The 60948-nt window shown below is 38.2% G+C and overlaps 1 protein-coding gene across 1 annotated transcript; it reads left to right on the forward strand.

Moving 5' to 3' along the window:
• Positions 1-9635: 9635 nt before the first annotated feature.
• Positions 9636-58016, forward strand: galnt11 (UDP-N-acetyl-alpha-D-galactosamine:polypeptide N-acetylgalactosaminyltransferase 11 (GalNAc-T11)). The gene is made up of 12 exons (XM_065287962.1): positions 9636-9744; positions 37117-37407; positions 38665-38788; positions 39004-39170; positions 39989-40114; positions 42772-43012; positions 44260-44377; positions 44929-45081; positions 47801-48016; positions 49701-49805; positions 56119-56256; positions 56381-58016. The coding sequence occupies exons 2-12, from the start codon at positions 37155-37157 to the stop codon at positions 56510-56512; spliced, it is 1773 nt and encodes a 590-aa protein (XP_065144034.1). The 5' UTR covers positions 9636-9744; positions 37117-37154; the 3' UTR covers positions 56513-58016.
• Positions 58017-60948: the final 2932 nt, after the last annotated feature.

Genomic DNA, 60948 nt, shown 5'->3' on the forward strand with positions numbered 1-60948 from the left:
TGCGGGGGTAAGAGAAACAAAGATTAGCCGAGTCTTGTGGAGACATCTCTCACCTCTGTGTTTGTTTGCCAGGTTTATAAAGCTGATGCTTGATGGGGAGCAGGTGTGGCCGCTCAGCCCATAATGAGAAGGTACAGGTGTGACTGCTTGGTTTCCAGGGCGACGCTGATGAGAGCTCGGGACACATGTCACAATCTCTTACTGTAAACACTTTGTGTTTTCTCTCATGTGTGTAAACTCTCATAAATATTGGTTTGAAATAAACAGACAACATAAATACAAGAAACAGATTCATTAATTTTTAAATGTTGGCCAATGTGGTAAAAAAATCAGTGTCAGTAGCAAGTTGACTGAAGGCACAAATGTTGCACTTAAAATGTGAGATGTCTTCTGTTGATGATATTTTGCAAGAAAATGGGCTGTTTTCATGCAGGCAGAGATAAGACTGGTGTCTTCCATAATGCTTATGACTGAGTCTATAATATTTTAGTAGTTCAGATCATATGGTACATGAATAGTCACAGTGCTTACATCTCCAAATCCGTCTATTAACCCAAAACCCATCCGCTCCCACAAATTAACAAACAAGAAACCTCCCCCAAAGAAGTCTGAAATTTTTTTTCTTGAATATTTTTCCCACTGTAACAGAAGCTACGATAAGGTTTCCACACAAGAACTTGTGGCCGTTTCTACAAAAGAACTCCAATATTCTGCAAGAGAGTGAGAGAATTAAGTGAGTTGACTGTTGCGGCTTCTAGAAAGAAAACGATTCAATTTTTCTAATAAACATCACCCATTGTAATAATGTTTTTTTTTACTTTAATGCAAACAAAAATGTGTACACCCTCCACACGGGCATGCGCGGGCACACCAGGCATGTGCCAACATTAATAGACATTAGGTGTGTTCGACTTCATGCGGCGCTGCGCAGACCGATCGGCGGCTGACTTGAAGCAGTGCATTCCGGTTAGTAACTTTGTCCGACTTAAGCTGCCGCTGCAGGCACGTGACTGTGTCATGTGGTTTTTAAGTACAGCGAGAGCGATTCGAGATCAGCCGCCTGAGTTAGCCAGCGCAGTTCGCGAAGAGGAGCTGCACGGGCTGTAATGACGACACAGCTGTTTCAAGATTGGTCGGATTCAACACATGACAACAATCACGTGTGTTTCGTGTGTATTTTCACGCCCTCAGTTCCACAAATGCTCACAAATCTGTATTTTTATAACAGTTAAACCTCTTTTCATGTAGTTGCGATGTTATATTGTGTCATCTTTATCAAAATAAAATGGATAAAAACCGTAGACCCCACAACATTGGTATTTAAATAATATATGCTTATGTTGAACTTTATTCTTGTAAAAACAGATGCTGTAAGCCTCTTCAATTCCACTCATGCTCATACACGGACATTCAAAACAGTATAATTCACTTTTTATGTAGTTTACATCTTACAAATCATGTTTAATGTGATAAGCAAGCAAACGGCACGTGATCAGCCATGCTTGACGTAAATGCCGCAAACTACGGGAACCACAGCGTGTCCGACTTCACGTCTCCATTTTCAGCTCCTCCCCGCCTGCACGCGGCTAATCTCGCCGATCGGTTACATCCAGCCACAGCCGATGTCGAACACACCTATTGTTAAAATATTAAGCCTTTATATTTATTATCAACTAAATTCAAAAGTATTTTACTACAGCTCAAACATTTATTAACATGAGTGACAGCTGCTTTGCTCGACAGAGTGAAAAAAAAAGATTGTAAATTTTATGTGGCTGTATTGCAGCCTAAAGTTACTAAACTACAGTTATTTTAAAAAGCAACCGACATCACCTGGATGGGTAAATAAATGACCACATTGTCGATGTGGCAAGTCACAACTGCGTTAAACGTTAACTTGCCATTAATCACACACTACCCAGTTTCTTTACATGTAACTAGCTTTTTAGGTGTAGACTAAGCGAGCAAACACCACGTTAACATTTTCAAAATAACATTATCTACCAGAAAAAGTCAGTAGAGCGACATAATGTCTGGCATAAGACTAAATGCAGGCAGCACCACAATTAAATAGTTGTTTCACTTACTTGTTTTATCCGCGAGATGCAACCGTCCTCAGGTGCAGGAGAAAATACAACTGAACGCAAACGAGTGGTAGTCTGGTGACTGCTGGTTGTGTTTAATGCGCATGCGCTGGCCTGCGTGTAACCTTAAAATTGTACATTCGTCCAAACAAAAATAGCTTTGTTGAGCTTTAAATAAAAAATATTTATGTTCAACAATATTTTGAATGAAAAAAATATTACTTGAAAAAGAAAACAAATAATATTAAACTGAATTAAAAGACAAATTATTAATTGGATGAAGTACTGCTTGAAAAACTTTTTACAGTGCATGAAAAAAAGAACAAAACAGAAACATTGCATGGCAAGGAAAACACAGCAGAAAATTACATTACACAAAGCTTGACAAATAACAATGGGAAGATGAAGGCAATGAACCAATCAGAACATGACACATCAGACAATATGGAAACAAGAGAAAAACATGGCAGTGCACACTTTCAAAATAAAAGACATGAGCATAAGAACAAGAACTTCAAAATAAGACATGAACAAGACAAGAAAAAACCTTTACAACATAACCCCCCACCTACAGGCGACTCTAGGCACCCAACAAAAGTTCTTAACACAAGTTAATGGGTGGTTCAGGACCGTGAGGCAGTGGCGGGCCTCAGCCGTGGAGCAGTGGACTGGAAACACTGGCGATGTTCTCTGTGCTTTCAATGAGTATTACAGTGATACCACAAATTTATGCTGTGATTTGGCAAGGTGTTAACAATGAGTCCAACTACATTAACAAATAAATGAGCGGTGAGCCCTGTGTGTAATGCTGCGTGATTACAATCCTGGAGGATTACCCCAATGGCTTGCATTTATTGGCGGGCGCATTCCTATCTACGAACAAAAAATTGCATGCCAATCTCATTAATTTGTGGATCAGCATTCATGATGTGTTTTGCATAGACTATTTATGGTTAAAAATGGGCGTGTATAGGGCGGGATATGAGTCTAATCAGGTACGCACACTTTCAGGTGATATGTGATTTATAAAGGGGACATTGCTTACAGGTGTGCGGTTTTATAAGTCTGAATATTTTATGGCATACGCCATTTTTGGCTTTTGGGTGCACATAAACTTATTTTAAGGATCCTACGCACAGTTTCATAAGTGAAACCCGCAGATATTACCACACTCATCGGCACAGTACTAAATCTGGCCTTGAATGTTATACATAACTACACCCAATATGTATAGTATGTGTTACCCAATATGTTTAGTATGTGTTACCCAATATGTAACAATAAAACAAAGGATATGTCAATAAGTTTAATATTACTAATGAGCTTTTGATTTTTGTAAGGTCTGATTAAACAAAGAAGAATGCATATTATTTTTAATGACATTTAACCTAAAAATTGAGAAAAAAAGTTTTCTCAGTCTTTGGGGCATTTCTCAGATCAGAAATATTTTTTACAAAACAGTTTGTCCAACCTCAAAATCATCAAGTCACAACATAAATGCAAATTCTTATTGTTTTGGACAAATTGAAAATGCTTTGGTAAAATCATGCAGATGATAATGTACAATTGTCTGCTGTTTGCTACATTTTCAATTGCTTATGTAATTTTCATCAAAATACATTATAATGGTTCCCTTTCAATACGGTTCACTTCGCATTGCGTCAGTTTGCTGGCGCTATGGGGGAAACTCCTGTTTACTCTGCGATTGAAGCCTATTGGTTAACGTTTGTAGAAAATACAGACCAATGAAGTTTGAGCCCGCGCGGGGCGTGGCACACGTCCCTATATAAGCCTGGGGAAATACGTCAAGAGCTCATTACTTTTCTCCTTCAGCGCGAACCTTCTCGCTGCTCCGAAGAAGAAGCCCTTACTCGCCGTCGATCTGAGCACTGCAGCGGACTACTTCACACCAGCGTGTTCCCCTGCCGCTTTCCGGTGAGCATAAAAGAGCGAATTTCATCTAAAAGAGCAGAAGCGCGTTGATATAATGTCGCTTCGGCATTGCGGCTCATGCCGAGCCCCTTTGCCTGTGGAGGATCTCCACAAAGAGTGCGTCATCTGTCTGGGTCCTGCCCACGCCAAGGCCGTACTCACCGAGGCGGGCTGCGCCCACTGCGAGCTCCTTCCTATCGCGGTGCTGCCCTCCCGCCTCGATATCTTCAAAAGGAAGGCTTCCCGTGCTCTCCCGCCTAAACAGCAGCGGAGCCGTAAAGTTGGAAGACGCCCCGAGACCGAGTCCACGCCGGCTCATCCCCCGCGTGCTCTGTCTCCCCGCCGTCATCCCATCACCTTCGTCCATGAGGACCAACGCCCCCTGCCGAGTGCTAGCGACATGGTTTTCTTTGGGTCTGGTGACAACTTGGAGATGATGTCATCCTCTGAGGAGTTAGAGAATTGGGTGGCTTCGGATGACGCCGCCCACGCCGCCGTCGCTGAAGAACCAACCGAGTCCCGTCCTCACGACTCTGAGCTCATCCGCATCCTGACACAAGCTACAGCGGAGCTCAATATCCAGTGGTCGCCGCCGTCAGAGCCTCAACTCAGCCGACTGGATAAGTGGTTTCTGCAGCCCGGGCGCCGTCAATCATCCCGCCAACGGCAGGCGCCGTTCTTTCTAGAGGTTCACCAGGAGCTCACCAAATCCTGTCGTGCTACCCACTCCACCTGAGCTCAGAGCGCCGTCTCCCACGTCCTCTCTGTAGTGGACGGCGCCGAAGAACACGGCTACACCAAGATGACGCCGCTCGAGGAAACTGTCGCCGCCCATCTCTGCCCATCTTCAGCCGGCGGATGGAGAGCGAAGATGAACCATCCGTCAAAGCCCTGCCGTCTGACATCAACCCAGGCGTCAAAGTCTTACACCGCCGACGGCCACGCTGCATCCGCTCTCCATATGATGGCGGTGCTGCAGGTATACCAGGCAAAACTCCTAAGTGACATGGACGAGTCAGGCCCAGACCCGTCGACCTTTAAAGATCTGCGCAACGCGACTGACTTGGCCCTTCGCGCTACTAAAGTCGCCACTCAGGCTGTAGGAAGAGCCATGGCCAGCCTGGTTGTTCTGGAGAGACATCTGTGGCTGAACTTGACGGAGATCAAGGATACGGATTGGGTTGCCCTTCTTGACTCGCCCGTGTCGCCGTCGGGACTCTTTTGCTCTGCTGTGGAGGGGTTCACCCTGCGCTTCACTGAGGCACAGAAATTGTTGCAGGCTATGCGGCATTTCCTACCAAAACTATCTGCCTCAGCGTCTGAGACCGGCCGGCCAAAACCGCCGCCAGCTCAGCGCCGGCGCCGCCTCCCTAAAGAGAGTCTGAGGAGGAAAAGAAGCTCTGGTCCCGCTTCGGCCGGCCCGCCCTCGAAATATCGGCGTGTTTCAGTCCCCTCGGGCGCTGGACACACCCTCGCTGTACAGCGAAAAACAAATTTTTACCTTTTCACAAAAAGAGCAAATTTCCTCCTCTGTACACACACACACACACACCGCTTAACGTCCATAAGCATATCGACGCTCGCCGTCAAACTTCACATTTGGCAATCCACCCCCGGTATGCCGGGTTGGATTCTTAACGTAATCCAACACGGTTATTCACTTCAATTCGGTCGGAGACCACCCCGATTTCGCGGCTTTCTCTACACCACTGTCCCAGACGATCGCATGCAGATCCTCAGGGAAGAGGTGCTTTCTTTATTGCTAAAAGACGCGATAGAGACGGTCCCCGCGGATCAAAGCGAATCAGGCTTTTACAGTCTTTATTTTCTCGTTCCAAAGAAAAACGGCGGCCTCAGACCGATATTGGATCTACGCGTTTTTAATCGTGCTCTTGCCAAACGGCCATTCAAAATGCTTACAGCCAGACGAATCATGGCGTTAATTCGACCGGGCGATTGGTTCATATCAGTGGATCTGAAAGACGCTTACTTTCACATTCCGATAGCTCCTCGTCACAGGCCGTTTTTAAGATTCGCGTTCGACGGGACAGCATACCAGTAAAAAGTTCTGCCCTTCGGATTATCTCTGGCACCACGCACATTTACCAAATGTGCGGATGCGGCGCTCGCCCCTCTCAGACAGAGCGGCATCCATATATTGAATTACCTCGACGATTGGCTTATTCTAGCCCAGTCAGAGAGGGAAATTATCGCGCACAAGACCGTTGTACTCCAGCATTTGGAGAATTTAGGGTTCAAAATCATCCTCCAGAAGAGTTTGCTCACCCCCACACAGCGGATCGCGTTCTTGGGCATGACGCTCGACTCGATAAAGACGCAGGCATGGCTTACACCGGAACGCGCGCTCACGGTCAGACGCCAGGCGGCATCCTTCAAAGCGGGTTCACATCTCCCTCTCAAACGATTCCAAAAAATGCTGGGTCTGATGGCAGCAGCATCCCCACTAATACCGTTGGGAATGCTGTTCATGAGACCACTTCAGTTTTGGTTGAAAGCGAAAGTTCCGCCCCGTGCTTGGTTGTCGGGCCGCTTATTAATCAAAATCACGTACAGCTGCGTGAAAGCGCTTTCGATATGGACATCCCCTCACCTTTTCCTCTTGGGCACGGAGCTCGGCTCCGTGAGCAGGAGGAAAGTGGTGACTACGGATGGGACGCGAACCCGCCTTCGGTACGTGGAACAACCAGTTGTCTCAGCTACATATCAACCACCTCGAGATGTGGGCGGTTATCTTAGCGCTACGACACTTTCCACCAAAACTCCAACATCAACACGTTCTAGTGCGGTCGGACAGTATGATGATGGTCTCATCCATAAACCACCAAGGAGGGCTGAGATCTTGCTCCCTATCCAGGCTGGCGAAACGGCTTTTATTATGGGCTCACGCGAACGTACGTTCGTTAAAAGCGACTCACGTACCAGGTGTAGCCAATACGGGTGCAGACATTCTCTCGCGCAGCGGTCCGCCGCCGGGAGAATGGAGGCTGCATCCTCAGATGGTCGAGAAAATATGGACCGTCTTCGGCCGAGCGGAGATCGATCTGTTTGCATCCGACGAGAACGCGCATTGCCCGATCTTCTTCTCGAGACACCACGATGCATGCTTCAGTCGAATAATAATGAGCTCTTGACGTATTTCCCCAGGTTTATATAGGGACGTGTGCCACGCCCCGCGCGAGCTCAAACGTCATTGGTCTGTATTTTCTACAGACGTTAACCAATAGGCTTCAATCGCGGAGTAAACAGGAGTTTCCCCCATAGCGTCAGCAAACTGACGCAATGCTTCATTCCCGTTATTTCAGGGAACCGGGGTTACGTGAGTAACCTAAGCGTTTTCAGTTGAATAGTACACCTTAAAACATTTAGCAATTACTTCATTGTACAAGGCATGTCAAGCTAAATTGTCCACCTTTGTGTCAAAATCTGTTACTGTAAGCATGTTTCCCATAGGACTTTTGTACAGTTTTCCTTAAATCGATTTGATACATTTCTCCAAACGCAGGTCACTGTTCTCAAAACAGTTTACACAGTGAACTAGCAAGAAGAGTTGAGGGAGAACAGGGAGCAGTAGATGGAGAAGAGATATCCAGACTGAAGGACAATGGTATGGTGGAAAGAGAATACATGAACAAGAGGAAGAAGTCTGCCGGGTAGAAGGGGAGGAAGAAGAGGTAGAGGGTACAGACGGGTTGCAAATGAAATCAGAGCCACCCTTATTGACCATGTTATAAACTCTCCTTCAAAGAAGCTGGCCAGAGAGTTCAGCCAAACACAAACCGTTACACAGTGGCGTCAATTATCCACATATTTCAGAAGAAAAACCGGTAACTATACTTTTCTGGTTATATGAGTCAGTCTTGTACATTTCTAGTTCTTTTCTCTACTGTAAATGTTTCTATTTGTAACATCAATCTATTTGTCTCATAACACTGTGTTCAGCACAAACTGGCCTACATTATTATATGATCAACATGTATGTACATGTTTGTATTTTTGAGAGAAAAATGTTTATGTACGGTTTTGAAAAAGCTAAATTTTTAGGTGTAATGTTTTCCCAAGACATTTCAAAACAGGATCAAGTAGTCTAGAGTTTTTTCTTCAATATCATGTGAAAATGATTCTGCCTACTCATTCACAGTAAATAATATATTGTTGTTCGGATGAAGTAAATATACAAAGTGCCCTTCGCGAGGAACTCTGATAGAGTGAAGGATTATACAGTAGTTTGTTAAGGTATGTGAAAGCCACACATACACCATTTTTACTGTAAAAAAACAAAGAAATGTTTTCCTCGGCCCCCCTCCCAAAACATTTAAGATGTCTCCTTATATAAAACACCTGATTCAGTTCATCAGCTTGTAAGTGTGTTAATTAAGGAAAAGTTTCAAACATTCTGGCAGGAGCCTAATGAGTGGAATCATGTGTTTCATATAAGGAGACATCTAAAACATTCTGGGAGGGGGGGGCGAGGACTGGAGTTGAGAACCACTGCTCTAGAGGATTCTGGGGTTGGAAAGCAATATAACTCATTATGAGTACCTGTATGTTGATGAAGCTGGCATTAATCTTCACAAAAAAGAAAACAAGGAAGGAATGTGACTGGTCATCTTGTCACAGTCAATGTCCCTGGACAAAGAGGAGGTTACATCACCATGTGTGCCGCAGTTTCAACCAGTGGTGTTGTGCCACACAAATAGTCTTGGGGCCCATACAACAATGAAAAACATTTAAATTTTTTAATCTTCCTTAGTTTTACATTTTTCGCAGGTAAATCAAGAGCAAATGGTACGAAATTTTGTAGTTCTCTGGGACAATGTCCAATTTCATCATCCAGCACTGGTGCGAAAGTGGTTTGAAAATCCCCCACATTCTAGAAATGATTTTGAATAAGTTACACGCTTTTGCAGGACATCCATGACATTTTCCACTTATTGTTTTGCAAATTACAAAAAAATTCTCCAAAGCAACTGGGAAAAACTGTAATCCTTAAAATTCTTTTTAACTGTAAAAAAATTCATTTAAAAATATTTATAGCTTTTTTAAATAACTTTATTATGCCAGTCTCATTGTTTTTATTCTGCTCCTAAAAGTATTCTTATTTTGATAAAAAAAATTTAGTAGAATCCCATCGGCTAGCCGCTGCTGTAGCCTACTATGGTGGCCAAGCAGTGGCAGATGTTGGCAGACCGACAGCATTTTTACATTGGTCAGATTGCAGAAGGTGTGCCGTGGTGATCTGCCTGTGTCAAGCCGCTTACTTTGTTGCACCCAAAAAACGCTGGTGGACCGCCAGGCTATTGTTGTTTGGGTAGATAATCAAATTAATCCATAAATTATTTTTTTGTTAGATTACAAGTCCAACCAAAGGTCACCAACATGCAAGTTGTAATAATAAAATAATTTCATAAAATGTTTTTAATGTATATATTTTTTTAAATGAATGAGGAAAATAAAGTGCGTTGAATCGAAGTTCTCGACGCCTTAAATTATTGCAATTCACCATTTGTATTATTTGCAGGATTATCCCCTTAATATTTTATTGACGTGTCGGTTTCAAGTTTCACCAGCAGAGGGCAGTAGAGTCAGTCAGTGTTTCTGTGTTAACTCACCATCGAGTGACAGTCAGTCAGGATGGTCAGTTGTATTTTTATTCACTGAGAACAGCACAGCAGAGGAATGAAGCTCTGAAACACGCCTACATCACTGAGTAAGTCACTATATCATAATCATTATTATCAGTGTTGTCACATTAAAGCGTTTATACGGTTCATTTGGCTGACTGATGGCTGCTTTTGATATTGAATTCAATGAAGCATTTGTTTGGAGGCAGCTAGCCAGTTAGCCTGTCGCTGTATGTGAAACTATTGAGCTGTCTAATATGTTTTAGTGTCGTAGCTTGTTACTAGTAAACAAAAATAGCTTGCGCGTTTCAGTTCAGACGTTTTTAGGTGTCATTGGATTCTTAATTCTACATTTATTTACATTTCATTTATGCTTTTTATCCAAAGCGATTTCTTTTATCTGTCTGCGTTCGAACCCATGAAATTTACAATGCAAATGCATGTTAATAATCAAAAGTGATCTGTTCCTGTATACACAAATTTTTTTTTCTAAATGGGTAGCTCACTCCATTTTATGTGGTACATAGAAAAAGGAGCTTAATAGACTAGAGTATTAAGCCAAAGACCATGTTTCTCTGAGCTATGTTTTTAATACTTATGTGTATTTTAATTTAGTGTTTGATTTCTTAGTCCACTGAGTTATAACCTTTATATTTACTAAAGTAATATTTACATTTTGCTATATATATATATATATTTATTAGTATTTGTGTTACATGGGTATCGAACCTTTGAACTGCTTATACAAAATCTGACAGTTAAGTTACATGAAGACTTACAGTAGCACAAGAACTCTGTAAACTGATACTAATGTAAAACCTAACAGTTAACTTAAACCATTTAAGGAAACCGGTTGTCTTAAACCATTTAAGTTTTAAAACACATACATTTGAGTACTGTGAACTTAAACAAATTGAGTCACATGCAGTTATGTACTTATATTTAAGTTCACAGTACTCAAGTGTATGTGTTTTAAAACTTAAATGGTTTAATGCAACAGGTTTCCTTAAATGGTTTAAGTTGAGTTAACTTTTAGCTTTTACAGTGTACAGTCATACACTAATAAACTCAGATAAAAGTTCTTATTCTGAAAAGGGACAATGTTTAACTTTATCTAAACGCTGTTTTGTGAAGAATATTAGACATGAAAACAGGTGTGTTATATAGATGGTTTCCACTTAATCTTTGATATTTGGCCACTTCTTTACACTGAAAATGGTACAGCCACTGTAATGTTTGAGCAAAAACACGAAGACAAATTATGTTAACTCAGAGGAAATGTTTAAACTGCTGAGACGCTTCACACATTAATGATTAAAGGGATAGTTCACTTTAAAATGAAAATTCTGTCATCATTTACTCATCCTCATGTTGTTCTAAACCTGTATGAATTTCTTTTTTTCTGATGAACACAAAAGAAGATATTTTGATAAATGATGGTAAACACACAGCAGTAAGTTACCATAGACTTCCATAGTAGGAATAAAAAATATGATGGAATTTAATGGGTACCGTCAAGGCCGCCTTAATGCTCGGGCTTACCTGGGCTGAAGCCCAGGGGCCTCCCATGTTCGCGTTCATGACTAGCTGAAAAGGTCATATTGTTTTGTAACTTGTCAGGTTTTCTGTCAATCACTCTAATTGCACGTTACATGGCTGCTGATTGGTCCGTGGTAACTTACCATGAAATAAAATGTCAGACATAACAGATTTTTCTATTCCGCGTAATGTAATAAAGTGGCCGTTGTCAACTTGACATTCCTGCATGTTAGACTGAGTGTGAAAAAGAAACGGGAAATAATCCACCAACAAATGAAAGAGTAATTTCTGAAATTTCATAATAAGCACTAGTGAGGTGCAGGTCTCTCTCTTTCGCGCGTGCGCTTGCGCGCTCGCTCGCTCGCTCTCTCTGTGCTCATGCAGCTGAGTCTCTGGCATGCAGAAGTCTCTCCAACTGTGCGCAAGATACTGTGCTGCCAAATAAAAAAAGGAGTTCCCGAACATAATCAGTTAGTTGTTATAAAGTTTAAGTTTACTCGCGTTTATATCAGTGACGCGTAAGCAGCTGGAGTGATGTAGTTTGACGCAAAGTTAGCTCACAGTACACACATCTGTTGGTTTAGAAAGACGAAAAAGAGACGCAACGGTAAAGGTGCAAGTCAAAGAAAGTAAAGAGCGACAAGACCTTCTCAAATGATCATCCCCTGATAGCACCATTCATATTTATACTTTCTGTATCTAAAGATATTATATACAGGTATGTTCCCTGTCTGTTTTGTGCATATTCATACTTGTTCGTTTTACATACTTATGTATGCATAAATACTAAATACAATGCATACTATATCTTCAATAGCCTACAAAATAAATAACTGATTAAAAAACAAGATTCTGTCTATAAAGACCTATTTTTTGTTATCATTATGCATTTTCACTTTAAAACTAACTTTAACTTCTTATATTTTTAAAACTGTGGTGAGCATTTAGTTAGTGAGTGGCAATTTTCTGCAAATTTGTATATTCCAAAAACTAAATAAACATAAAGCTTATAAACATATAAACTTTCACACATTTTGGTTTTATTATCACCACAAGTTGCTGTGTGTGGTTGTTAAATAAAGTGTCTTGTGTTTATGCTCAAGTGGGCTCAGTGATATGTAATGGTGTTTTCTGGGTCAAAGAGGGAAAACTCACTGTTGTATGTATTGAAAGAAACTAATGCATTTTGTGATGTAGATCAGTGTTTCTCAACCCTGGTCCTCAGGGACCCCCTTCCAGAATGTTTTAGATGTCTCCTTAATTAACACACCTGATTTAAATCATTAGCTTGTTAGGGCGACATTCTGGAAGGAGGCTGATGAGTTGGTACAGGTGTTTAAAAAAGGAGACATCTAAAACCAGTGTTTCCTCTAGGATTTTTTCCAGCTGTGGCGGCAGGGGGCGCCCATGATGATTATAAATGTACATTTTTTTTTTAATGTAGAAAATAGGCTACAGTAAACTAACATGTATTTTTTATCATTTTCATGCTGTCATTTACTTTTCCTTATATTTATAGCATATTGCTTTTCTATGTTTGATCTAAACTGTATTTTCTTAAAAAAATACGTAAGTTTTATAGCTTCATACGGATCTTTCATTGTAGTTTTAATGTAGTGTGCAAGTTCGTGCTCTGGTTTAGCGTTACAGAGCTGTTGCAAAGTCACGCACAGTCCTGTTTGATAATCTGCACTGCTGTGATTGACAGAACACGCGACATTAGCAGCAATTTATTCCACACCCGGCCTGTTTGACAAAGAGCCTGACCTGGTCACACCGCAAATCGCGCAGTTATAGAAACCTTTATGCTCTTCGCAGACAGATCTTAAACACAAATACGCACGGGGACATTTAAAAACTGTTACCTGTCAGAATCGAGTCGAATTCTGTTCTTGGATGTTAGACCCGCAGTTCACGCTCGCATATTGAGTCCCGACCTGGATCTACAACGCATATAACACGTTAATATTATTACACCCGTTACATCAAATATTAGAAGTTTCACCCCGACCCTGTTGTTTCGTCTGAAAACAGATGAAACCGTCTCACCATCTGCCTCCAGTTTTTATTACCAACGTCCTTCTCTTCCACGGGAATAAGTTTCCTTCCAAACAGATTCGACTGATGTCTTGCAGTCCTATAGGAGTTGGATTCAGTATTTAGCCTTTTGTTTTTGGACAAACATCTTATCATTTAATGTGAAACTTTGTGAGTGTCGATCTAAAGCACAGAAGATTGACAGCTGAGTGGTCAGCAGCGCGCTGCCCTTATAGCATATATTCTGAATAACTAATGGCCAGATAAGTTGATAATATGAGTACAGTGATTACAAATGAATGTCCAAAAAACTCGTACTATGTTTAATCATGTCATTTCTCGCAGCCCCGCGCTGCGTCCGTGTATATGCGCCTGTGAACAGCATACGCGTGATGACCTTGCAACTTAAATTACCCTTAATTTATTGCCAGACAGATAAAAGTAAAATAACATTCGAATCTGTAAATGTTGTATTTTTATTTATGTAAACTCACAATAAGGAGAAAACCTTGTGCTTATTTAAAATCATTAAAAACATGACGTGTTTTCTGCTGCTTTGGTTTAACAGCGCATCACAAAAAAGAACAGAAACTCAAATACTTTTTTATTCGTTTTGTCAATCTGATAATTATTTAAGTGTAACATATTTCGTGTAGGCTTATTTATTTTATTATTATTTCTCAAAACAGAGACGTAGCCTAATCATCATCCGTTGATTAAAAATCTATTTGTGCATGAAACTAAACCCATGGGGGAAATTATTATATTTTAGGAGATTTATTTATAAATGAGTGAACAACGCGAATCCAGAAAGTAATTTTTTTCTTTCTTGCTGGGCGGACATTTCGGTATAGCTTTATTTATTTTGCGAGCTGCCGCCGCGGGTTTTGTCTAGAAGGGATACAGAAAATGCCAAAAAGTTTAGGATTAGATTTGGAGGTAGGATTTTTAGGATGAAAACAGCGACTCTGGCTACATGAGATACACATACATCCTACAATCCTGTGAAATGTTGTGTTTAGAGTTGGGTTTGGGTGAAGGATTAGGATTAAACAGTGCTCATCTGGCGAGATTTTGTTTGCTGTATCCCTTCTATCCACAACCGCAGGAGTGGTGGGGATGTTTTAGGCGTGGCGGGCCGCCACGGTTGAATGTATATAGCGGAAACACTGAAAACATTCTGGAAGGGGGTCCTTGAGGACCAGGGTTGAGAAACACTGATGTAGATTACCTAGATATTACACTTTTTTTTTTTTAAATGAGACTATAAATCGAGGGGATGGGGGGCCTACAAAACCTCTTATCCCCGGGGCCTCAGATTAGGTTAATTCGGCCCTGGGTACCGTCAACTGTGTGCTCACAATCATTTATCAAAATATTTTCTTACTCATTTATCACAATACTTCCAAAATATTCTTTTCCTACTATGGAAGTCTATGTTCACTTACTGCTGTGTGTTTACTAGAGGTCGACCAATTTATCGGCCGGCCGATTAATTGGCCGATTTTTGGCATATTTTAAAAAATCGTCTTTGGCCGATTTTGCTGCAAAATTAGGCCGATTAATAGGCAGGCGCATCTGCGGGCACCTAAGCGTTGTTGTAGAACTCGTGACGCTGCCTCTTGCTGCAAGCAGATCGCTCCCGTGTGTGTGCAGCCGTGCCTTGTTCACAAACAGCTTTAGTAAACGATGGCGGGATCGCGCGAATTAAGCAGCCAGTACAACAGCGCGACGGGCTTATGTCTCGCGGTGGACTGTCCGTGCAAATACTAGGCTCATTTCATGTGATTAATGAGTGATGATGATTTTTGTTTGCGTGACAGAGAGAGCAGAGCCGCGTGCGCATGCTTTCTGTCTTTAAACTGTCTCCCTGCTTTTATTACTCAAAACAAAACTGACTCGATGGCGAAAGGTCGGAAGACCAAATCATATCCACCGAGGAAATGTTTTACGTGTTGTTACAGTAACACTTTGTTTACAGTTTTGCGCTGCTCAGCTTGGATTAGAACACAGCGCGTCCGATTCGCGAACTGACTCCTTTGAACGGATTCGTTTGAATGAACGGTTGAAACAACAGATCTGTCCCAACACTAAATTCACAAGACGTCACTGTCAGCACAATCAGTCATTTATAGTGCCTCAGAAATGAGAATGTAAATGTGTTTAGAAAGATTTTCCCTAAATAACAGTCTCAACTAAAAAACATAGACATTTACTATGTTAACTTTATGATGAATACATAATTTATCAGGTCTACCAAATAAGGATTTTATCCTTCAAAGCAATAAAAGCCATGGTAAAAAACTGATCAAAGATGATGACAGCAGAGTGTCAGGTAATATCTGTGTCTGATAAATGCATGGTGCAGAGGAGGTTGTAAAACTCTTCAGAAAGACCAGTCATAATTTTTTTTAAATACTTTGACTTAAATAGTGACATTTTTACATTTAAAATATCTGCTAATGATGAGAACATTTTGATAATTATGTACATATAGAAAATCGTCCAAACATACATGTATCGGCCATCGGCTGCCCTGATTTCTAAATATCGGCATCGGCCAGAGAAAAAGCCATATCGGTCGACCTCTAGTGTTTACCATCATTTTTCAAAATATCTTCTTTTGTGTTCATCAGAAAAAAGAAATTCATACAGGTTTAGAACAACATGAGGATGAGTAAATGATGACAGAATTTTTTTTTGAAGTGAACTGTTCCTTTAACGGTGTTCACATGGGGCTTAAACGTTAATGCTTCCCATTCACTTTCAATGGGTGACGTCATGTGTTTGTCGAACTGAATTGTGGATCCGTCGGCGCCGCGTCACTGCCGATACTCGCGGCAGAAGTTGAAAATTTCTCAACGTTTCAAGCCTTCAAACTTTTCATTTTTCAAATAACCTAGGCAGAGTCAGAAAATTATGTTTATGGAAGATTGGAGCATAAATTGTGGCCACTGTGATTGGCTGTTGGCCACGCTTCAGAGTTCACGTGAATTTTCTAAGTCAAGAAATTTTTTAAACATTAAGTAAAATTTAACTAGCCATTATATGCAGTGCTGGTAATGATGCTTCTTGTGACAGAGGAGGCAAAATATTTCAGCCGACTGTTCTTGCATTTAAAGGGGTTAGAAAACTGGGAGGATTTTGACTCTCCCATAGACTGCAGTTTGATTTACACAATCCATGTTCCATCAGTAATTCAATAATAATATTATGAAGCGACGAGAACAGTTTTGTGCGCAAAGAAAACAAAACAAAAGATTTTATTTAACAATTTGTTCTCCTCCTTAGTCCTTCAGTCCGCGTTCACGAGCAGACTACGGCACATGCTGCTGGCGTGACCTGCTGATGTAGTTGCCAACATTTTTTTCCCCTTTTTTATTTAAGCCTTTATGCAAACATTGTAAACAATACTTAAACAGCCCATATAAATGCACAAATTACTTGCCAGCGTATAGGGCTGTGACGGTGGTAGTTTTTTGCTACCGCGGTGGTAACGCACTAATTCACCGCGGTAGCAAAATATTATAGAATGTGTGTGCGATGCATTTAGACTTATATATAATGCATACATATATTTTGAAATTAAAAAATGTAAACAAGGATCAGATACATCTCTTAACAAACATGCTTGTTCATAGGCATCCGTTTTTTTTCTGCCGGTGGGTGCTCTTCACAACCTCAAGCAATACTTAGGTTACTTAGCAAAGACATGGAGCATTCACACGCTTTCAAAAGAAAGAGGAAAGCATTTTCCACATGAGTTTAGATGTGAAATGTGAAGCAAATGTGAAGCAATTGAGCATATGTGCTTGGCCATTTTGGTGGGTGCTCGAGCTGAGCCCCAGAGCACCCACGCGATAAGTGCCTATATGTGTGTGCTGTAGCACTTCCATTTGTAAAACAACACTTGGTTCAAGTGCTAAATCTTTTTGGGGTTCTATTGTTTCCAGCAGCACTGAAAACGTGTTCTGATGGTGTACTGGTAGCGCAGATTGATACCAAGAGAGAGGATCTTGCATAATTTTTCTGCCCTCAAGTCAGCGGGTCATCTCTGATATCAGTTCCCTCCTCTTGCAAATAGCGCACTTACTCTGAGTCTGCTGGCCATTTGCGTTAACACGAACTTGAAGACATCTTGCTGGGAGAGAATGTACTTTGTTTTTCTTATTTTTTGACGTGCAACTACGTCAGCAGGTCACATCAGCAGCATGCTCTTTAGTCTGCTTGTAAGCGCGCACTGAACAACGAGGGAGGAGAAAAAAATTTCATTAAAATCTTTTTTTTTGTTTTCTTTGCGCTAGGGCTGTAACGATATATCGCGTGTCCCATTTAAAAGACCTGTCTAAAGTCAATTCTGCATCGCAAGCTGTTATTCTGTGTTTCATGCGCAGCTTGTGCGTGTACCATGGCATTATGGTCCTTATCAATCTAAAATCATTTTGAGTAGAGATCGACCGATACTCATTTTTTTAAACCGATGCCGATAACAAATATTTGGATGCTTATGTGCCCAATAACCGATATGCTGAACCGATTTTTATTTACTGTTATATTTCTGTTTTTGACATAATTACTACAACACTACTGAACTGAACAAACCCTTATAATAATAATAATAATCATCATCACAATCACTCCCTCTTTGCATACAAAGTTGCAATAATATACAAAAATTGATAATATACGTAGTCATATTGTCAACACACATTCTTCTGCTACCTCCTCCTTAAATATGTCTGCATTCTCTGGTACCTCTTTATCTAATTTTGCTGTTTATGACTCCCAATCACTATGCAATGTGGTTTCAAAACTAAAAGCCTCGACTTCCAGAGTTGATCCAATACCATCTTGTCTTTTTAAATCATGTTTTGACTCCCTCTCTCCTGTTGTTTTGACAATCATCAATGGCTCACTGTGTACTGGTGTTGTGCCAGCAGCACTTAAAATTGCTGCTGTCACCCCAGTACCTAAAACTAACAACATGAACTTTGATAATCCTAATAATTTTCGTCCAATTTCTAATCTGCCATTCCTAGCCAAAATTCTAGAACAAACAGTGGCTTCCCAACTGCTTTCTCATCTTTCCACTAACAATCTTTTTGAGCCACTTCAGTCTGGATTCCGTAAACTCCACAGTACGGAAACAGCGTTAGTTAAGGTTACTAATGACTTGTTGATGGCTTCTGATTCTGGCTGTTTATCTATTCTGATTCTTCTTGATCTTAGTGCCGCTTTTGACACTTTAGATCATTCTATTTTAATCACACGGTTAGAGACTATATTTGGCATTTGTGATTCGGCATTGAACTGGTTTAAGTCCTACCTTTCTGATCGAGAGCAGTTTGTTGTGATGGGTGACTGCAAGTCTGAGGTTGGTATGGTGCAATCGGGTGTTCCTCAAGGATCAGTCTTGGGCCCATTGCTTTTTAATATTTACATTTTCCCACTTGGCCAGCTTTTAAAGTCACTTGGTCTTAACTATCACTTTTATGCCGATGATACTCAGATTTATATACATTCAAAACCTGATACCACTATGACTGTGTCTTTTCTTTCTCAATGTCTTATTGATATAAAGAAATGGATGTCTGACAATTTTTTGTGTCTGAATAGTGACAAGACAGAAGTGATGCTTGTTGGTTCACCTCATCAGTTGCGCAAAGCAGAGTCCATTACATTATGTGTGGATGGCTCTGCTTTGCAATTCCAAACTAAATTAAAAAATTTGGGGGTGTTTTTTGATGCCAATTTAACATTTGATGCTCATGTTTGTAATACTGTTAAAACATCATTTTTCCATCTTAGAAACATTGCCAAACTGCGTCCTATGCTGACTTTCCCTGTGGCTGAAAAGTTAATCAACACGTTTTTGTCTTTTCACGTATTGACTACTGTAATGCCTTGCTGGCTGGAGTTCCTAAAGCTACCCTAAACAAACTACAGTTGGTACAAAATTCTGCTTCTAGAATTCTGACTGGGACCAGTACAAGGGAGCACATTACACCTACCCTAGAGGAATTGCACTGGCTCCCTGTCAGTTTTCGTATTGATTTTAAAATCCTTTTGCTTACCTATAAGGCCCTAAACAATCTGGCTCCCCAATATCTGCGTGAGCTTTTAATCCCTTACACTCCTACACGTGCTCTACGCTCTTCTGAAGCTGGTCTTTTAACTGTCAAAACAACACGCCTAAAAGCTATGGGTGATCGGGCTTTTACTTGTGTGGCTCCTAAATTGTGGAATTCTTTGCCCTCAGAGATTAGGAATGCAGAATCCCTGGGTATTTTTAAATCCCACCTTAAAACGTACTTTTTTATAGTAGCTTTTCGGTGATAACTTTGTTTGTTGTTATTTGGCTTTTACCTTTGTATGTTAAGTTTTAATACCTGTCATGTTATGTGCTCCTTTTAATTTCTTCTCTTTTTATGTGAAGCGCTTTGAGATACTGCTTTTAAAGGCGCTATATAAAATAAAGTTATTATTATTATTATTATTATTATTAAAGTCATAAATAGAGGGGTCTGAAAGAGTGAAGAATAATAAAGCAATAAACCCCAAGAAGCAGTGGGTTACCAGTAGGGCTGGGCCGGTTTGCATTTTTTTTTACCGCGGTCGGTAATCAACAAATTCCCGCGGTTTTGCGGTTTATTGGCAAGACAATGAGTTAAATAACATGCATGATTTATTTATCTTTAATACAAAACACGTGCAAATTACTTAAGGAACATGTAAAGTGAATTTTATTTCCTTCCACATTTCTTCAATTTCAACATTCAACAACTTGAACAATTAGTATTATCAGTTTAAAAAAAATGTTAACGCATTGTGCGTGTCCACACGTGCCTACAGACATTTCGCCACTTTTCTATCCTTAATTTGTGAATAGCCTGTAAGGTCGCAAATTATTGCTGCCCTGATGGTCTGGTAAATAAACATTTGTATGAGAAATCACTTGTACTGCATATGTGTCTGTGCTTGAGTATAGGTGGGAACTGGGAAGCTGCACGGAGACGCGTGTGTGTGTGTGTGTGTGTGCAAGATGACGCGGTCTGTCTGTCTCGCACGCGCCTGGGCAGTCCGCCTCTGTTGCGCGTGCTTGGACAGACCGCTTCTATCCTCGACCCTTACCATAAACATCTGTCTTTTTCCACAAACAGAGAAAGAAGACGCAAAAGCAAAACTTTTTGAAATGTGTCCTGCTTTAGAAATTGCCACTGTTGTAGGCTAGATCAGAGGTCCCCAACCAGCGGGTCACGACCCAGTACTGGGTCGTGGACAAGTTGCCACCGGGTCACAAGAACGTCCCGAAAAAATGTGTATAATAGCCACGTAATAGCTTAATCGGGTATTTTGTATTGTAAGAGCCGACTTCAAATAACATCAATCATTTCCACATTTGAACAGAGCCGCGCTCTCTCTCTTTTTCTCCGCCTCTCTCTCTCTCTACCAGCGCATCAGCGATCACATTGCTGTCATTAGAGTTTGAGCATACAGTACTTTTAAAACACAATCGATTAAAGAATTGCGGAGGTATGACTTTATGAATCATTTGCAAATGTACGTTGCAATGATGTACATATGCGGAGACGTTCAAATGTGTGACAGCGCAAATGACTGAGAAGTAATTTTTTTATTCTTCTTTAAAACAACTTCAAAATTATCCATCGATCGTAGCACCATGATCAAAATAAACTATTAGGCTAATAATATTTTAACGGCTACACTTTTAACGTAAATTTGAAAGGAACCTAAACTTGTCAATCATCATTAATCATGGTAAACGATCTGCGCCCAGCCGCAATTCTTCTGGCATCTCTCCTCCTTCACTGCATTTTTCTTCTGTTCTTTTACTTGGAATTGGGTCTCGAGCCCGACCAAGATTCGAGCTGCCTTCGAGAACAGCAAGTCAAGTTCGTTTAGGTTCCATTAATTATTAAGACTAAATGGGCAGGCAAACTAGTAAAAACAATGAAAGTAAAAAACAATCCGCCAAAATATGGTTTTACACGTCTATAGAAAATATACTATAGCCTAAATAAAGCAATTATTAATTTTCCTAATGCATGGTTGTTATCTTTACTTCCGTAAAAGGAGGATTCTCAGCACGTTTGAACAGCAACTCTACTTTAAACGAGTGACAGACAACGTCACCTGTATTTCTACTCAATGACAATTTAATATTAAAATCATATCAGTTAATGTTCAGTTAAGAAGTTGCGGTTGTTAACAAGCTGCGTGTATAACATCTGCACATAACACACAGGTGCAGGCCAATGTTTCAAGTTTTTTTTTTTTTTTTTGCGGTTATGACGGTGAGGAGCTCAGACCCGCGGCATGGGTCACGTGACCGCGGTATGGCGGTAATCCGGTTACCGCCCCAGGCCTAGTTACCAGTGCATTTTATAACAGCTAAGGGGCGTTGTTAGGCACGAAGCGAAGTGCCTAAAACCCTCTTAGCTGTTATAAAATGCACTGTAACCCCACTGCTTCGAGGGGGTTTATTGCGTTTATAAAACAGTTACTTCATATGCATAACGTTAGAGGGATTTTATAAAATAAAACACAAATAAGTTGTAATTATATTAGTACAAATATTAGTCTTCCGCCAAACAAAGTAGTTCTTCAGAATCTGTTAGTGAAACAGAGCGCAGTTCACAACCAACACAGAGCAGTTCACAACCAACACAGACGCAGCAAAGACACAATGAAAATATGATTTAAGACTGTGGTGTTTATTTTATAAATCACCATTCATCTAATTTATACATTAACATTGATATTGTGCAACTGTTGAAGTGATGATCAAATATGCTTGGAAGCATGCTGAGCTCTTTCCCCGTCAGCGTTTTTTTTTTAAGTTGCCACCCAGTTTTAGTTTAATGCCTTGCAGAAAAATTATCTTCTTTAAATATAAAATATCAAATGAAAGAACAGACCATACGCTTTCAAACAAAAACAAAAAAAAAACTTTCATCCTACCTTCATTTGTTCTCTTATCACCTCTCAAATTTTTTAGCTAAAAGTAGGCTTGCCGCGATAGTCGGTGAAACGGTGATAACCGGTGCTTCAGCCTCTCACCGGTTAGATCACTTGCCCACCGCGACACCGTCTTTCACCGTCGTTTTGATATTTTCGTGTAATTAAATCATTTAGTTTCGTTAGAGAGAGCAAACACTTACAACTGAATGTGTCTGTTGTCTGAATTTAGCGGAGCTGAACGCGCATCACGTCACAGAGCAGCAGGTGTCAGATTTCATTTATTTCTGTCAGAGTTTGCGAGACGAGCTGACTGACCAGATGATGACAGAAGCCGCGTGCTTACTCGTTTTTGTTATAATATACATATATGATGTTTAATATAAGCGAGATCATTTTTGTTGTTGTGTTTTTCATCAAGAAAAATAATAAACCCATCATTCAAGCCGCGCTTTATGGAGAAGTAGCCGGTTGCTCTGCTTGGGACTGGCAGGTTCTGTGAGAATTACCTGCCCACATTGACTCAAGCACTTAATTAAACCAGCTGTTGCACTCACATTGCATGCAAATTCATACGCTATTTAACGCAGCGTACCCAAGCACTGCATTTAAACAGTTGCGTAATTCAAAAGTGAAAGTAAAATGTGCACATCTGAATGCGCATTTATAAGCCCCTCCCACACGGTGAAACCGGGATCACCGGCTTTGTGACGCGCCGATTAACCGGTGGGAAAATTCTGTCACCGCGGCAACCCTAGCTAAAAGCAGAGATAATTCCATTTTTGTGAAGAACTTATGGAAGAGATCAGATTGAAAGCCATCAAAACTTACACGCTGTGTTTTCAGTGTTGAGTGAATGCGTCAGTGTATAAGTTGGGTAAGATCGCCACCCAGTGGATAAAAGTGGACGTATGAACTTGAGTTATAAACTCCTCAGACAACGTTTTCTCTTTATCGACGAGATGACTCAACAATATTTGAAGAGTTTGGTTCCAAAACGCAATAAACGCCATTTTTGAAAAAAATGAGTTACTGCCAAAATCAGTATTATATCAGGTCAGTAGTTAAAAGTAAATAATTAATTTTACGCAAAATCCAATACCCGCCGTGATATTCTGTCATCTTTTCTCCCTTTGTTCCCAAAATGCGACAAACGCCACTCCTCCTTTTTTACAGAACGCAATAAATCCATTCCTGATATTACAGCGGACCATTCACGCAATGTAAACTAGGGATGGCGAAAACGAAAAATTTTCTTGACCGGCCACCGAGCCTCATTAGCCGGTTGAAACCGGTTAACCGATAGGCCTATTAGTTTAAAATATGCTATGCTATTTAAAATAACAGCCATTTCTAGGCATGTGACAAAATGACGTAACACGCACGAGCGCTTTGTTCCCACGGCTGTGTTCCCAGCAGGTATTCAGCGCCAGACACGTTGGTGACTTAGGAAATCTGTCATATCTTTGCTTTGTGAATACCTCTAAAGCCCATATACTAGTGACATAAATTACTTCCTCACGTTGATTCTCACGTTCGAATTTCCAAGACAGCTGTCGTAAGAAGAAAGTTATAAGCGAAGCAAAATTTCTCTCGTGTTTGGCATTGAAATCCTCTATGAAGGCGAGTATTTTTTTGTTTCAAACCAAATACTTTTGATAGAATATACATTTAACTTGAATTGGGTGAAGTTTGGGATTGATTGTAACATTCGCATGTGCTTTTTTAAGATCCGCAAGTGACGTTGTTGTCAAAAGCAGAATCGCCCATTCATATTGGCTTCCAAAACTTCTCCGTTTTCATCAATCCGTGCAGTATTTTTCAAAGTAATCATACAAAACGAAGGATTAGACTCTCTAGATTACATTATTGGCATAATTTTGTCAAACATATAAATAAATACATGCATGCAACATGCATGCATTTATTGATTATGAATGATAAATAACAATCATCAATTAATGTATTAATAATATCTGACCATTTAAATTGCTCGCCAGCATTATTAGTCAATTAAGAAATATTAAAGAAACAATGAAATGTTTCTTTAATATATAAAAATACAGCAATTTTATTTGAGAAGGCTTTGATTTCATATGGAAAGATATGCGTGGATTGATGCTCTGGGTTTCATTAATTAGTGGTTAATCAAAAATAATAACATTTTTATATATCTTTTAAAAAGATGTCATCTTAATCTTGTTGGGCTTTTAATTACCTACAATGTGGTGTTTGAATTATGCAAATAGACCAAGAAATGAGGAAGTTATGATATTTTAAAGTGTTTGGTCAAGCGGAAGAGGTCACAGTTTTTCATAGTTTTATCGTTTTAATTGGGTACAAAAATGCCCCCTAATTTTCGAGATAAAAAATTCCATAACTTTCTTAATAATTATCCGATTTTAATAATTTAAAAACCATGTTAAAGTTCTTTTTATTATCTATATGGTATTATTATCTATAATCTATAATTATATATGAATTTCTAGTATTTATATTTCATTGTCACATACCTACCATTTCCAGCCGCGCCTGCAATTTCGCAACTTGCATCTCTCTGCGCTCTGCCTCCGGCTCACACACACACACACACACACAGACCTCACAACACTTTTTAAATCCCCTACAGCGCGAAACATAAGTCCCGCAAACGCGGCGCCGTGCTTAGTTTCGAAATAGTTTAGGTACTAGGTGATCGCGTTGAACTTGAAAATAAAGGCGTTTGTGAAGCTCATTTGATAATTGCCGCGGCTCATTTAAGAAAATGACAGCTCAGAAGAGACTGCGCTTTAGTGGGGTAGTAATAATAAAGACATAGGATGATCATCATCACCTTTTCTGTTACCACTGAAATATAGATGTAATGTATTTCCAAATCTAAACCCATCTTATGCGGAATGTTGCCTAATAGACTGCAACACGATAAAACCAATGGATTAAACGGGCACCTTCAGAATGTGTAAAAGCACCGGCCAAAGCAGGTCTCGCACTGTTTTTGTTCTAGAACAAATGCAGCAAAGATATTTAATGCTTGTATGAGGCATATAGGCCTACGCTGAGTTTTATTTATTTATGATGGGGTGTGTTCTAATTAACAATTCAATGCAAGTGAACGCGCCGTGCCGGCGCCTTCATGCACGGACCGGTAATTATATACTCTGCTATATTTGCTTTTTATTTATTAAATACATGCATTTGGTTGATGAAACATTTATTAAAATTAAGATACAATTTATACAAAACGAAATTCACTTTAAAAGGAATGCTTTCTACAAAGCAAAACTTAATAAAGTGGTAAAAATCATGGCTGAGGATTTACAGAAACAAAACTTACTCTGCACTTTACTGTTAGCCTAAAATACATAAATGTTAATAATTTGAAACACAACCAGGAGAGACTTTAATTTAAATTATTTTATTGTTGTATTTTATTTACTATTCGAATAAAGGAATTTATCAAAAAATAGCCTGTAGCATTTACTTTTCGCAAACCTTGTGAGCATGCGAAACCAAACGCAGTGACCTCGCGCCAAATGTTTTTTTTATTGGTTTATAAAGTACAAACAGACCAGTTATGAAAAACTGAGTGTGAGGGATTTGTTCACTTCACACAACATGATCTTGGAAAGAAAGAGATGACTAACTGTAGTAGGGTTTAGTCCACTGTCTATAATAGCTTAATTTACAGATCCCTTTTTTTAACCGACAACCGACAACTTTGACCGGTTAACGTTGATACGGTCAACCATCGGTCAAACGGTCATCGGTTAACATCCCTAATGTAAACAAACATGGCGGCGCGCTGAGTACACGGAATCCTAATTTTCCTCATCTACTTTGTACTTCGTGATCAACAAACAAAACAAAATAATACTTTAATAGCATTGCTAAACCTGTGATGGTTTTCTGTGACGGGAAAGAAACGTAAGCCATCAACATCTAATAATTTCCGCGAGAGGCACTCGGCTGCTTGTTCTCCAGACAGCATCAAGCTTCTCATGCTAAAACATTGACCCCAGAGGATCTTATGAAAACTTTACATTATTTTACTCAAAGTCAACGAAAATCGAGCGGGACCAAAACATTTTACAGCTGATCGCTGTGAAAATGTAAAGAGACGATGTCAAATATAACCGCAGCAATGTGTTCTTAATATAACAAAGTAAGTGTTTTGGTTAATGCCATTAATGTTTATATTTTAATCATTGTATACCACTAGTCAACTAAATAAATATAAAATGGTAAAGATGAATGCACATTTATACATTGATTTAATAGATTTATAGCATTTTGAAATAAAAAACTGTCATGGATTTATTGCATTTTGTGGAAAAAATAATTAGTTTTTATAATAAATCTTTGAAAATCAAGTTATGGATTTGAATTTCTTATGTTTTTATAACCTAAAGATGCTATGGGAAAGTTTGTAACAGAAAATAGTGGTTTTCATCTTGTCACTTTCTTGGTATAGAAAACACGTTTTTACCGAAATTTGTCAAAATGGATTTATTGCGTTTTGGAACCAAACTCTTCATTTATTGACAGTTATCTGGATATTAGGGCTGTTCCGAATACCATTTTTTGAGCTTCGAAGCTCTAGTAGAAATAAAATCGAATATTCGAAGCTTCGGAAGGAGGGGCTGAACATATTTTTCTCTTTAATAAAGGCAGGAATCTGTGTGTGTGTGTCTGTTTATCTACAGTTTTATTATGTGGCGGATGTGTTGCTGCGGACTCAAGGGAGTGTAGTGCCTTTTTTTTCGTGCAATATGGACATGTGACACGTTTAGAATCAACTTTAAGAAATAAACTTTAAAAATACTACAGAACAGCGCAAGCTGGAAGCGGCGTGCCTGTCACGCGTCCTGCGAGAACAGCATTAGTGAAACAAAACACAAGAGCAATACTTTTAATAAGGTAGCCTAACATTTTTCTAACAAATAAACATTCCCGTATCAGAAATTAGCAGCACAGTAATTACTGACAACGTAGGGTAGGCTATTTAAATAAAACAACGAAAATAAATGAACGAAGTTCAACAAACTGTAATAAAACGGTAGCATACTTTCAAAATCAAGTTTATTTATAACACTTACACCATCAATATGTTTTTTTCATCAGCAGAACAATAAAGAAGATATTTTGCAGAAACCCCAGTGCTCCGTCATGCAAGTCAACCGATCCGCACACTTTAAGAGCTAAAGCATATATATCCAATACTAAAGTAATCCCCCATAACTCTGTGTGACATATTGACGTCTTGTGAAGCAAATCAATCAGTTTTTGCAAGAAACTGAACGTTATTAACAACACTATTAGCGTGAATGCCAAAGCAGGAAGCGCGCTTTCCGTTCGAGGCGATCTCTTCCACTGGTGCTGTTTGATGGCTGTTGACTATGGATGTTGGTCTCTCTGCGCCACCTACAGAGCGGGAGCGTGAAGCGCACTTCCTGCTTGGCAAAAGCTCTGCATTAACGCTGAAAAATATTTATATATATATATATATATATATATTCGAATCTCAAAACTGAAAATCGAATGTCAACCCACGGAACGAATATTCGAATTTTCTGGTCCAGCCCTACTGGATATCGCCATTAATTGTGCAATTGTAGACAAATTAAAAATATGATTAAAGACACTGTTGTTTATTTTCATAAATCAGTACGCAGCAACAGTGGCGCAGTGATACTTATTAGGGCTGGGTATCGATTCAGATTTTCCAGATCGATTCAATTCCGATTCACAAGCTGTCAAATCGATTCGATTTCGATTCTCGATTAAATTTTCGATTCCGGTTCTCGGGGCAGTTTTTATACTTGATTCTCGATTCAACTCAATAAATATAGATTAAATACAAATACTATACTAATAAAAATAACAGTGAACAGCAGGTTTCAAGTGGGTAATGAATTATTAAAATCGATGAAGCACCTGAAACCGGCATTTTAAGCACTGAATTAATGAATGACAGGCTTGCCTCTCGCTTCTTGGTAACCTCGCGCAAAGCAAAAAATAGGGTGACATCTAGTGAAGAAGACTAGTAATTCGAATAACGTTAATCTTTCGTTCAATGTTTGCAGAAATAAATATGAATGAAAAAAATCGATTCTGCTCTTTGAGAATCGATTCTGAATCGACCACATTTTAAAAAACGATTAATCGCAAAATCGATTTTTTTGCCCAGCCCTAATACTTATGTAATGTGGTCTGAACCGTGAGGTTACCGGTGTATTTTATCACGGCTTAGAACGCGTTTCAACCAATCAGAATGAAGAACCAGAACTGCCCGTTTTATAATATTAATTTAATGAATAATGTAGAAACTATATTCCCAATACATGGACCATTCCAAACTCCCCTATCATTTTGTCAAAAATAGACTGATCCAAAGTTCGCGCTTGCGGTTGCCAGGTAACGGAGCGGGAAAGAGAGAAAAGTATAGCGGAGTTGGCTGCTTGTTATAAATAGTTTATAGAGTAAAACAGGAGGCTTAAGTGCCTTTTTTTGGGATATAATATCGTTGTTTTGACTAGGGGTGGGCGGAATGACCAAATATCTATTTCACGGAATGAGTCATTTTATTTCACGGAACGGAATATTTCACGGTATACATTGTTTTTGATGATAAAAATGTACAGAAATACACCACTCACTATAGCTTTTAACTAAATGCTCACCACAGTTTTAAAATATGAGCAATTTAAAGTTAATAATGTTAAAGAGAAAATGCCCAGAAGATAACAACAGATAAGTCTTGATTAGACAGAATCTTGTTTTTAATTGAGTTATTAATTTTATAAACTATTGAAGCTATAGTATGGTTTCATTGTATTTTGTATGTATGCATACATTACATTAAACATATGCAATATGTAAAATGAACAGGTATAAATATATGCAAAAACCTACAGACAGGATAAATACCTGTATATGAGAGAAGAAGCTCTAGATATTATAAATGTGACAGGTGCTATGATGTGATGATCATAAAGTTTGTTTTAAGGTCTTGACGCCCTTTACTTTCTATTATACCTTAACATTTGCATCTCTTTCTCGTCTTTCCTAACAAATATGTTAGTATAAGCAAATGGCGCGTCAAACTACATTGCTCCAGCAGCACACGTGTCACTGAAATAAACGCGAGTTTTGTCTTAGCTTGCTTAAAGTTCAGAAAACTTTACAACTATTAGCATTATGTGCGAGAAGAACTCTTTATTTGGCGTCGCAGCTTCTTGCGCTTGCCTAGAGAGATCTCTGCACGCGAGAGACCAGCCGTCTGCCGCATAAGCATAGAGAGCCAGAGAGCGCGTGCGAGAGAGAGAGAGAGCGCGAGCAAGACAAGAGTCTCGCTGCGTGACCCGCAGTGGATTCACTGGCACTTATTATAAAAATTACACAAATAATTTTTTTTATAAGTGAACTATTTTACATGTTTCTCCGTCACACTCAGTCTAACATGCTGGAGGGCAGAGTTAGCCACGCCCACTTATGTGCATTCCGCGGAATAGACGGAATAGAAAAATCTGTTACGTCTGACATTTTATTCCGCGGTAACGGAATATACCGTCATACCGCCCAGCCCTAGTTTTGACCAGCAACCTGTAGCCTACAAAGCGGCAAACATATACGTCGGTTTACTTGGTGGATTTGGAGCGGCAATTTTCACAGAAATGAGAGGAAAAACGAACAACATTGCAGAAAATCATGGTGGCGACTGAGAGAGGGAGGATGCAACAATATTGGTTCCGAAAAAAGTTACCTCTGAACGTTTCTCAATCGGAAGGCTGCATACGTCATCGAGCCTGGTTTAACCCAACTGAGCATTACATTCGGAAGTCATAAACATATTACGACAATTTACGATTAACTAAGAATAATAGTAAACTTTATAGTTGTGAATATTGTGAATCTTGATTAGTCTTGATGACGTATGCAGCTTAGAAATGCGACCTCCGGATGGCTGCAGCCTAGGATTGAGAAACGGCCTCTGTATCATCGTTTGTTTCAAATGTTTCGTGTTTTAAAAGTTTTAAGGTTGACCAGTTTGATTAAAATAAATAGCACCTGTACTTTTTTGTACAATTACTTTTATTTATTAGTGTCAACCTTCTATTGTTTATGTTTAACAGCTAACAAAGTGACTCATCTACAGGGGTTTAAAATTAGGAAAAGAGACCTTTAAGACACTTTATTATAACTAAAGGTCCTGTGTAGCACATTTTTACAGATATTTGTATTAAAAAAATACTCTGGTAAAAGTAGAAGTACTGATTTAACTTCTTTACTCAAGTAAAAGTACCAAAGTACAGGCTTGGAAATTTACTTAAAGAGATAGTTCACCCAAAAATGACAATTCTGTCATCATTTACTCCCCTCATGTTGTTACAAACCTGTATAAATGTATTTGTTCTGATGAACACAAAGGAAGATACTTTGAGAAACGTTTGTAACCAAACCGTTCGTGGACCCCCTTCACTTCCATAGTAGGAAAAAAAGAATACTATGGAAGTAAATGGGGTCAATAAACAGTTTGGTTACAAACATTTCTTAAAATATTTTCCGGAGTGTTCATCTGAACAACAAAATTTATACAGGTTTGTAACAACATTAGAGTGAGTAAATAATGACATCATTTTCATATGGGTGAACTATCATTTTAAAATATAAAAGTAAAAGTAGCCATGCGAATGATAACCATTTTTTATGCAAAGCTCACGTTACCTGGATCACACAAATGCTAGAGTGCAAGCTGAGGAACCTAAGTGGATATGAAAAAAATCTAAAGATTTATTCGTTCTTTATAAGCCATTGCCTACATTTTATATGGATGTCTGCAAAATAAGCCTTCTTTTGACATGAACATTTGCATGTGCCACATTTAGCTTTTAAAGTTGGGTAAAAATGTAAAACAAAAATAAGTTAAAACATATTTTTTGTCAAGGTTGTTGTTATAGAGAGAGGTGGTGATGGAGCAGTGGACAAGACACTTGCTTTTGATTCCCACTGTTACACATCCACCAAATAAGTTGTTATGTGTCATACTGTACAAAAAAGTTGCATGTTGCACATCTAGCTGTAAAATAAATTAAAATGTGTTTTTGTTTAAATAAGTTGTTATGGGTCCTGCTTTACTATCCGTATAGATCCGCCACCAGTTTGATTGGTGTGTGTGTGTGTGTGGGGGGGGGGGGGGTCTTAATATATTTTCCTGCTTTTTTGTCCTTAGCCAATCACATGCCTGATGTTGTTCATTCGGACTTCTGTAAAAAAATACTACATATGATGTATCTCTGTATCTCAAAACGGCTTTACAGGGGGTATGGCTTAGCTAAATGAAATGTAAATGAGCCCTATTGTCTCTCCAGCCAGGGAAAAGGGAAAGTGTTAACTTTTTTCTTTCTCAAATTTCTCAGCATTCTCCTTCTTGAATGTGTTACATTCAAATGGCCACAACTTCTCCAAATCTTATCAGATTTCCATGTGTTACACATCGTTAGAAAGCTTAGAAACTGCACTTTCAGAATCTATGAATAATTTAAAATGCCCCAGATCCGACTTGTGTCCCTACTTTCCGTGACTGGTCACATATTGGTCGATCTCTAATTATGAGTTGGAGTCGTTTATAATCACTCGTTTAACAAAATCATTTAAAATATTCTTTATCATCATGAAAATACCTGAAACAATCTGAAGAACGGCAATATAATATTCATGTAGATATTTCCTGGAATATGGTTTGTAATGCTACTTCTTCTGTGGCACAATTGGAGTTTCTGAATGTCAATGAGAGCGCCCTCTAGCTTTTGGATGTGGCGGCATTTCACCATAATTCATTCAAATTCATTAATTGAGAAAACGCACATTTGCACGATTAATCGTTACAGCCCTACTTTGCGCACAAAAGTGTTCTCGTCGCTTCATAATATTAATTTTGAACTACTGATGGAAGATGGACCTTTTTGGCAATGTCTTTCATTCTTTTCTAGGATTGTGTAAATCTAATTCACAAGCCTCCCTGTTTTCATAAAAATATAAAAAAATGTGTTCTGAAGAAAATTGAAGGACTTGGAGGGTTAGAACAACACAAGGTTAAGTGATTTATGATAAAATTTGAATTTTGGGGTAAACTAAAATTTTAAGAGGCATATATATGAAGTAATTTAAAATACTCCAGTCTTTGAAAATTGAGCATTTACCCTTTATGTGTTGATGGGGGTATTATGATTAGAGCTGCAAAATAAATTGCATGCGATTTTCACGCGCATCTCGTCGGTAAAGCCGGTTCCTTGATTACATGATTAGTAATAAATCGCCATCAGCTGCTTTCAGATGGAGCGGCATTTATTACACAGAGCTGTATTATTACATGATATTCCCCTGCTTAACAGTGAACTACGGCTCTGTGTAGTAAATGCTGCTCCATCTGAAAGCAGCTGATGGCGATTTATTACTAATCAAGGAACCGGCTTTACTGAGACGCGTGACAATCGCATGTGCTTTAAATGTGCAGCCCAAGCGTGCCGCACAAGCCCTGAAAAGTGAAGCCAAAACGTCTCGATCGCCCCCCAGTGACTGGTCCCAGTATAGGTCATAAACCCCGCCTCCCCATGTTATTCAATGGGACTTGAGACCAACTAAAAAAATTAATTACACTTCAATTATCTTTTTTCCGAAGCTGGTTTCTGTCATTTACTGTAGTTTTTATCACGCTGATGTAAATTCAAATGTTTGTTTTTAAAATAGGTTTGTGTTTAGTTAGTTATTTAATGATATAAAAACGGTGGTGTCAAGTCATGATTGACAGCTGTGATATCGTGTGATATGCGCATTCTACGAGAGCGAGGGCGGGGTTTTGACTTCCCGGCTTCCCTTCCTGCTCACTACTGCGCATGACTGGTCCCGAAATCGCTATTGCGCAGACTCAAGACCCAAGATGTCAGCGCCATATCGGGACACTGGCGGCTTCACTTTTCAACAATGGAAGAGAGCGAACAGGCGTCGTCCATCTTTTTTTACAGTCTATGGTGCAGCCCAAATTATGATAAATGTCTTATGTACTGTAGATTTTTCCTATAAAGCCTTTGCGGGCTTTTTATAACATTAAAAAAAAATCTGTATTTGTGGATGGGTAGACACCATTTTAGTGACCACATGTTTTTCAAACTTACATTTCATTTAGATGGGTAAGATATGATGTCATCCATCCAACTTATTTGACTCTGAAGGTTAATGGTTTGTGTTAGTTTTGTTTACACGCGAGCTAGGCACATCTTTGTGTGTTTTTGCGTGGCATTTGATGCACATCTTCATTTAAAGGAAAGTGGAGGTAGTGAGTTTCCCTTAAAGACGATAAGTCATTAATTAAACATGAAAAGGAGCTCTTCTGAAATTCCATATGAGGGTTTCAGATGGGTTCTCGTGTTACAGAGGCCACTGAATGTCTGGATAGGTTGCTTTTAAAAAGCATTTCTTCTACAATAATCAAGTCCACTTTAAAAAACAGTACTTTTACAACAGACATGTATTATGTTGATCGATACGTCCAGGTTAGAAAGATATACTCCACAACAGACAATGATGCTCTTAACCATGACACTATTAACCAGTCTTAATCTGAAGAGTTGAGTAAAGTAACCTGTCTGTTTTGGGTAATGATATGAGTGTAGTCTCATGAGATTTAGTCTGTTTAATTTAATCTCTGTTATTCAAAGCTTAAAGTTCATGTTAATGATTGATGTCATGCTTTTAAATAACAGATGACCAACATTACATATAAAATGTTAGCCTCATAAGATCAAAAATAAGATAAGATCATTAACATTCCAGATTTTATGTGTTGTTATTATGTACCAGCAAATTAATAGAACGGTTACACAATGGGTGTGGAAAGCAGTTATTAGTAGGGATGTGATGATACCAAAAATACACAGTACTCGGTACCAAAGTCAGTACCACAGTGTGTAAAAAAAGAACAATTACACTTTAACATTAATTATTTTATTAAAACATTTCAACACTGTGTCTTTTAAGAGCTTTAGGTTAGTTTTGTTAATGTTTGTTGACTTTTCTCTTGACTCTCCTGGTGTATATCCTCTTCTGGCTGATACTGGCAAAGTGAAAGAGAGAGAATAAGAGAGATATTTTATTTATCAAACATACTGTCTGACCATGACTAATTAATCAGTGAAGGCTACAGGTGCGAAGGTGCACTCAAAAACACACGCACATGACCATACACATACGCAAGCATTAGTTTAAATTCACTCACATTGTTGCAAGACAAAAATAGTTATTAAAAACCCTTAACTTACATTACAATAACCATTTAATCCAGTGCCATTAAGTGCCATATCGCTCTGAAGTAATATTTCTATGTTACTAATATTGAGCCCAAGTGACAGAATTAAGTCTTATGTGTGTTTACAGGTATGTGGGCCCTGCAGCGTTTTGTTCAATAGGTCAATGACGTGACGTTAATTATTTTGTGTCCATATGGTTCAATTAAATGTAAAAGTGTTAAATTTGCAGATTACTTGCATACATTTTCTGTTTTTGAAAATGTTAAGTCTACAATTTCTGGTTTTCATTTTGAAAGAATATTTGGGGGATAATTGCAAAAATGTCAATGTGGTTTAACTGGTCTGTGTCAATTGGTGTAACTAGTAATTTTTTAATAAAAAATATGAATATATTCATAAAAAAGTGGAATAAAATGTAATCATCTAGTTTAGTGTAATATGATTTTTTTACATCATTTGTCAAAGATTATTTAGAAAACATGGACAAATATTACAAAAACGCATTAAAGTTTACATTTAGAAACAAAATGATATTTTAAAATGAAATTTTTGATGATTAAGTTTACATGCCATCAATGTGGATAAAATATTTAATATTTCTCATTCCTTGGTGCAATTTGCGGTTACACCATTTGAAATGTTCAGGTCCATTCAGTCTTAACTTTAATAAAAATGGTGCAAATGTATTTTTTGATTGCATAAAATTAACATAAATACACTATGTGCATTAAAATAAACCTGATGCATGCTTTTAAAACAAGATTTTTGAATTTCTAATTTTGCCAAAACGTTTTTGTCACTGACCCTAATACAGAGAAAGTTGAGAACATCCATCAAAAAGTTTGTCCTAATGCATCTTTTGGTTTATTAATGTGTAGCCAGACAGCTACTATCACAAAGCTGTCTGCAGTGGTAATGACTAACATGCCACCAGTGTTTCCCACAGATCTGAAATTTACTTGTGGTGGTAGCTGGTGAAAAGGGCAATCATTATTATCCACCGACAAAAATGGTCTACTATACATGTAACAAAGAACTAATAATGTGTGACACAACACAATACTTTGATTTATAAAACATTCATATTAATTTCACATTATAGTTCATTAATCTAACCACCCCAAACTTTTTTTGCCATAAACAAAGCTGACACTGTTTGTCAAAGCACCACGAAAAAACTTGATGTTTTTGCACTGATATATGAAGCAATTTGATGACCCCTTTTATCAAACTCAAATATATACAATACTATGTATACTATAGCCTATTTAGACAGTGCAGGTCTATAGATTATAAATGTGACTGATGTTATAATGGTAATAACTTCTATAAGATAGGCACTTTTACTGCTTTCTATTTCTCTTTTGCCGATTAAAAAAAGCTTAATCCACTAATTATTTCAGATTTAAAAGTCTACTTGCTGTGCTGTCCCGATGACAGACTTTACATTACAGCTTTGCGTTTTTTATATCCTGAGTCAGCTAGAGCTTTGCTCATTCAGTATTAGCACTGCTTTTTGCTACAATCTCTGTGCAAACTGTTTAGATTTTAGTAAAGATATTGTCTATTAATAGTAAGACTATTAAAAAATGGGATAAAGAAAATGAAGCGGCGCGTGGTCGTGACAAGAGCCAGTTGCTATCGCCATAGAAACCGGAGGCACGCTAAAACAGCACTCGAGCTTTAGCGCGGTAGCGCTCACGGCCGTTCTCCGATCGACTCGGGTTTTACACACAATATTAATCAGACTTGGGACCCGAAGTAATGAACTAGGACCGACCCGGACCCATCTGACCATTTAAAATATAAACCCGGAACCGTACGGGTCCCGCGTCCTCTAATGGTAAGCGCCCAATTCATTGAGAAACAGAGAGCACGTGAACGGACACTCAACCGGAGAGACACAACGTGCTTGCACGCAAAATGAAGCCAACTTAGATGCTATAAACACATATGCACATAAGCATATGCGACCATTTTGGTCGCAGTGTGTTCCCTGGCTGCTCCGTATGTGCTGCTGCAGTTGATCCAGTTTGCCGCGCTGGATGATGAGTTTATGACGCGTGCATCATCTTCACGGTCACCCGACCCCCACCTCTCTCTCGCGCTCTCTCTCTCGCGCTCTCTCTTTCGCGCTCTCTCTCTCTCTCGCTCTCTCTCTCGCGCTCTCTCTTTCGCGCTCTCTCTCTCTCTCTCTCTCCAAAACACGGGTCATCCAGTTGAGTTCAGAAATACGGAAATTCGTAAAGTGATTTTTTTTTTACTTGGGCGGGTCGCAATTTACCTGGGCGCAGCGCCCAAGTAGAGCCTATGTATGGGAAACACTGCATGCCACAATTACAGCAAACATTTGTTAGACACCCGTTTCTTTTTTTTACATAGCAGGCTTTTTTCTTTCACTTATTTTTTGCAAGTTGCATTTGCAAATGTAAACAAATAACATAACAATCATGTCATGTTATGTAGTCACATAGTGTCATATTTATCTGTGGAAGGTGGGCTGGTTCTTAACACCTCCCTGATTCAAATCATTTGATGTCACATCATTTGATGTCCAAACTGGCTTTCAGAATATATTGATACTTGATGTTTGTCTTTCAGGGGCCTGATAATGGCCAGCCGAAGATGCTAGCATTACCATGGGCAGCGTTACTTTGCGCTACTTTTGCTATGGTTGCCTCTTCACCTCTGTGACCTGGTCGATTCTTCTGTTCCTGTACTTCAATCTCACCCAGCAAAGCCGCCTGTCCATCAGAAATGTGCCCGTCCAGGGGCAGCATCGCTTTCAGCCTCGTTTCACCCGAGACCCGGCGGTCCAGCGTATAGACGGAGGAAAAGCTCACATAGGTCATGCTATAGGGGCTGCCAAACCAGACTTCTCTCCAGAGCTTGGTAACTCATACACACTTAAGCCCTGTATACACTGTGCGATTTTAAATAGTCCTTTAGGATTGGCGACGGGTGAACACATGCTGAAGCGAAGGCTACTAAACCGAAACATCTAACGTTCATTAAATCATGACTTGTCTCGAGTATAAAAATAGGAAAAAACAAACGAGTACCTGGCATTTGTATTTCCAGCACGATTTCTCTCCAGGCTGCTTCCTTTTTATCCTATCATGGTACAGTGGCGATGACACGTTCATAGTTGTACAAACACTCTTTATCTCCTCCTGCTGTACAGTCCATCTGGCTCTTTTTGACATTTTGTCTGCGTTGTTTTGTTGTTGTCGCGCTAATTGCGTCATCGGGGTCAATTTGGATAAGGGAAACACCGAAACAGAAAAACTAATAAATGTATAAATTACATTATAAAATATATATACATCAATATATAATATACACATTATAAAAGGACTAAAGTTGAGATCCACTGGGCTACTGTATGCGTTTCTTAATATCACCAGTTTACATAATTTCAATGTATCTTTTAAAAGAATGCTTATATTTTGTATTTATTATAAATTTATATTATATTTATGCCTATTTGGTTATACTTATTTTTAAATTCCTTATAAAAAAGTCTAGCATACATTTAAGCAATTTATTTCTGATTTAGATCAAGCAGATGTCGTACTGTTTACAGTTAATTAAAAAAATTTAGCTTCTGTGGCAACTCGTGCAACTTAGCAAAATTAAAATAGAAATGTTTTAAATGAATCTTTCGTGTATCTGACCTGACTCAATCTAAACAACATAATCGCAGCTCTTACAGATGCTTGTTAAGTCTCAACAGTACAATATAGTCTACTTTCAATGTAAGGTCCAACATATTACAACTACTTTTAACTGTGTTGTTTTGTGTTATGAAAGTAAGTAACTGAGTAGCTGTGTTAAGCTCATTAGAAAGAAATTAAGCGTACAGTCTTAACTGGGCACAATTTTAACATGACGTTGTGTCACTCAGCATACTTGTTTAAAAAGGTCATCGCAAGCCACTGGTGTAGCGACTTTGCGGCCTTTGCCATTTATAAATGACATTATAGATCCACTTCCAAAAACCCTGTTTTGTAATCTCCATGATAATTCTGAATTCAGATTTAACAGTTGCCATGACAACATGCTTTTTCACCCATACTGTGTTATAAAGTACAAATAGCCCCATTATGACACTTTTTCTGAGTCTTTTTGATGTTTTGATTTTTTTAGGAATGATTTTTAACAAGCAGGATCAAGAAGTGCGTGACCTGGGCTATCACAAACACGCTTTCAACGTGCTCATCAGTAACCGTCTGGGCTATCACAGAGACGTGCCCGACACCAGGAACGATAAGTATGCATCGTTAACTCGGTTGAATCATCAGCCCTGTTGTATCATAATCTGAGTTAAATATGTTACATTTCATTGTAAAAGAGTTTAAAGATGACTCGCAGGGGGGTGTCATTCGGTTAAAGCATAACTTTTATGGAGCCATGGAGGATTTTATGAGCTCAAAGTGTAAGTAAGATTTAGTCTAAAACATGCTGTGTTGTGTTTATTCCCTACAGGTGTAGAGGCAGGATCTACCCCATGGCCTTGCCAACAGCCAGCATAGTGATATGTTTCTTCAATGAGGCCTTCTCTGCCCTCCTGAGGACTGTTCACAGCGTGCTGGATCGCACACCAAACTACCTGCTTCATGAGATAATACTTGTGGACGACCATAGTGAACTGGGCAAGCTACCAAACTTCTTTAAAAAATCTCCAGTTGTCAGACGAGACATAGTTACAATATTTAGACTTTTAGTGAGCACTTTACTGTTTTAATTGGCAGTTAGTTGTTCAGGAGTCATCCTAGCCAAAATAGAATCTGCACCACACAAAAAGTTCTCATGCAAAGTGCTGAGTTTTCACATCATTTTGTTTAAGGCTTTAACACAAACTTGAAGTGACCCTTTGACCACCAGGTGAAAAGCTTAATGTGTAACATCTTGAATGGGCATTTACAACCCAACCTCTTATTTTTAATGTCTTACTTAATTCAGTGGTTCCTAACCAATGGGGCATTTCCCCTCTGGTTGGACGATCGCCCGATTGCAAGTGGTTGCACACCTTTTCAAGAAAAACAGATACAGGGCATCACTTGGGTACTCCTTCCTTGCTTTTTTTAAGTAAAATGTACATAAATGAAAAAACTGCATAAATAAATATTTAAAAACATCTTCCCTTTCTGACATTTTCTTTTTTAAAGGGGATTTCACACCATAAGAGAAGCGTCGCTCCATGTCTCGTATCGCACACCAGACAAACACAGTGGTGCTGTGCTTCTCGTCCGGTGTGCAACTCTCTTAGACATTAGTGCAGAGAGGAGAAACATCAGTGCAGACACCTTTTCTGCCTGCTGATAGAAACTAAACTTTATGTTTGCAATATGATGCCTTAAAATTCTGCTTAGGAAGCCGGCTCTGTAGGTTTTCCTAAGTAAAAGATAAGAAAGAATATCAGTGACAAGCTGCTGTCTGTTTGACTGATGTGATGCTGTGTGTTTGACAGATGATCTGAAGGAGGATCTAGACATTTACATTCAACAACACCTGCAGAAGAAGGTGAAGCTGGTTCGTAATGAGAGGAGAGAGGGGCTGATTCGTGGGAGGATGATTGGAGCGTCTCACGCTACAGGTTTGGCAATGCAAGAAGAGACATTACAGTATTTTAAAAGGGGTTGTTGACTCGACGTGTATGACTTGGACTTAAGTCCGAAATTTGTTGGCTTGCATAATCAAAGCCTTGTAACTCAATTTAGACTTTAACAACAATGATGCGTGATTTAATTTAGAAATATCTTCTAAAAGCCAAACATTGGTGTTGAGATCAAGAAGCTGTTCACAGGAGCATATATTCACACTTCGAGCTGAACAATGAGCATTAAATTGATTAAGAATGCAAAATTAGATAATGGGGGAACAAAATAAAATATATCTAAATTACAAAAATATTGCATATGTGCACAATGCAGTATGCATATCGCAACATACTGTAATTATTTAAAAGGTTATGTTTAGTCAAAGTTTTAGCAAAGAGACTGTCACACAAAAGTTGTTTAATGTGTTATCATCCAAACACCTTTTCCCTTATATTGTGCATTATTTAAGCCTACCGTTTGTAGTGGTGTCCGGAACCATTATACAGTGTACTTTTTGAATCCCACGGTGCACCGCAGAATGTACCGATGTACACTCACTTTGAGGCTTTGCCAAGTACATTTCTCCTTCTTAACACTAGATGGTGCCCACTGCCCTTCCTTTGCACACAGAGTAAGAATTCAGTCACTCATTGTCATTCACATCTTCAAATGCAAATATATTATTAAAGTAATGTATAGGGGGGCATTTTGAACTCAGCTTTGGGCTGTGTTTAAAGCACATTTAGACCACTGAATTTGTCAGTAATATGGCCACCATGGCTGGTTGCATAGACTCCTTTTCCAACTTTGTCTTACAAATGATTTCATCTATTCCCTGCTTAACTAAAATGTGAAAAGGCATAAAAGGACCCATTTAAATGTAACTGACTTAAAAAAAGTTATGAACAAAAGATACCATCACAGAAATTGTAATGGTTTCCCTTTTAAATATGTTTAGGAACCATTTGCTCTTACCATTAAACCGTTACAAAATTATCTTTTGTAGTGTGTTTTGGGCATTATTCCACTAGGATTTAATGGTCTCACCCACCATAACCCTGCACATACCAGTAGAGACCCACAGAGACAACAATTTCCATTACAACAAATAAAATTCCCTTTAAATCCAATAGAGTTTCTGTGATTGTTTCTAATGTTTTAAACAGTGTTTATTCTTCAAGATAGGTCAAAACTTTAAGTCAGTTTTATGTAAGAGTCCCTTTTATGTTTTCACATTTTTAGTAGTGTGTGTGTGTGTATAGTGTCTAACTTTAGATATTGTGTGATATGTGTATAGTATGTACCTTTAGTTTAGTGTGTTGTCGTTAAAGGTTATGAAGCTGAAGGCGAGTTAGTGATTCACTGCAATTAACAGAAATTGCTTTTTAACAACTATCGCAAACACTTTGTTTGGCGCATTCATATTAAACCTAACCCAACCGAACCTTGCCCAAGCGCAATTGTCCCCACTCCCCCAGATGCACGCACTCACACTGTACTTTGAGCGATCCAAGCCCGTGCATGCTCATAGGATGCGATTGTTTTAAAGAAAACAGGAAGTAAAGCACTTTCTTAACACTGGAACCCATCGTAATGTTTACTCTGTGTTTTTGATTCTGAGTTGTTTGGTGCGCGATGACACACAGCCCTCTTACATGACTGAGTTGATTTGTTACGCGTGCAGCTCAGACAGTAATCTAACCCTGCTGCGTGCATCAGAAGGTTTTTACAAAGGCAGGTGAAATTGAGTGTTCGTGCAATTTACTTCTCTCCTTTTAAACCGTGCCCTGGTGCAATATGTGATCACACTGAACAGCACATTGATTACACTTATTTGGCACACTGAACCGCGCCCAAGTCTACCTCTACAATTCGGCCAGGGCACTATTAACCAAACCACTTCTGGGCACGTTGCAGAGGGATCACACTAGTCAAAAGAACCAGGTTTTGGGGGTCAAAGCTTCTTGCGGGCTTCCATTTTAAATAATAATCCCAGTCTCACGTAAGAACTCTGATCTTGCACGTGTTACCTTGTGTTGTTTCATTTGCGTCACTTCTCGCGTGTGTTAGGTTGTGAGACGTTGCTTGCAGACCAGGACAAAGTTGTCGTCGATTCTTTCTATGATAAAGTCATGCAGTGTGAACCCCCCGTCGCCAATCCATCATTTTTTCCTACTATGGAAGTGAATGGGGTCCACGAACGGTTTGATTACAAACATTTCTTAAAATATCTTCCTTCGTGTTCATTAGAACAAAGAAATTTATGCGGGTTTGTAACAACATGAGAGTGAGTAAATGATGACAGAATTTTCATTTTTGGGTGAACTATCCCTTTAATAGCTCCAGTCACGTTAACATCTTACTGCGATTAAGTCCTTATTTTGATTATTGGATAAATCAGATTATTAGTGTACATGTAAATGTAGTCAGTGTGTTTTTTATGCAGTGATCATCCCTATCCACTAATAATCCTTCATCATCTGCATAAAAGCTATTTTGATTTTGGCAGTTTGTATTTAGATTTTTATAATTTTTGCATAATGCAATCAAGAAATAAGTGTTTTACAGGATACACTTAAGAACTGAATTTGTGCTGTTAGTGTACACTGTCATCTGGTCAACGTTTCTCAAAACCTTTCTTTTTTCATCTCAGGTGAGGTGTTGGTGTTTTTGGACAGTCACTGTGAGGTGAATGAGGCATGGCTGCAGCCGCTGCTGTCACCTATAAAAGAAAACAGAAAAAACGTGGTGTGTCCTGTTATTGACATCATCAGTGCCGACACGCTGGTCTACAGCCCCTCTCCCATTGTACGAGGGGGATTTAACTGGGGCTTGCACTTTAAATGGGACCCAGTGCCCATGTCTGAACTCAACAATCCTGATGGAGTGATCAGGTACTACTAACTTACCAACGTCATAGTGCATGATAATAGGGCTGAGTGGTCTTTTGCATTGGTTCCTATACTTTTTATTTTGCGACCCACTCAAATATGTATAATTTATCCCATGACCCACGAACATATTTTTAAGTTGAAATATGAGAAGAATACACATTTTACCTCTTTCATAATTGAGTAGTTTTTATATTCCTTGTCATTTTATTAATGAAATGTAAGTTTAGTTGAAATATTAAAATAATGTATGCTATATCATATTAAAATTATTGTCTTGCTAGTCGTTATTAGTTTAGGATTATGGGTTGAAATTAGACTCAAAATAATTAACAAATGCATGCACATTTATCTGTGAACTCTGTGCACGTTACAAAAGTATTTTACTGTCCACGAGCAAATGTCTGAAGATTTGAATATGTGAAATTCAGAAATTAAATGAATGTGTATCGTTTGTACAAATGGAGCCATGTATATGAATAAAAATGCTTTATTTTGTATTCAAATATAATAATTTACCCATACAAAAAAGCAGCGGCGACGTCATCACTGCTTGCGCACGCAACCGAAAGGCAGAAAGAAGAGACGTGCCCAAGTAGTTGTTGCGTGGTTAATTGTACCAAGAGAGCCAGTGCTGGGTGCCTGATGTTAACATACCAGTAGATGAGGCTATTACGTTACTAGCCTAACATTATAATTCATACATGTATCACAGTAACACTGCAAAAATAAAGACATTAAAACAGATCCAACTAAAATCATTTTTATTTATATACTGTACAAACTATAAAGAAAGCTTCAATACTTAAGGTTGTTGCAGTAGTGGACCAGCTCACCAATCGGGCTTTCTGCCTCCTGGATGCGCACGCACCCTGTAATGTTTGTAAACAGGCAACCTGTGTATAACGAAACATGGAGTAAAATACAGAGCAGAATGTGTCTCAAACACATTGAATAAACATCATTAAGGTATTGTAAGGGTGCCCAGGAATTTGTTTACAGTTGCCATACAACTTTGCAAATTGCTACCTGTATAAAGGTCCAGTATTAAACAGATGAATAGTTGCAGCTGTGAGTATTTATGGTATTTTCCAATAGCTTTGAAACATCAGTGTAACATTTTTACATACAGGTAGTAGTCAGAACTTACAAAAACAATTGTGATTGACATCTGATCGTAAAATGAAGGATTTTGTTCCGTCTGTTTAGGTGAAGTCATGAAGAATTACTTCAACTGAGTTTCTTTGCAGGTCTCCTACAATGGCTGGGGGACTGTTTGCCATGGACAGGAACTACTTTCGTGAACTCGGTCAGTACGATCGTGGCATGGACATCTGGGGAGGGGAAAACTTGGAAATCTCTTTTCGGGTAAATATAGTCTGTACAATGACTCTCAACTCGGGATGCTTTTTATTTTATTTTAGAAAAAAACGTACAGCACAACACAGAAGTAAAATGTTTTATTTAACAAAGTTTTTGGGGTCATTCATGTAAAATCAACCCAAATCTGGAATGCTTAATAAAGATATTTAATAAAATAAAATAATAAATGTTATTGATGATTATACACGAAGTAGTCCACTGTTTTGTGGGGCATGAAAATGTTATTTGGAGCTAAATTAAAGTGTGGAAATTTACTTTAACAAAATGGCATCATAGTTTAGTTTCACTGAGATTGGTGGTTGAGTAGAAGCCATGGTTGAGTTGACACAGAATAATCCTATAGACATTAAAACACAAATATTTCTACAGTTTTTAAGGGCATGACACATTATCTGTTTGCATACTAGTAATTTGGCCAACCTCTCCCTCAGCATTTCCCATTAACAAAGTACAATATTTAATTCTCATCCCCCAGCATATACACAATGATTCAAATAAATATTTGTATTTGATTTATTTGACTTTCTCCATTTTAGATCTGGATGTGTGGTGGCCAGTTGCTGATCATTCCCTGCTCCAGGGTGGGGCACATCTTCCGCAAGCGCCGGCCCTATGGGTCACCTGGAGGTCAGGATACAATGGCCCATAATTCCTTGCGCCTGGCCCATGTCTGGATGGATGAGTACAAGGTGAGGCTGAACATCAGAAGAACACTGTGTTAAAGATAAATCAATTTATATATAAGAGGGACCCATACATGCAAGGGAAAAAACTGTCATGGTGTTCCTGATTCTCAGCCTGTCAATGTTTTTCACCACTAAAAGGGAGTTTGGGAACTTACAATGAAGCACAGATGACAACAGGTTTGCTCTAGACAGCGCAAGCTGCATAGACCGTCCACAAGAGCGAGTCCAAACACACGTGTATATATCGGAGACTGGCCGGACAATGCTGTCTTAACACTTTACAGAGGATTGAATTGAGATTATGAATGACAACACAAGCTGAAATGCACCTTTAAGTGGGCTTGCCAAACGCCATTGAAAAGAAAAGATGAAGAAGATTGCACATGTGCAGACTCAGAGCATCCCAGTTTCCATGTCCTTTTGAGCGGATTACCAAAGTTATAAACCACCCCAAACCATGAAAATGCTCCATGAAAACACCTCAATCGGAATAAAATGAGCCCTCTGTATATTCCAGTTGGGATGTTTACATGGAGTATTTTCATTTAGATTGAACATTTAAATTGATTACAATTGTCCATGTAAATGCAGCTATTGTCAGATATGTTTTAAAGGAAAACACCACCGTTTTTCAATATTTTACTATGTTCTTACCTCAACTTAGATGAATTAATACATCCCTATCTTTTTTCTATGCGTGCACTTTTAATCTTTGTACATTGCCTCATGAATCTGTTAGCATTTAGCATAACCCCATTGATTACTATGGCTCCAAACAGGGATGAATTAAGAAGCCACCAAACACTTCCATGTTTTCCCTATTTAAATGCTGTTACATGAGTACAGTGTTCTTCACATCCAACCCTGGAGGGCCGGTGCCCTGCAGAGTTTAGCTCCAACCTTAATCAAACACACCTACCTGGGATTTTCTAGTGATCATGAAGACATTGATTAGCTTGCTCAGGTGTGTTGGATTAAGGTTGGAGCTAAACTCTGCAGGGCACCGGCTCTCCAGGGTTGGATGTGAAGAACACTGCATTAGTAGTTACAAGAGTAAGTATGGTGGCACAAAATAAAACTTTTATTTGGAGCCATAGGAATGAATGGGGATAGGCTAAATGCTAACACATTAAAGAATCGCTGTAAAAAGATTAAAAGTGCACGCGCTTTAAAAAGATTAAAAGTCCACGCATTGAAAAAAGATAGGTATGTATTAGTTCATCTAAGTTGAGGTAAAAACATAGAAAAAAAATTGAAAAACGGTGGTGTTTTCCTTTAACATTGTCAAATGTAATAATAACATAATGTAATGTAGTGTAGTGTGTCCCACTCCACTTTTGCTAGTTTAACGACGGGAAAAATGGTTTTCTAGAAGGTCTTAATGAAAAACTGTAAGCAGATTAAGAAGACCACCGGGTTAAGATTAATGTTAAAAAAATGCTGAAATGTGTGTTTTTTTTATAAAACTTTGGTTCTCTCTAAAAGTTAAGTAATAAGTAAAATCTGACGGTTTTAATTACTAAAAAAGTAAGGATATATGATCACTGTAAACTTAAAAGTTGTTTACAAGAATAATTTACAGATATGTATAAAAAGGCTTACACTGTAAAATACTTTATTTGTAACCTACACGAGATAAAAAATTACAACGTTTCGAGCTGACACATTTCTGGGAATTTAATTAAAAAGAATTGTTCTTATCTCACAATATCAAAGTTATCATACACAATAAATCTGTAGGGTAGCATAAAAAAATAACATTTCCAAATATGCTATTTATACACAATGGCACAAGATGTGAAAGTGACAACTGCATCAGGCTGAAACTAGATAACAAATAGCTCTGCTTGGTGTACCACCTTTTTCCCCATATTTTGACTTCAGTTTGCAAATTTTGTATACGGCGTAACTTTTAGTTAGTCACTCATCTACAGAGTTAGGTTTTGTGTTCAGTAAAAAAATTAAAAAATTTTTGTACATCAAGGCAGAATGTTTTAAGACCGCATACAGGTGCTGGTCATATAATTAGAATATCATCAAAAAGTTTATTTATTTCACTAATTCCATTCAAACATGAAACTTATATATTATATTCATTACACACAAACTGATATTAAAACTTTATGGAGAAGCAGATTTCATTTTCCAACAGGACTTGGCACATGCACACAGTGCCAAAGCTACCTGGTTTCCCTGTTCTTAATTTGCCAGAAAACTCGCCTGACCTTAACCTCATAGAAAATCTTTTTGGTATTTTGAAGAGGAAGATGCGATATGCCAGACCCATCAATGCAGAAGAGCTGAAGGCATCTGAGCAGTGCCACAGACTGATCAACTCCATGCCACGTAGCATTGCTGCAGTAATTCAGGCAAAAGGAGCCCCAACTTAGTATTGAGTGCTGTACAAGTTCATACTTTTGAGTTGGCCAAAATTTTTAAAAATCCTTTCTTTATATTGGTCTTAAGTAATATTATAATTTTCTGAGAAACTGAATTTGGGATTTCCTTTAGTTGTCAGTTACAATCATCAAAATTAAAAGAAATAAACATTTGAAATATTTCAGTCTGTGTGTAATGAATTAATATAATATACAAGTTTCACTTTTTGAATGGATTTAGTGAAATTTTTGATGATATTTTAATGATATGACCAGCACCTTTATGTGAAATAAAATTTCTTCCAGCCCTGTTTTGAATCATATGGTTTCTGTATGTACATTAGGAGCAGTACTTTGCCTTACGTCCTGAACTAAGGAATCGTGATTATGGGGACATCAGTGAGCGGGTTGCCATTAGGAATCGCCTGCAGTGTCACTCTTTTAGATGGTATCTGGACAACATTTACCCCGAGATGCAAGTTTCCTCACCGCACAAGCCTCAGCAGCCCGTCTTCATTAACAAGGGTTTGAAGAGACCTAAAGTTTTGCAACGGGGTCGGGTAAGACCTCTTTCTGATAAGCTTTATTCTAAGAGCTCTGATGTTTTAGAAATAACTTAAAGGGGAAGTCCAATCTAGACATTTTAGCATGTTTATCACGGGTAATTTATGTCCACTTTGCATTATACATGAGGAAAAATCAATAAATTTGCACGATTTCGATTATTAGATTGATAGTGTGTTGAAGCAGAATTTTCGTAACGGTCTTTAATGGACACAATTAACCAGAATGCACTGCGCGAAACTGAGTCATTAGCTCCACCCACTAACCACTGTTCGATGCAGTCGTCAGGTTTGTTTGACTTCATGCGGCGCCGCAGGAGCCGACAGCTGGATGACGTCAAGGTTCCGCGAAAGGGATTTAAAAGCAAACTCCTCCGTATGATATCGCGAATCGCTCTCGCGGTACTTTGACGTCATCCCGCTGTCGATTCTTGCAACGCCACATGAAGTTGAACAAGCCTAATAACTTCTTTTACCGCTCAACTAGCTCTCAAATCAACTCAAGTCAACTTGAAGTTAGCCGGCAGACGAACCCATCCAAAGAGTAACTCCGCTTTAACCGTCTCTGAGGGGGAAATCACCAAAGCCCTCGATAAAAGATGACTAGAACCTGTGCAGTATGTGGATGTAAGGACAACAAATTCAGGCCACCGGGAGTTTTTATTGTTGACATCAACGCGACCCTCAGCTGACCCACCACTACACTACTTTGAATATGCAGCCAGCACTTTCGTCAGGAAGATTTTGAGTACTGTTTTCAGCCCAGTTTTTCCGCGGACTCAGGTAATGTAAAATTGTTAAAATATCTAAAACATCATTTGGCTTAGTTGTTGCTTGTTTTGTGTAACTACGGTAAACATACTACGTAGAAAGTTATTATCATGTTGTTGTTATTATAAACACGAGCAAAGCAAGCTAACGTTAGCTCCTGTGCAGCTGTCAATCAAAAACGTTATCATCTACTGTCAATCATCTCGCCTCAAGACCCGCCCCCATTTAGAACATTCAGAATTAATGTAGTCGTGCATTTTTCTTCCGGTGATTTGATGACGCGTCAAATCACCGTTACTGTAGCAGTTAAAAGCTTTAATTTTTTATATGGAGTTAGTACATTTGATGGCAGCACAATCAACTACATATATGGCATGAAATATAGTGTTGGAGCATAATGTTGTTTTAGGGTGGACTTCCGCTTTAATTATTTGTATGCGGTCTTTATGTTTGACTTTATTCTAGAGAAATAAAACTGTTGTAGATAGTTTTTTATCAAAAAAAAAATATTACAAATAATGCACTAGTAAATCAAATCAATGCCATTTCATTTAAGATAAGATCCACCAAAGCCATCATTTGCTTTCTATGCCAAACTAGACCTTTTCAGGTATGAATATGAGTTGGTATCAAGGTAAATCGGACTGATCATCCACACACTTTTTAAAAGTTGTTTTTATTTTGGAGGGCATTTTTTGCCTGTAACTGACATTCAGTTACGTATAGAGAGGACGGGAAAGTACAGGGTGGAAAAAGGGGAACTAGACCGGCAAAGGATGCCAAGTTGGGACTTAAACTCAGGTCACCAGAAGTGCATCCGCGCTGCGTGTCTGCGCACTGCCCACTACATCAGTGGTTCTGACTCTTACACTTTCTACTCTCTCTCTCTTTTTGTCTTGTTTCCTCTCAGTTGCGTAATTTGATGGTTGATAAATGTCTGGTGGCACAGGGGCGTCCCAGCCAGAAGGGTGGTGCTGTTGTGGTGAGAGACTGTGACCCACAGGACCATGAACAGGTACAAATCCTAACGCTCATGCATGAGTAGCATTGTTGCCTCACAAAAAGAAGGTCCCTGGTTCAAGCCTCAGCTGGGTCAGGAGGGTTTTTTGTGTGAATTTGCATGTTCCCTGTGTGTCGGTTTACTACGGGAAGTTCCTGCCACAGTCCAAAGACATTCAGGTTAGGTGAACAATCCTTTATGGTGACAGTTTAAAAAGAAAACAAGATATATTTTAGTTATTATATCTTAAGTGATCTTACATCCATTTAGAGTCTTGGTAATGTACTTGTCTTTTAGTATCTTCAGTTATAAATTGCGGTAAAGTTAGTTTTATGTTTGACATTCGTTTGATATTCCAATTCAAACTCATTAAACTCTCTGTGCATTCCATGTTTTGAGCCCAATCCAGTGTAAATGTACATAAAGAAGGGTTCTCCTCATGGCACAAGGCTTAAAATCACAGAAAAAATATTAATTAACTCTTAAAATTAATGAAACAATTTAACCAAATTAATTTAAGACATCAAACCAACGCATAAATGTTCCAAAAAAATATCCCTTTCATGGCATTTTATTGGGGAAATTTGCAAATTATAATTTTTATACTAACTTTAACTTTAAATAAATTTAATTCTTTAAATCCATTAAACTCAAAGAGCGTTAGTCATAGACATGCCAAATTACTCTAAATAATCCACCCTCTATGGCACAAGAGCTATTTTAGGCACGAGTAATCTGCCCTTGTTTTGACATGTCTATGACAAACACTTTTTGAGTTTAAAGGAATAGTCTACCCTTTTGCCATATTAATTTATTTTATTACCTCAACTTAGACGAATTAATACATACCTATCTTTTTTCAATGTGTGCACTGTACAGCACGTCGTGAATGTGTTAGCATTTAGCCTAGCCCCATTCATTCCTATGGTACCAAACAGGGAAGCAACCAAACACTTCCGTGTTTTCCATATTTAAAGACTGTTACATGAGGAGTTATACCAGTAAGTATGGTGCCACAAAATAAAACATTTTTTTGGTACCATAGAAATGAATGGGGCTAGGCTAAATGCTAACACATTCACAACGCGCTGTATAGTGCACACATTGAAAAAAGAAAGATATGTATTAATTCGTCTAGGTTGAGGTAATAACATAGTTTAATATGGCAAAAGGGTAGACTATTCCTTTAATGGATTTAAAGAATTACATTTATATAAAGTATTAAAATTAGTATAAAAAGTTTAATATGAAAATTTCCCAAATAAAGTCTTGTGCCATGAAGGGGATATTTTTGGAATATTTATGTGTTGGTTTGATGTCATAAATTCATTTGGTTAAATTGTTTAATTAATTTTAAGGCTTAATTAATAATATTTTTTTCTGTGACTGTAAGCCTTGTGCCATGAGGAGAACCCTTCTTTATGTACATTTACACTGGATTGGGCTCAAAACATGGAATTGAACAGTTTGAATTGAATATCAAACGATTTTCAAACATAAAACTGACTTTTCCGCAGTCATTTATAAGGCTCTAAATATTACAATGCCAGAGATATAAATTGTACATGTTTTCTGTGGTCAAAACTAGTATTGCTCTTAAATACTCCTGAAAGAAAATTTAATTTAACTTAAGTTAAGTGTAAAGAGCCCAACTGAACAAGAAACTGTTTAAAGAGTACAGTAGATCAAATGCTTCGGAGTAGTGAAGAGTTTACCGTCGTAAAAAGCATTATAGAGAGGGGGTACACAGAGCACCCTTATTAATGCGGTGCTTTCTTTTTTTATTTATGCTACCTGTAGGTGGCAGGACAGAGCAAATTTTAAAAAGCCTTGAAAGAAGTTTGCATGTACAGCAAAACTGGCTATATAGAAGATTAAATGCGACAAAGCCTGTAAATGACCGGAATATAAATTAATACCCTCAAACCAAAAGGAAGTAGAAGGGTCCCTCAGCAATTGGAATGCAGAGGTCTTTAAAAATAATTTGAACAGAGAGGCAATGCCCTGCTGGAATAGCACCATGTGGTGAGATTAATAAAATCAATTAAAAGCTGGGGGCATAACTTTGATGTCAGTTTTGCAAAGTATGCCTTGCGTTTTTAATCCATTTAATCCCAAATCTTTTCAAACATTATAATATCCAAATGATGTGTCATTAGTAACTGCTTAAAATTATATATAATCATTTAAAAAATGGTTAAATTAACAGTTTTATGGTCAGACAAAATTAAACAGGTGGGATAATGTGTATAATTAATTAACTGTAATATGATTCTTCCCATAAAACTTCCATTGGGGCTGATATAAAAAGCTTAAAAGAAGGGGTTTAAGAAATTACCTGGTTCAGCACCTTTTTAGACAGCTCGACTATACAGGGCCAGACTGAAGATGATCAGAAATGATATTTGAAGTGTGCAGGGATCCTGCTGTGACAGGATTAAAGCTAAAATCAAAACCAGATAACCAATAAATCGTCCCCTTGGAATTAAGGTTCTATCTGCGTTCTGAACACTTTAGAGATATAGGGGCAGTTTCCTGGACAGGGATTAGACTAGTCTTAGACTAAAACATTTTTAAGAGCTGTCCAAACTGAAAACAACTTGCATTGCCATCTCTTAAAATACACCAGTGCCCTTTGTTTTGCCTCAAAATGCACATAGGTAATGTTTTTAGTAAGGCATGTTTGTTAAAACTAGTTATATTTCCTAATTAAACTAAGGCCTAGTCCTAGAGTTAAGCTAATACCTGTCTGGGAAACCGCCCCATTGAGCTTCAAAGTTTTTGCATTACATATAGGAAAACTTATATAGGGAAGAAGTTTCTTTCAAACATGAAAATAACAGGGACCCTAAATGTATTCTAAATATACAATATCAAAATCCTCTCAAATTTCTAAATGTGGATTTTTGGAAGATGTCAAATGCAGATAGAACCTTCTAATTCTAAAAAAACACTTTTTGCTTACAATTGTAAGGGTCTATCTGCCAATACATTATTTGAACATTTAATATAAAATTAATGTTGTAACAATTTTTCAACATAAAAGACTGCTCCTACTGAAAAATCTAGCAAAGACCAGTATAAGTTTTGCTGGTATAGCAAGCTGGTCTAGCTGTGTTTTGGTCACTTTTTAAGTCGGTCTAGCTGGACCCAGCAGCTTGACCAGCTTTGCCAGGCTGGTTGGACCAGCTTAGACCAGCTACTGCCACCTTAAACCAGCTAAAACCAGCTTATAGGTTTCATGGAAGACGGATTAGACTAGTCCTAGACTAAAATAAATGTAAGAGCTGTCCAAACTGAAAACAGCTTGCACTGACATATCTTAAAATACATCAGTTGCCTTTATTTTGCCTCAAAATGCACACAAGTAAGGCATGTTTGTTAAAGCAACACCAAAGAGTTTTTTTTTACCTTAAAATAACGTTTCCAAAAAAGTTTCAGTGGTTCATCCTCTTAAAACAGGGTGAATGGCACTTTCACATTCGCTTTGCAGCCCTCTATCGGCCAAAACCGCACTAAAGAAGTTTACAACCGTCGGGTAGTGGTCCTGTAGTTCGAGTGAAAACTACAAAAACTTGCTTTACGGCAGACCTACAATCCAATCAGAGCCAGCTATGCTGCAGTATTTACGACAGTGCTAATGAACAATTACGCTTCTAACCTGTAGGGGGAGCAAAGAGCAAAAACTCTTTAGTGTTGCTTTAAAACTAGTTATATTTCCTAATGAAACTAAGGTCTAGTTCTGGCTTAAACTAATCCCTTTCCGAGAAACCACCCCATAAAGTTGATCCTGATTGGTCCTCTTCTGTGCATTCAAAGTGCTGATTAGCTCACTCAGATAGAACCTTATAGAGCCAAGTTGGAGTTCGACTTTGTAGATAGAACCTTTTAGTTTGTTTTTTTATAAAACATCCCAAAATGTACATAACTAAAAAAAAGTTTTATCTCACGTGAAGAAAACGGGCAGAGCATGCTGCTGCGGGTGATGAAGAGGGAGCTTATGACAAAAACAAGCAGGAACATCGTCTAATGTTGGTTGCAAGTTTGTGCCAGTTAGGGCTACTTAGGGCTCAAACACCGTCCTGTAGAACGAAGGACTGCAAACACTTTGAAGAGTGTCACGATAGAGACGATCACCAGTGGTCTTAATAGTGAAATACGTTTGTCGTAGTACTTGTTGTTTGTATTGTTTTCATAAAATAGATATCAAAGATAAACCCTTATGCCTGGCTCACACCACAGGATAATCGGGCCGAATTTACCCTGATTTTCCCCTCCCGAGAATCCGAGGGAAAATCGGGCAATGGACCTTGATCGGCTCCGAAGTTCGGCCCAGATTATCCTGTAATGTGAGACGTTTAAAAGTCTAAACTTACACCTTCCGAAATGCTCTCAAGCAAATCGGGGCCGCCCCGATCTTATCAAACATGTTTGATATTTAGGATTTTAAATCCGCATAATTACGTCAGTACTTTCACAATAATCAATGAGAGACGGAGATGATTCACAGCTTTCGGGACCGCGAAACAAGCTGCAGTACGGGTAGACAGCGCAGCCGGAGAAATAGTTTGTGGAAGTTAATGTTTCATTCTACTTTCATTCCGCCACAACTGCAGCTCGTTGGGGCAGACAGGCGATTTAAAATATCGAAATGAATTCCTCGCTTGATTCACGTTGTTCACTCTTTTATAAACATTATCTAAAATATCTTAAAAACAACAGAACATGATGATGGTCAGTCACATCACGCACCTGCAGCTATTCTGTGTATAGAGGAAATTTAATAAAATAAATAGGCATACACGAAATATGTTGCACTTAAATAATTAGCATATTAACAAAACGAATTTAAATTGATATGACGATTTTCAGTTCTTTTTTGTGACGTGCTCCAGAAACGCACAGAAACTGATTGCTGAAACACCGCACACTTGTGAATCTGATGCGCCTCATATCCAGACTTGCAACGTTTCACATTAAATTACATATTTGTCCAGAACCATTGGTAATGTAAATACTGAATTTAACACTAGACATTACACTGCAAGATAGAATAGATTAGAATAAAATAGAAACTTTACTGTCATAATAAAACTATAATGAAATTTGTTAAGAAGCTCTCAAAGACCAGTAGCCTCAGAAGAATAAACAAGAAAAATAGAATTTACATAGTATATAGCTAAAAATAATATCACTGCAGAGCAGTATATATACAGTGGAATTAAATAATGCAAACAACAGTGCAAAATAGAGTTTAATCAAGCATAAGTCATTTAGCAGCAATGCTTATAAACCTACAATAATATTCCTGTTAGGAAGAAACAGGAAAACAGAGCATTGATAGAAATAGCATACATCACTTAATAGTAACTCCTAAATGTGCAAAAAAAAAGTGATATATAGGCTAGCCAATTATATTTAAAATATGTTTTTAAATAGATGTTTAAATTTAAATAAATCTTGCATAAGGACTAGACCTGAGTTGGTGCTAGATTGTGCACACATCTACAGTATGCATTCAAACACTGCCTGCATAACACATCCTTAAAACATATCATGATCGTTGCCATAAACAAGAGCTGAGGAGGAGAAATCGCCTAGGTTTCAAAATGAAAGCTGCTACTTTGTAAATATTTAAAAAGAAATCATAATAAATGTATCATAATCTTCATTCCTTTATATACTCTTCTTCTGAGGTGACGTGAAGTGCTTGCTCTGGCAAGATAATCCTAATAATATCCTTTAGTGTGTGATGCACTAGGATTTTAAATTCCTGTAGTGTGAGCATGTTTAAGATTTGAGAGAAGAATATCTGACAAGATTCTCCTTATGTGTGTGCTGCAACCAGATTTCATAATCTGCCAGGATTTAAAAAATCCTGTAGTGTGAGCCAGGCATTAAGGGTGCTTTCACAGATTGGGTTTATCCTAGTCCCAGACTAAGGTATGTTTGAGCTGCCTTAATTTAAAACATCTTGCACTGACAAATCTTAAGATAAATCAGTGCCATTGTTTTGTCTCAAGATGCACATCAGTATCGTTTTTTTTGTAAGGTATGTTATGTAAAAACTACTTATGGCCTAATATAACTAAGGCCTAGTCCTGGATTAATCTAAACCCTGTACGGGAAACCGCACCGTAAACCTTTATAATGAAGATTAATAGTGATTGTTCTTGCACAAAAGTATACATAGTAAACAAAGGTTAATATACAAAGACCAGCTAGGTATGATAGCGTGAATCAGAGGGATTAGCAAGCGACTTCATTGGTGTCTTCTGTTTGAAACATAAATGCACATTCAGATTCCTGTGTTCTTGTTGTCTTAAAGGAGTGGGCCTACGATGAGGAGCACGAGTTAATTTTATCCGGTCTGTTGTGTTTGGATATGTCTGAGATCCGTTCTTCTGACCCGCCACGACTCATGAAATGTCACGGATCCGGTGGGTCTCAGCAGTGGACATTGGGGGTGAGAATCTTGCTAACACTGTGTATGAGCTCCATGTGATCTCATTTGAGTGCCAAATGTTTTATTCTAATTTTAAAAATATTTCATTTGAAAATGTTTTTAACAATGTCTTTTGTCTTCTCAGAAGAATAACTGGCTGTATCAGGTGTCAGTTGGTCAGTGTTTGGCTGTTGTGGATCCCCTCAGCATCAAAGGATATGTGGCTATGGCAATCTGTGATGATTCCCTGTCCCAGCAGTGGCAGATAGTGAGTTGAAGTTGGTTGTTAAAGTGATATTGAGCACATCCTCTGACTAAAGGAAGAACTGCACTGTTGCAGGACTCTCACTGATCTAGACGGAGATCACAGCTCTGGTGTGAACTTTCATGGTCCTGTAATCTTTACTCAGAAACATCTATTTTTAAGAGTATTTTAAAAAATAATGGGTGTTTATAGTATTTGTATGTTTTAATCATTTTAAAGTTCTTTTTGAGATGTAACAAAACAAGAGTCAAATAATATGCCCACTTACATAAATACAGACACACAATCACAATAATACAGTGTATATATAATCTCTAAATAAAATGAGAAGAAAGAAAATAGTTTTTGTTTTTTAAATCAGAAGCTGTTTGCTTAAAGGAATGCAAACATAGAAACAATTTTCATTGTATTACAGATGTTAGATGTGTATTATTAAATTATAATCTATAACAGTCTGCTAGATTTCATCTTTAATTACAATACAGGATTGCTGCATTGTGTGGTATTGTATCTGTATTTGTTCACTTGTGTAAATTTTCTTGTGCAAGTCATGATTTTGTTGAATTTTCTTGAATTCATCATGATTGTTGAGTTTACCTTAAAAAGATTTACCTCTTCATTTCCAATAAAGTTTAGTGGACTATATGATTTCAGTATTTTTTATCTCTAAGGGCGCACTCATATTCGGCACGATTGTCTTATACTGTGCCCAGGCACATTTGTCCCCCCTTCCCACTCCTCCACAAAGGCTTGCACTCACACTGTACTTTTATCAATCTTTCAACATTAGCATGCGATTGTTTTGCAGAAGGGAAGTAAAGTGCTCTCTCAAAACTTGACCCCCTCGTAATATTAAGCTTGTGGAGCATTGATACATCATATTGCTTAGTCGATTCATCGCTTATGACGCTCACATAGCGTTGCCGCCCGCACCAGAAGGTTTTGACAAAAGCAGATGAAGTTGAATTTCTGTTGCGCAACTGACATCTCACCTTTTGAACTGTGCTTTGGGATGATTTGTGAGCACAGTGTGCTTTGTGCACCCGAGCCTACCTCTGCAACCGGGGCGAGGGCGCAATAAACCAAACCACAGAGTGATCACTCGAGTCAAATGAACCAGGCTTTGGGGGTTAAAACAGGTTTTGATAATGTGAGTACCCTCTAAGTATTTCAGTAATAAGCAATTGATCAGAAACACAGACTTTGAAATGTTCCATTTTAAATAAATCAGCAGTGCCATGAGTGCCTCAATAACATAAGAAGATCACATTAATACTTAAGCAAATGAGCAATATTTCAGAAGAACTCCTCAGTTAATTATTAAGCAGTTATTCATAAGTTTGGATTTTATGTGTATATTGGAATGATTTGGGAGATCATTTATTAACTGGAATAATCAGTTAGTCTAGTAATAAGAGTACAGTACAGAAGTCCAATTTAAATGTGAATGTAATTTGATTAAATTGCACTTACTGTCCTTTTTATACTCAGTGATGCCAAATAAAAGTGAACTACATTTTTTTGTCCTTGTGTTTTTATTCAGGTTTATGTGACATAAAATAAACGCATGGGGTGTTTTCCCTTTACAGCATTATGTCCCACACTAAAATGCATGTTTGAGATTATAAAGTAATTTAGCCTGATAAACTAAAAAGATGATTTTATATTGAGAACCAACAGGGCTTACCTCATTCCCAGAATTTGGATACTCCCTGTGAAGTCGCTTACTTCATTTTCAAGCTCCTAATCATCCACTACTGCCATTCTGGTCCTTATGGGTATACCGAGCAGCTTGGATCTCTTGTACAAAAATGATGAGGAGCAGCCAAAGATTCTTGCCATTCGTTTTACTGTATGACCTTGCTTCATTAAAATTTCTATTTGATCACGGTTTATTCAAATGGCTGTTCTACCTCGCCTGCCTGAAATTGAAAATCATACATGGAGATTTAAAATTGAATATTTCCGCAGGCTTTGTTCCATTTAGATTTATTACAACATGTTGGCTAACAATTCTTGGTTCCCCTAACGTTCCTTGCTGGTTCCCCAGGAAAGTTTTCTTGACGTCAATAGAATATTCCTTAGGGCAGTGCTTCCCAATCCTGGTCCTCGAGGCCCCCTGACAGAAAGTTTTAGATGTCTCCTTATTTAAAACACCTCATTCAAACTTATCAGCCTCCTTCAAAAATTGCATGTCTGTCTCCCTATCAAGCTGATGCGTTAAATTAGGTGTGTTAAAAAAGGAGACGTTTAAAACTTTCTGGGAGGGGGCCCTCAAGGACCAGGATTGGGAAGCACCGCCTTAGGGAACGTCCCCCTAACCTTGTGCTAACTTTAGGGGAACGTTCTGTGTTTGCTGAGTATTTTATTGCTAAACTTTTTCTCAGATTAAAACACACATTTAATTTGGTATATAGTTTGTCTTATCATTTGATTATGGTTACTGTCTTTACAAAAAACCCAGACCAGGTCAATGTCATCATATCAAAATTGTTTATCAAAAACTCACCTGAGCTACTTCGAGAGACAGAGAAAGCTTCAGTTCCTTCGCTTGGTAAATGCGAAGAGACCACTGAACCGAGAGCATCCAGACTTTTGATAAGTTCTTCAGATTTCTCTGGAGATAGTAAATCAGCAATTCTTCTTGCATTTATTAAGTAATTATCAGTCGCACAAACTTCCTGCTCACTGCAAGTTCCCTGGCGTTGAACTCTTTCAATATTGTGACATTTTCTCGCAATTTTGTCGAGAACGGCAGCCGCCATGGTTTCCAAAACACTCCAGTCGGTTCAACCCGCAAACAGTTCTCCTCACCTTGAAATTCGCTTCATAAAAGTGAAACGTCATAGTCGCGTCATACATAATTCATTTCAGATATCTGAAAATAGTGTTCTGACAAGTCAAAACTTAATTAGAGATATCTCTTATTACTTTTGTGTATGCATGACGCGTTCACTGACGATCTCTGTAACGTCATTAAAGATATCTTAAATTGAATTACCACTAGTCAAAATATTTTTACAGATATCTTGAAATGTAGTTATTACTAGTCGAATTATAATTGAAGATATCTTTAATTATAATTTTGATTATATTACACAAAAAGTCACTTAATGTTTAAGCAGGTCTGGAATGTCTTTCACATACATTAAGTCATACATACCGGTAAGCTGTCCAAGGGATGTGCACAATGAGGAGGTAACCATGTCACAATGACATGGCTGTTAACTGGATGGATGTCAACATTCTAGAAACAAAAAGGGAAAATGTTAGTTTTGAGCATTTTATCAAAAATGTCTTTATTTCTGCTCTTTAAACCTTTGAGAGTTCAATCTGTTGCAGAACACAGAAGCAGGAATTCAGCACCTGTGGGAAGGGGGTGGAAATCAATTCTACTTTCATGGTTTTATTGTTTAGCGTTTAATATCTTTTATGCCAGCATTTCTTACATTTCCTTCAACCTCAGAAAGTTCTGTCAGTCAAAACTAAATTAGAGATATCTCTTATTACTTTTGTGTATGCATGACGCGTTCACTGACGATCTCTGGTGACGTCATTAAAGATATCTTAAATTGAATTACCACTAGTCAAAATATTTTTACAGATATCTTGAAATGTAGTTATTACTAGTCGAATTATAATTGAAGATATCTTTAATTATAATTTTGGCAAGTCAAATTATGATTATGACTCGTCAAAGTGCAACTATCTAAAAAATTATTGAGGATAGTCAAATCTATGTTTTAAATGCGACTTTTGCTTACCATAGCAACACGCCTCTTTGTCGTCTTTCGCCATAGCCTTCTCCATAATTCTTGTACAAGGACTCACACTGGAGGCATCTGGATATGGAGTAAGGAATCCTGTACAGGGTTCTGTAGTTCTCACTGAATGCTTTCCAGTTCACCACACCTGATTAAAAGTATATATAAAAAACTGATCTCATTCACAGGCAACTGCCTTCAAAGTGCAACAATATACTGACCAATGTTATATGTTAATTGTGAAAGAAACAAACAGAGCTGCTTTTTGCCCAACAATGATATCAAGTGAGATGGGAAGGTTAATAAGACACTAATAAAACCTACTGTCCAGCCACTGAAACTGAGCCTCTCGCCGGAAACTTCCCTTGCACAAAATGCTTTTAAAGCAACTGCATGTAAGGGCAAGGGTGCGGATTGCAACATCGCCATCATGAAGCACAACGTCCAGCAAGATTGCCCGGAGAATTACAAGAGGAAGATGTAGAGGAACAAAAGTGTAGTTGTCATAATAATCCAATTGTACTTTAAAGATTGAGTAAAATGGAAAATACATGCCTGCTGTATGTTCAGGGGTGCAACTACAGTACAAGGAAGAGAAAATAGAACATTAATTATTTCAACATTTATCATTAACTAGATAGAAAAGTTTGAAGACAAACTTTATGTTGGCTTGACAAAGCGTAG

The sequence above is a fragment of the Paramisgurnus dabryanus genome, chromosome 22, assembly GCF_030506205.2.
Source record: "Paramisgurnus dabryanus chromosome 22, PD_genome_1.1, whole genome shotgun sequence".
Classification (NCBI taxonomy): Eukaryota; Metazoa; Chordata; class Actinopteri; order Cypriniformes; family Cobitidae; genus Paramisgurnus; species Paramisgurnus dabryanus.

Coding starts and splice junctions, on each gene's coding strand:
- galnt11 (XM_065287962.1), top strand. CDS start 37,155: ATGGGCAGCGTTACTTTGCGCTACTTTTGCTATGGTTGCCTCTTCACC. Junction 40,115..42,771: donor TGGAGCGTCTCACGCTACAG/GTTTGGCAATGC, acceptor TTTTCATCTCAG/GTGAGGTGTTGGTGTTTTTG. Junction 44,378..44,928: donor ACTTGGAAATCTCTTTTCGG/GTAAATATAGTC, acceptor TCTCCATTTTAG/ATCTGGATGTGTGGTGGCCA.